Source organism: Camarhynchus parvulus, chromosome 1A (genome assembly GCF_901933205.1).
Source record: "Camarhynchus parvulus chromosome 1A, STF_HiC, whole genome shotgun sequence".
In the NCBI taxonomy this organism is placed as follows: Eukaryota; Metazoa; Chordata; class Aves; order Passeriformes; family Thraupidae; genus Camarhynchus; species Camarhynchus parvulus.
In genome coordinates this window covers 11,844,480-11,916,568 of record NC_044586.1, presented here as the reverse complement: position 1 = coordinate 11,916,568, position 72,089 = coordinate 11,844,480, and the positions used below count along the sequence as shown (strand labels likewise).

General features: G+C 39.2%; 1 protein-coding gene across 1 annotated transcript; it reads left to right on the top strand.

The window, feature by feature from the left end:
• Positions 1-21,927: 21,927 nt before the first annotated feature.
• SYT10 (synaptotagmin 10) lies at positions 21,928-55,885 on the top strand. The gene is made up of 7 exons (XM_030960163.1): positions 21,928-22,078; positions 34,434-34,791; positions 40,865-41,429; positions 52,485-52,605; positions 52,942-53,113; positions 54,608-54,737; positions 55,814-55,885. The coding sequence occupies exons 1-7, from the start codon at positions 21,928-21,930 to the stop codon at positions 55,883-55,885; spliced, it is 1,569 nt and encodes a 522-aa protein (XP_030816023.1).
• The last annotated feature ends 16,204 nt before the right edge of the window (positions 55,886-72,089 follow it).

Below are 72,089 nucleotides of genomic sequence, written 5' to 3'. Positions count from 1 at the left end.
TTTAGATTCTATCATTGATGAGATTTAAAACAGTTTTCCACTGGGCTAGCAAAGCAGCACACAAGCAGTTCCCCAAATAACATGCCAGGACTGAACACAGAACACAAATCAAAGGTCCAACTGAACAGTTTTCAAAACATTCACCCTCCAGAATGGTCTCACTCCTTGGTTATTCCAAACAAATCTGACACCAAATTCCTGAATGCTGTGCTTTGATCCTTCTGTTTAGAAATTCAGTGCGATGTTTCTGAGCTTGTAATAGAGAAGCCAGGAATGAAAAGTAAAATGCTGGCAGCCCCCTCAGTTGGAGCAGTTGCTGTCTGTGAAGCTGTGCATGGTAGTGCAGGTGCATGTGAACACTTCCATATTCATAATAGAGAGGGAGAAAACAGTGCAGACAGGAGTTAAACCTTTACACTTACATGATCTTAATGGAAAGATGTGCATTGATCAAGTTGTCTGAGCCTTAACTCATTCATGGCCTTAACTGTTCATCAGGGAATCAGGAAATCTAAAAAACACCCACACTTAATAGTTAATAACCACTCAGAGTGGAAAGAGGTGCAAGGACCACTGTTCATACCTAACTAGGACATGCTCCAAGTTTTTTGTTGTTTCCTTGGCTACTCTATGATTCTCATTTCTATGGAGTTCCTTAATGGAGTAGTCCTCACTGTGATCAAGGCTGTTCATTATTAATGATGTGATTGCTTCTTTAGTCCTCTTCTTTGTTCAAATGGCTCTAAATCCTAATCGTGGAAGATGTAATTACTCGAATTCTTATCTCACTAAAAGTATCATAAACCTAAATATTGAGTCAAAGTAATTATTTCAAATTTGTAAAGACCCAAAATAAAATTCTGACAAAGTATAGCAAAGGTAACCAAACATAAAATGACATAAAGTGCAATGCTGCATCCTCATGAACACACAACAAGCTACAAAGATCTGTGGACCTTCTTGAAGAAAAAATAAATGAGTGGGTAACTGATGCAGAAACAAAACAAAATGGAAACAACCTTTATCAAAAATATTTTAGAAGTGCTGAACTGCCCAGCACATTAAAAAAGACCACTACACACTGACAATATCATTGCTTCAAAAGAAAAAACCATGAAATGAAAGTCCTCTGTGAACAAAAAGGGCTAAAAAGCAAACAAATCCCAGTCCAACCACAATTGGGCATGATACTGAACAGATTTAGGGAAGCAGGTAGACTCTGAAGGTCAGGAAACACATCACTAAACTTAAATGGAATGTTGAAAATATTAATTTTTAAATTGAAAATTTAACTCTGTTTTAGTAACCTTTTCTAGCCTGTACTTCCACCCAAATTTAACCCATTGTGTATTATCTGATTTTTGGGACATCACCTACATACCACTGTACATAAAAAGCAGTAGCAGGTCGATGTGAACTCTTCTGATAAGTGTGGCATTCTTGGGAAAAGAAATCACACAAGAGCAAATGGCAGCCTAAAAATGCCTTCCTTTCCTCGACTTGGAACTGTCAGGGGAAGAGTTTTATCTGTAAACACATAAAACAAGGTCTGCAAAGGGCTGCTCTCCCTGTACTGGTTAGATTGGTAACCAGCTTTCCAAGATGACGATCCTGACCCTCTGTGTCACTCAGCATTGACTGAAAAGACAGCAACTAAGTCACAAACCTGCCAGAGAATTTCTTTGGATCCCTGTAGGAGCTTCTCAAAGCCAATCAAGACCCTGAAGAGGTGCCCTTGCTTGCTGGGCTGCACTTCAGAGGTTAATATGGTTGATGTGCCTTCCTGGCTGCTGGAAATGTTTGCCTGCTCTTGCTTGCAGACAGTGCAGAAAGTAAGGACTCTCCTTTGGCTCCTGCAGATTGTCTCAGTGTGAGCAATTTTTCTGCCACAAAGATCACCTTGCTGTGATGAACTTTTAAATCTCCAGCATTTAGGTATCTTCTGGGAAATCTCCAGATGATTAGTTATCCTGACATTCTAGGTTCTTTGTTTCACCACAATCATTCACAGCAAAGTCAAAGATAGGGTCCCTGACCACCCAACAATGCTCTCTGTGGTTTCTGTGTTCAGACTTTGTTTCTTCATTATTTTTTCTGAAATTTTTAGAAATTACTCTTTTTAATTCAATGAAAAGTATTTACTTGTTTATAAAATCTATTTATAATTCAAGATTTAAAATTTTCCAGCTTTGAGGAAATTAAATAGCAGAAGAATCACTTCTTTATTAAAAGTCAGTCTGACGTGTTATGCTTGTTCTGGACTGTTAGGAAGGCTTAACAGCATCCAAAATTCGTTTAATTTTTGTGTTTAATCCCCTATACAAGCTCTTAGGTCTGTCTTTTCCCATCTCTGATAATACATTATATTTTATTCTTTCCTATTCAGCAAAATACAGATTACACTGCAGTTCTTTCATTACAAATCTAACAGGAACATTTTTTAAAGCTGTCACTTTGTTAATCATTTTACAGAATCTATAGCAACAGAGTGAATATTTTTTGTTCCAGTTGATTGTGACAGACATTTTGAATTACCATTTATGTATAATCTTTTCATCAGCAATATCACAGCAATGTCAAATCAAGTGATTTCATATAACAGATTATCTAAAACCTGCACCTGGGGTTTTGGGCAATCTGTACTGACCACTCATAACTTGTAGAAAGCCTTAGATGCAGAAAAGTTCCCAACTCATCTTTTTCCTGTCATCATGCATGGACTGAGCATAATTATTTGCTATTTTCAGCTAAAAGCGATTTAGCCCAGATATGCAATTGCATCTTGCAGTTGCCAAAAATGTCTGAAGCACAATGCAGCCATACTGGGTCTTCATACAGAAATTATATATTAGGTTAAATCCATTTTTGCCAGTTCTACTTTTGTTTCCAAATACTTCCTATTGAAGCTCTCAATCTGCACCATGCCCTGTCTGTTATAGTTCCTTTTCCCACTGCTGGTCACAAGCAAACTGATACATAACTTGGCGTGATGGGTTGACCCTGGCTGGGTACCAGCTGCCCACCAGAGCTGCTCTATCACTCCCTTTCCTTTGCTGAGGACATGGGGGAGAAATATCCAAGTTTACCCTGCATTTTCTCCCATTTGTTCAGTGTACGTTGTCCTGTAATTTCCTGCCAAATGCTGCAAGTGTTGGCACATTCTGGCAACCTCACTGTCATTATGAATAATGACCAGGTCATTATTCTTAAAATGGCCACATCTATTTCCTCATTGCCAAATCTGTACTTGAGGAGCCACAGAATGTGATGCTTCATATGAGTAACCAGAAACAGCCTTCGCAGAAATCCTGCAGAATGGATCATGTCTGGTGCAAAACACTGGTGTGGAAGATCAGCAGTGGAAAGCTGATGCTGTTTAATGGATTCATAGATAGATAGATTTTGTAATATTATTTAGCCTATTCTATAGGAGGAAAATTCTCCAATGGAGTAACAAGATAACCATCATTAGTTCAAACTCATAATTTCCTATACCTTAGTATAAAGTATAAGGACATTAGTTTGGGGCAAAATTTTCACATTTGTATAAAATTTGTACAAGGATTCATATCACTGCCTTTGGACAGGCAGTCCTAGTCCCAAATCAGAAGTTCCAGGGCACCAAGATCCCTGCTGGGCTCCTTGGAGCTAGTCTCAAAGCCAGTTGCAGTCGCTGTTCCAGGCATTAGCACACTCAACTGCCTTTCAGAAATGTGAGGACAGGCTTAGATTTTTGCTACCATACTTGATTGCTCTTACATATTTATAACTGATTTATTCACTTCAGTACACTCCTCTCTGTTCCCTAACTGAAGCATGTGGCATTCATATTCGCTGGAAAAGTCCTTTCACCCAGGATTTTCTCCTGGGAAGCTGGCAAGTCTCAGAGAAAAAGGAAAACAAATATTATCTCATTTGCTTCTCCTGTGTTGTGCTCACATGCAGAATGTGTTTGCAGATTGTTTACCCACAGGTGATTGTTTCATTGGTTTCTGCTGTGAGTTGTTTTCACTCATTGGCCAATCTGTGCCAAGCTGTGTCGGGACTCTGGAGAGAGTCTCGAGTTTTCATTAATATCTTTTAGCATTCAGTAAGTATCCTTTCTATATTCTTTAGTATAGTTTAGCATAGTACTCTTTAAATAATATAGTTTCATAAAGTAATAAATTAGCCTTCTGAGAACATGGAGTCAGATTCATCATTCCTTCCTTCATCGGGGCATTCCCTGCAAATACAATAGAAGTATTTTAAGTGTTCTCTTTTCTCATTGAACCACCAATGATTGGTGGTTCAATTGTTTTGCTAAACTGCCATTAAGGTCAGCAGCCAGAGAGGTCATGAAACCACCATGTTGCCATGTTGTCTCCTCTAGTATTCATTCCAGCTGCAAAATCCCTTACATGATTTCTTTGTTGTGCCAAAAATGGGCAAGGAAATAATTTGCCACACCAGAGTGAAAAAAATGGTTTTACTGGAGTTTAAGAAGCCCTTGAAAGCTGCTCACTTGCTTTTCCTCTCCTTGTGAAAAATACTTTGCAAATGGAGACAGATCTACAAAGAGTCCTGATCATTGCAAGGCCCAGTACAGCAACACCCTCCTTATTTTGGGACTTGACCTACAGTGAAGGATCAACAATCCTCACTTATTTGTTCCACTTTAACAAAAAAAGGGAATCAACTGCAGTAACACCAATTTAAACTATACAAATTATTCCTTTACAACGATTGTAAGGAAAATCTTTTCTATTTTGCGATGTAGATCTTCTGTGAAAAAGCAGTCACTAAAAGAAATTTAAACTTTTAAGTGCTGCATTTCTAGGGAAGTTTTATTTTCTTCACATTTCTGAAGTAGAAATGCTAGACTCCTGTATATGTCCACACTTCTGAAGGTTTTGGAGGAATGCAATACTAATAGAGCTGGAAATCTCTAGATAAAGCAAGAACAAGTTTCAAGAGGAGAAGCCTTGAAAACTTTATTGTCCTGACTTTGGGAAAAATTAACCTCCTAGGTGCACTGACTGGCTCAGAATGTGCTCTTACATCTATAATATGGTTTTACCCATGCAGGTGGACACCATTATTCTCTCTCCTTTTCTGCTGCCTGATGTGGATGGCATCCACTTGATCATGAGGAATTACAGGTAGCTCACCTAGAAGGGCACATTTCATTTCTCACTCTTTTAAGCATAGTACTTTGTTCCTGTATCAAAAAGAATAATGAATTCTGGAGCTCGTGTAGAAAATCTTGCTACTGCCTGTAAAAGGAATATCTCATTCTATCTTGCCTGTGTACATAATAATCTTGTTGCCTCATCAACCCAGAGCTAGTAGCAGAAATTTGACTACAATTCTTAGCAGCAGAAAGGACAGGTGAGCTTTGAAAGAACTTGCTGCACTAGTTTGAGGCATGACAATGCCTAAATATTTAATTCAGTCTCTTCTCTTTGAGTTACTGCTTTCTAGCCCTCCAGCAAAAATGGCAGGGGGCTGGCCGTGATTCATATTCTTCCAGACATTGTTTAGCATCAGCACTGAGGGTGGGTTTGCACTGTGCCCCCAGACTGGGAAACAAAGGCTGTGAGCACACAAGAGCAGGGTGACCTTGCTCTGCACCAGTAAAAGGCTGCATCAAATTGCTTTGGTGCTGTGATTTAAAGTTTTATCTGTAAAATATGCAAAAATATGTGTTTATTATAGATTCTGATTCTGAGCCTAAAATGTGAGCTTCTGGAGAATGAGATTTTTCTTTCTTTTTTTTTTCTTTTTTTTTTTTTTTAATTAGAGGTATGCACCTACTGGTCTGAAGAACCCTGACTCTAGATCAGGAAAGAAAATTTCAGGAGAGAGAGGTATTTTGGCAGCAATTAGCACAATAAATTGGTTGTAAATCAGGAATGTTGTTAGAATCTGGTGGACAGAGAAGTCTTTCAGTCTTTTTCTGAAGGAAGTGCAAAGAACTCTCTGTGTTTCTTGCACTCTTTCCAAAATACTGTCCAGTGTCCAAAGGCAGATAAGGAGCAGGATGGACACTGGCATTAAACAGTTTGACAGCACTGTGACTGCACTCCTTTGTTATCCTTACCATGCCTGTGCTGGCATCATTAACCTGATATGAATATGTACAAAAGAATGTGGGACTTAGGGCTTTTCTCCTGCTGAAATATTTGCACTGATCTGTGGCAGTAAAGACGTACAATCTTACACCATAGTCAAATATAATTCAGACATAGCAAGGATTACAAATGCCTAGTAGCTACTCTGGAGTCATAAAAATCCTCAGTGGGCGCAAATCCATTGAATCATTGAAGAGTTTGGGTTGGAAGGGGCCTTAAAAGTCACCTGGTTCCAATCCCCCTGCCATGGGCAGGGACACCTTCCACCAGAAGAGGTTGCTCAGAGCCCCATCCAGCCTGGCCTGGAACGCTTCCAGGAATGGGACATCCAAAACTCTCTGGGCAACCTGTTCCAGTGCCTCACCATCCTCACAGTAAAGAATTCATTCTCTCTTCTCCAGAGTGGGGAAAAAGCATAAGCTTTTCTACGACCAATATTATTTTTAATTCTGTTCTAGAAATTAGGAAACAGGACAATAAGTTTCCCATTAACAGTTAGATAAAATTGAAAATAACGTGCTTATTGGGATATATCTGATTTGAAATCTAATATTTATTATCTATAAATCCTAAAAATCTTTCTTCCATAAACTGTTATTTTAAGACAAGCTCTAAATAGAATTATAAAAGATGAGATTTTTAAAAAAATGCATGTGAGTAATGAACATGCTCATTCATTACTCAAGAACTCAAGGCATGTATTTTGTTGAGGTGAATGTGAGCACAAATTTGGTACTACAAAAGTTCCATCTTAACACTGGGAAATAAAAGGTGCCCAACAACACATGGTTAATTTTCCATTGCTTGGTGAGTGTTCTGCTTTATGCTTACCATAAAAACTGAGCCATTGAATCTCTAAATCTCCTGAATACACAATGGATAAAGCAGCGCAAAGACCACAGTTCTGCAGATGTCTTTGTGCTGACAATCTTCTGTAGCTACACAGAGACCCAGAAACAGAACTCCCCTAGAGAAAAATTTGCAGACTAAAACTTTTCCTCTTTCACCAACATATTTAAGAATTAAGATTGAAATAAAATTTAACCTTATAATGAGGGCTGCTTGCAAGTTCTGTAATTCCTTGAGAAGCCCATTCTGCTGGGGCATCTATCAAAGCTTGTGCACATTCAAAAACATCTTTTAATGTAGCTGGCACTTATAGTTTCTTCTGCATTCCCACTTTTATTCATTTATCTAAGCAGGTGTGGCATCTTGGCATAAAAATCCACATAAGAGCATTTAGAGCTGTGTTTGGATGAGGGCATATATATTTAAGTAGGAATGGGTGGCATATATATTTAATATATAATGAATGACTTTATATATATTATATATATTATATATATTTATATATAATGGATGACATATTTTCAAGTAGGAACAGATTTTGTTTGAAAAATCATGTTTTCAGCAATGTAAAATGTGTTTTGTTAGTAAAAAAATGGATAAACTCTTTTGGTATTTTGTTGTGTGGCTACAGTAGATGTTATTATGCAAAACAACAATGATTCCTCCAGCCATCATTAACATTTTATTTTTCAAGTGAAAATAATTAAGTTCCTTGTAGTTATTAATATTTTAACATTATAAACAGTATTTAAAAAATCAAAAGCTATGTTGTTTTCTGTTGAAAGAAATGCCGACCAAATTAGTCCTGGGCAAAGAGTGTAAATTCATTTCTAAGATTAATTTGCTCTACAATGCTTATAATCAGGAACCTTTTTGTGTTTGACTTTTATAGCAAACATCCTTTTGGCAGAAATATATAAAACACTGAACTTTAAGTGACCACTGGAGAATATTTGTGGAAAACAAACCGAATTTATAAACATAAATATTGCATTCCCATCCTCAGTTAATCAGGATATGAAGCTTCCCATCTGATCTGAATACACATTTTAAATCAACCAGCACAACACAGATTTCAGCTTTTGAATGCTCATGTTAAACTGCTTCTGCATGGTTTATGGACCAAGAAATACTAATGAAAATTAATAAGATATCTAAATTATATGGATTTGGGGTTGTTTGGGCACTGACTGCATTACAAGTAGTAGAGCACATAAGAAGAGTGGGTGCAGGATGAAACCATTGGTGTTGAGAGTCGATGCCCCTGTCACATTTTTAATGAAGTTTAAGGTGGCTCCCTGATGAATGAATGAATGAATGAATGATGAATAATCAATAGTGGATATAGGATGTTAGGCACACTCCTGGATCTCTCCTTCAAGGTTCTTTCCCTTAGAAAGGAATCCAATTCCTAACTCTGAGAGCACCCCTAAATGCAAAGTAAAGCACAGAGCAAGGGAAGAGCTGGACTGGAATAGGTGATCTGAAACACAGCCAGGGCTGCAGGTGTGTCTTGTGTGTCCAGTGCTTGCTGGTGGAATTTATACTACAAGGTACTTCCATGCAATATGGAAAAAATCACTCAGTGTTTCTATCCAGCACTTATATTTCTGAAGCAGTCCAAAGTATTATTGTAGGAGCCAAAAAAGCTTGCACATAAACATAAAATATATAAACACATGGATGTTTCAAAGAGCATAACCACACGTATGTATTTCTTTTGGGGTCACAGTCTTCAAACATTCCACATAATTTTATGAAACACATTTAAATTACTTTGTGATAAAGATTTTTTTTTCCCTCACCAATCAATCCAGAGCACAGACTAGCTTCCTTTAACGAGAAATGATGTGTTATTTTAATTTCACAGTATGTACCTTTCTGACATGGAAGAGAGATAATATAATAAATTTTCTTCTACTATGATCTTTAAAGTCCATACCTAAATCACCAGGGTTACACATTTGAAACAGTAAAAGCCTTGAATTATGTCACACAGCAAGACAGGACTGTCTAAACTTTTAGAGTTAGCAGTATGGTAGATTAGTTTCCTACCTTTTCACCTCTACAGAAGCAGCCTCACATGCTGGTGACAATTTAGCTCAGAAATAAAATGAGTTTGCAATTTTCCTGCTTATACCCAGTGGTTAGTCCAAAGGAACTGGTGCCTGGTTCTGGATGATTACCAGGGCTAGTTTAATAGAAACTTATCACTATCATAGCAGGGGGAGTGCCATATTAATGGCACATCAAATATCAATGCTCCTCCTCCCTTGGTCTCAAAAATAATGTGCTGGAGATTAACCTCAGCATGGCCAGCTTTCAAGGAGTTATGTGAAGAATTAGCATGCAGATGGAATTTCCTTCTTCTCCAGCAGATCAAATTTGAGTCACCTGCTGGGAAAGCCATGAGAAAATTTGCTGTCTTGGTGCACATAATCTGTAGATAAACAGCAGTTTTAGCATTCCACAAGGATTTTTTAAAAAAAGGTTTAAAATGTATAAAAATGTGTAAAATTATCTTTGGAAGAAATGAGTAAAATTTTGTGATTGATGTTTCTTTCAGTGCAGATACAGATGGACACACCTCCATTTTCTGGGTTTAATCCAGACATAATAGATGATTTCCATGTAAGCATAGAAGCTCTTTGTGAACAGAAATTAAGTGTTCATGGAACACTGTGTGTGTACAAAGTGTTGTACATGAGTGTACATAAGTGTGGGCTCATGTTGCTAAGTGTTAACTCAAAAAGCATCCATTTTATTAACTACAGATACAAAACCTAAGTTTGGATACTTGTGTGGGAAAAAAAAACGACTCAAAATCCCAAGAAGTACAGTTTTCCTTTCTATTTATTGAGCAAAATGGAGCTCTTATATAACAAAGAAAAATATCAAAAGTTTTCATGCCTTAAATTTGTTACATTTACTTGTTACTTGTCGCATGGCCTTGTGAACGTCTTCTAAGTGACACATGTTGATTCTTTTCTTGAATTTTATTTAAAATTACGTTTATTTGAATGTGCATTTTTCTTCATGAAAGCCAACATAATCAAATTGTTTTATCCAGATTTACACAGCAGGGCTCTTTTCATAATGATGTGATAGCTGCATTCATTAGGGTTATACTGGTATAAAAGTTAGATAGAGCTAGTGAGGAATCAGGACCCTTTTCTCCTCATATACAGATCAGTTTCTGCTGGAAACAAAACCTGCATGTTTTCAACTTTATATATTTTAAATTAGCTGTATCAAAAAAAGGGAATGATGTCTATTACCAAGACCTACACTCACTATTCATTATATCCAGAAAGAGAGGACAGGCTCAGTTCATTACAAAGTTGTTAAATTTTTTATTAGACCCTGGCTAGTTAATCCATTAAATGGAACAAACTTCTTTTTCTCAAAGTTTAATAGCTTGCTTACATCACACTGTGAAGCACATAAGAATGTGCACAAGAGACAGCTCAAGTTTTGAAAAGTTTTATCTTTTCATAGAGTTGTTTATCATATGAAACAGATGTAAATATATAGTAGCCTTGTTTAAGACACAGGAGAGTTTTTAATGAATACTTTGCATCATGTTTAGTGTCTTTTATACATTATTTTGATCTATGATTTGTTCTGAGTGCCCTCTACTGAAAAGTGAGACGAAGCGCTTAATTATTTAGTACCCAAAGATGTAATGCTAACAAAAAACAGTAGAGAGTTGTACATTCTTAAAAGACACATGCATTGATACATGAAAGGCTTTAGAGCAAATGTACTGCTTCAGAGATAAGTGCATTATGTGAATGTGTTTATATGTATATTAAAATATGGTGTATTTGTGCCTTCTGCTTTCAACTCTCTGAACATATTTTTTTATTATTATCTAAGATTGTATAACAGCAGGAATCCAGTGCCTTTGTTGAGTAACAGGCATCTCATGAGAGTTTGCACCAAAACCCCTGGAACTTAACAAGGATCTGCTCATTAGTTCAAGTGGATTGGCCCTGAGTAGGTACTGTACAATATTAATCAGGTACACAGACAACTTCAGGACTGTTCTGCTACTGTAGGACAACAACAAATTAGAGGAAGCAAAAGTAGCAGGATTTTATGCATACACATATATATAAATATGCAAATCTCTGTCTCTCTAAACAGCTAAAATGAAATGTTCATCTTGAATGCTAATTGATTCCTTACTGTTCAACAAGCTTCCCATCCACCATGAATTATCATGGGTTTGCTCAGTAGAGATTATTCAAAACTCATACTTTAAAGTGCTGCATTATTATATTTTTAGTTTTTTATACCCTATTGGCATATATTTTTTAAAAACAGTCCTCATTGATTACTCCCAGCCAAAGGACACAAGATTTTTTTGTTGAAGTAAAAAAATAATAATAATTTTAAAAACTGCATAATTTTCTGTTTGATTAAACCAGCAAGATATGATGCTTCCTCACAGTATTGGTTAGTAAATGTGGGTAAAGGATTGCTATCTGGTACTGCCAACCCAAGTGTATGAGCTGGAGATGCCCTGCCAATAAAGCTCTCTCCATCCCACTGTAATAAATATGATGTGTCACCTGCTCCTGAATCACAGCTCAGTGCTTCTGAACTTTATTGGCCACCTTCACCAATTGTCTCTGGACTCAGTGCACTGCTCACTATCATTTGGGTGTCAGCCTCACCTCCTGTTCTAGCCTGCTTTTCTTTTTCAGGTCCTCTCTTAGCTTTTAAGCAAAGTTTTCTGCTTATTTGGGGGGATTTTTTGCTAGTCAGAGTAGGCATAACTTTAAGCATTCATTTACCCTTTATTTCTCCAGTTTATTTACACTTTTTTTGATTTTAGCTTCTCCAATATGTTTCCTTAGTCCCTCTGAAGAATTTCTTGCTGTTAATTCTCACTCAAGTAGCTGACTACAACTCATATCAGGTCAGTCTTTTTTTCTGTTTCAGACTCTATCTTCTTTAGATTTGTTCACCAAATACCATATAAATATTGTGCACTGCAACTTTTTCTAAATTTTTTTTAATGGATCTCTTAAATATCAGTCTCCTTTACATCCTCATGATCCTTCTTCCACCAAAACTGCTTTCACCATCACTGCCATAAAAAATATTGTTATAAAATTATTAGTTCATTAGCTCCCAGCCTTACTGTTCTCTCTAATGAGTTCAGATTACCTTCAGAATTAGAAATTATAGAATGTTATTTTGTTGATGATGTAGAAAAAATTCTACAAATACAGATTTTATTTGGGTTAGTTCCTCACACAGAATTTGTATAACACATACACAAGTGAATTTGCAAGTATGCAGAAGCACACATTTACTTTATTCTTTTATCAAGGATGTTCCAATCCAGACCAGTTTGAGTTCATTTCTCAAACAGATTTTCCACTTCCTAGAGGGCACACCTCTATTCATTGTAATTCCACATGCCCACACAGCAATATCAGCTGGATCTGTGCATGTTCTGATGTGAGCCATGCTCTCATGTAGGAGACCAGTGGAAGGGTTCTGGCCTCCCAGAAGATGAGTAGCGGAAGGAGAAGGTTCTACAAGAAGGCTCCAAAAGTATTTTGGACTATGCCTTCCACCACAGATGATGTTCATCATGAAAAATAATCCAAAAACCTCCATGAGATCAGTCTGTGTGAGAACTGGAAGGCTAGTGAAAGGGTAATTCCTTTCCCCAGAGCCTCTTACTTCCGTTGTTCCACAGAATAATGCAACATCTGGATGCTTTCTGTGTGTGCCACTGTCCTAGAAGACTGAAATTCTAAATCTCAGAGTTGGACTTACTGCCCTGCACTGCAATTCCTGTTCCTGTTTGAGCTGGCCATCCCTCCCCTGCCACTGACATATTTTCTGAAAAATACCTTTGCCAGGATTTTTCTCCTGAGAAGTTGAGAGGCCTCAGAAACAAAATGTAAACAATAATGATCTGATTGCTTGGAATGTGGTTTGGAGGTTGCTTACGAACAGGCGCATCTTTGATTGGTCCCATGTGAATTGCTTTAACTTAATGACCAATCCCAGTCCAGCTGTGTCGGGACTCTGGTCAGTCATGGGTTTTTTATTATCATTCCTTTCTAGCCTTCTGATGTCTCCTTTCTCTTTGTTTAGTATAGTTTTAGTATAGCATTTTTAATATAATATCATAAAATAATAAATCAGCCTTCTGAAACATGGAGTCAAGATTCTCATCTGCTCCCTCATCCTGGGGACCCTCAAACACTGCCTCACTCCCCAGTCAACAAAGAATATGTATGCCAGAAGAAAAACTTATCTGAAGGTAGCAAGTAAGAGGGCTCAGATAGTTCACAGTACAGTACCCACTTCTGTCCATCAGCTATGAGCAGACGACAGATAATACATCTACACTGTAAATAGCTAAATGCAGAAAAGACAAAGAAATTCTTCTGCACTCTTCTTTTATAGGCTAAGGCTTTCAGAACTCGAGAGCTCTGATTTTAAGCTGATGGACAGGCGCAATGGGTTCACTATCTATTAGTGTATATTAGAAAAACATTTTAGGCTGCTCTGAAATAGAGCAAAATATGAAATCTTCATCAAAATATGAATATATTACCTGTCTCATAGCTAGACTTACAAGTGACTTCTTTGTTACCTTCTTTCCATTAAATCAAATGATAATTTGATATGGAGAAGAATGCAGCTATATATTTATCCTTTTTGGGCAGAAGAAATTGCTGTCTACAGTGCCTGACTCAGAATTCATGCAAAAGCTTTTAAGTTTACAAAAAAAAAAAAAGCTTCTTTTATGTTTTTCTGCTTTTACTTTAAAACCTGCATTTTTAAAGTTCATCTCCTAGTTTTCTCCCTAAGTGCATCATTCACAGTTAGGAATATGAAACACTCCATGTTCACAGTTATTTGGCAGTGATTCTCCCCTAAAACTGTGTCTTGATTTCTGAATTTTACAGTAAATGGAAGATGCTGTAATTGCGCTAGTCCAGAATTTTGCTCTCAGTCAGGTAACATATGACTTTATCAAAGCATCATTACATTATTTTATCATTATATTTGCTGCCTTTGACTATATGCGTTGTAAACCATTCGGGAAAAACATTTTTAATTGAAAAAGCATCTGTGGGAACTAATTCTGGGAAACAAATGTAGCATTTTGCAGGTATAGATTTTCTTTTGAAATGGTAAAGCATCCTCTACAGTGCTACCATGTTCCTTCTCAGATAGCCATTTCTGAAATTATAGAAACACTACAACACCTCCCTGTAAGGACACAGAGAGCAGCTATCAGGAGAACCTTCCCATGAAAGTTAGTGAATCACATGTTTTAGAGACTCAGATGTCCTACCAAGAATGATTGAAATTGCTTCCACCTCTTTCACATTCTGCCTCACCAGAATTTATTTATTTTATTGTTCATATACATTCACCATGATTGTATGACAAGTTAGAGACCCATGATATGAAATCTTGATGAAACATTCATGATTCAGCCACATTTGAGACATGATTTTTACATGTTTGGGTTGTTCCTATGGGTAAATTTCCATATATCCTTACTCATTCCAACATCCCCATGTGCATCCCAGACTCTTACCAGTGTAGTAGGGCAATCTGCCAGCATATTCAAACAAGCTGAAAATATTTTCTTTCCATAAACACTAAAAAAAAAAAAAGCTTAAAATAAAATACCCCTAATACAGCCTTCACAGTTATTAATTGCTGTGACCTTTAGGCAGGTTCTGCTGCTGTCAATCTCCCCAGTGCTCACACACCAGATCAAGAAATTTGTAAATATTGTACTTTGTGATATGATTACTAACTCAAGATGGGTAACCAGACTTCAAGGTGATGTGGAAGACATCAGCATTCTTACCATTTATTTAAGCCATTTGCAAAGCCTCAGTTGTGGGTCCCCACCAGGAAATCTCACCTCCTTGAGGCTGAGGGCAAAAACTTGCAGCACGCTTTTCCTGGTGCGGCAGACTTGTCCATTTTGTCAACCCGTGCAGGAAAAACTGATGTCACAGCCCTGTGTGCTCCTTTCCCATCCCTTCCGGGAAGCTTTGCTCGCTGCCAGCCCCCAGCCCCTCCAAAGACTCCAGTCAGCAGCAACCACACTCTGCTGATGGAAGACCCCACAAACAGCTCTCTGCATGGTACTAATTCATTGTCTTTGGGTATTGTGTCTGACTTATTCCCCTGACTGTAAACAAAAGCAGCGATTCAGGGCTAGGAAGAAATCCCTGTATTGAATGATTATGGAAAATCGGAGCTGTGTTAATTAGAATTACCAGGGATTAGCTCCTTTCTCTCGCTGAAAAACAAATTAAATTACAAATTATTAGAGAATGGAAAAGGTCATTTTAAACCCAACAGAATTTATTTACCATGATCCAGGTGGGAAACTGGCTCTCTGAGAATCACAGCATGAGATATTACTTTATGACTGGGCACATTGCTAAGGTTCCACGACCCAGCCAAAATATTATGCAGCAGGAGTTACAAGTGCAAAAGGCACAGCAGGGGGAATCAGATTAGTTCTCAATTACCTAAGAGGACTGCTCTGGTTGAGGAATGGTAAGGACTACTGTGCTCTTGCTGCCCCTGTCGCTGTGCAAGCAGCAGACCTGGCTTGCAGGACGTGTCAGACACCTGCAGGCAGCTCTGCCTGTCCCCCAGTAAAATGGGGGCAGGAGGAAGGCAGCGGGGTGACGCTCCTCCCCAGATGTGTGAATGGCACCTTCTCACTCCAAAAGTTAGTTTTCTGTGCTTATTTTCCAGCACCTGTTGTGAACAAGGAAAGTTGTTCCTTATTCCATGATCCACTGGTTAAGAGCTGAGAACCGAGCAAAGTCCTGATGCAAATGAGCATAATTTCTATTGTGATTAAATGGCACTGTATCCACTTAAGTCAAAGCTGAATTTGGCCAGTAACATACACCAAGCTCCAAACTAGTGATGACAGAGCTAATTAAGAAATAATGACAGCGGAATAGAACAATGTCACAGGATAAAGGTCTCCTGCTCTCAACAAATGCTGAAATGAGGCTCATTTATCACGAATGAATGTCGAGGCAGAGATTCTATCTTCTAAAAGCATGGAGCTTTACTCTTTCAACAATGCTGAGTAGTAATTATTTGTTTCTTTTATGTGGAACTTAATGATTTATATGGATGAAATAATTTTATTACCTACATGTACATCTCTACAGTGGCTATTGATAGTGTAGGTGAACAGGTGTTTATTCCATAATAGTTGATCTATTTCATTCTAATTATCTTAGGATTTGAATTAAATGTATTGCAGCAGAAGTGTTGCCCTTCAAAGCAAATGTTTTTGCTGTAGCTGCACTACCACAAATTATTTCAGTGAGTTTTGTGCTGTTCCATTAGGACCTAATCACACATTCACTGAATAGTGTTGCTGTGAGAGCAGGATACAACCAAATGGACCACAATACCCTTAATTTATCAGGATTTTTAAATTAAATATTTTTTTAAGCAGAATAAATTTGGAGCTGTTATAGGAGGCACTCAACCATGAAAATCAAGTAGATAGGAACAAAACTGGAACAAAAATTATACTCACCAAACAAACTCCTTGTGTCTGTGTTTAGGTTGATAATAGAGCTTGAAAATCATTAAGGAGCATGCTCACAGCTGTATCACTAGAAGGCACACAGAAATTCATTCGATGCAAAGGAATAGCCCAAATTAATCAGCAAAACCTGGCTGCATTGAACAATTCTAATAGAAAAAAATACCTTATTTCACTAAAGCTTAGGGTTGGCTTGTATTACCAGAGAGTATTTTAAGAAAGTTTGCTTTCAGGAAAAACTTTGAAAAGTATGTTGAGAGAAGAAAAATATTTTTTTCCTATAATTCTATGGGTTCTTCAAACCAACCAACTTTGCAAATCATTATTTCAGTGTGATATCTTGTCCTGAAGCTGAAGAAAACTTGCTAATGCCAGTCACATCCTCATTCTTCAATAAGTGCAACAAAGAGAAAGAAGGGAAGGTAATAGGAAGAAAAATGGCAACAGAGATTGTTAACATGCTATGATTCAATAGAACATGTCCTTTTAAGGCACCATGTCACACATACATGCTCAAACACATTGCTTCTCTGTGACCTTGCTTTTATTCTGCTTCAAAAATTAGGTGAAAATGATAAATGAGAGGCTGTATGGATACAGCCACAGAGAGGAGACAAGGAAGCCCTTCAAGCCCTTCAGCTGAGAAATGGCAGATATACAAGGTTGATTGGACCCAAAAATACTTCATCTAGTTAAAACAAACAAACAAACAAAAAAACTAAAATAAAAAAACCCTATCAGAGGTGGAAACTGTCTTTAATTTGCCCTTCTTACTTCTTCCAACAGTCTGTCCGCTGGACACACCAAGTGAGGACCAAACTATATCCATCTTCCCCATGAGCCAGGATAAGCTCGAGGGATCTGCTGGCTGCTCTGCCATTCCTCCTGCTCAAACAGCCACAAAAAACACCACAGGCCATGCTTAGGGTTTTGCAGTGAAAAAAGGGATTTTATGTAATTAGCTGCTAGTAGCTAAAAAGCAAACAACAACTCACAGTGGATGCAGGGCTCCAAGACACCAAGAATTTGTCAATGCCATGCATCACATAAAAAGCACAATTTGAAATAAAATACAGTAGTAATCACTTTGTCCTCTCTCCCTAACCAATTATTCTGCAGGACTTATAGTAAATCTTCATAAATTGTTCCAAGCTATACACCTTTTAAAAAATGTTTTCACAAAACTGCCAACATTGTTAGCTGCTGGCTCTCAGAAGTGGCTTCATCTGCTTGTGCAGGTCCTGAAGGACTGTCTTCGCTCAGATTTGTAGTCTTAAGTACCAACTGCACCAAATCAAGTGGAAAAAAAATAAACTAACAGTTGCTCAGTATTTCTGAAAATTGAAGAAGCATCTGTTTGGATAAAATATGGGGAGCTCTTTTTATGATTATGAGTTTTATTCACAGTAAATTAGAAGTTGGAAGAAGCAGCTCAGAGAAGGACTCTGTAGTACCACATATTATGAAACTGTGGAAGCAAGAAGAAAAAATTATAATGATAGAAAAAAATTAAAAATTATATATATTTTTTTTATTACTGCTTAAACTAAGGAAGAGTCTCTGCTCATATGTGCTCATGGCAGTCTTCCTTTCTAATTCACAGGTTAGGAACATTCAGCTTTGACTGGCTCCTGGACTGCTGTTATGCCTTTTTTTTTCTTCACTTCTTACTCAAAAGTAGAGGATTAAAAATACGTAGATAGAGTAAAGCAATGTTTAAAGTTTCAGGGTTTATTTTGCTGTTTACAAGGAATTTACGGGGATGTTATTGGGGGAAAAATGTAACTGTGTACAAAAAAATTGTAACTGTAGCAAAGACAAACCGTGTTTGTAACCGATAGTTTCCATCTTTTCTTCTTCTTATAGCTTCTTAAAAGCTGAAAGTTGAAATCTCTTTTCCTCCAGCCCCAATGGTTTGGTGGTTTTTTGGTTTTTTTTTTTTTTTGGCATCCTTATTGGCTTCCAAATCAAGAGACCAAGGCCAAAATTTTTCTCTGTGTTTATACACAGGCTACCTATATTGCCTAATCTTCAAAATCCCCAACACAGTCCTCATTAAAGGATACTTCTCACAAAACGGAGCATTTTGCCCCATTTTTCCTGTCCAGAGCATAGTACCCTTACCTCTGCTTGGACACTTCATGGACAACATGAGGATGTGAATATGTGCAATTAATTTGAAAAAAAGAGGAATTTTCTCCCTTAGTCAAGAGGAAGCTGTCAAGGCAATATGAATCTGGTAATGGCCAGCAGTCAGAACTGCAGGAGTTGGTATGGTCTGGCCTGATGGCACTGCCTGGAACCCATGAGGCAAGAGGTTACTGTGTCCTAAAACACCATGTGAGACCACTCCCACAGGGAAAATTAATGGTCATGGTGGATACCAGGGCACAGGATGCAGCTGCATATTAATTTAAAAATTGCCAGGCTATTGAAAATCAAAGCAGTGGGAGTTGTAGCTCAAAAACAAGCTGTTATGTCCTTCCATATGCAGAAAAAGTTGTTTTCCACCAAAAGAACATATTGGAGAAAAAATGCCATGATTGGTAATCTGAATTTATATTTAAGACTAAAATCCTCAATAGAAAAGCATCTTCTTCATCAATAACTTGACTCCAAAAATAAAAGTTGTTTCTGGAACTGGTTTAGGACATGTTAGTCAGCATATCTCACCAGAAGAATCATTGATCTCCTAGTGAAACTAATCTCATAGTACTTAGAATGAGAAAAACTATTCTATTGATTAATTTCAGTTTATATCCATGCTACTTACTGAAGTACAGGATTTAGATAATTTAGATGCCTTTGACAAAGGTACAGTAATACTAGTTACTGTGGCTGGTGTTTGCTATATGCCTAAAAGCGTTCTTTTAAAATATTTAGGACATCTAGGAGAGATGAGTTGGTTTCCACTTTCGGATACTTACCTGAAAATCTTCAAAAGCAGGGACTTTTTTTTTATTATTTACTGTAGAATGCACCTGTCTGTGCTTTTCTGCACCTTTTCTGCACCTGTATATATCAATAACATCAATAACACCAAGGTGGTGTGATTTTCACTGAAATGAAGTTCTTGTGTGCAAAGGCAAGCAGTAGAGGAATGCACCAAAGTCTCACTGCACAAATAAAAAAGCAGGATAGCAAACTGGTCTATGTGTGGAACTTTACTATAATCAGTGGCAAAGCTGCCATTCACTTCAGAGACAGAAAATTTCATTCATGGGCTGTGTGATACATCCATGGGCACAGTCTCTAGAAAAGTTCAAAAGTGAAGGAGCTTAGGTCTCAGCCTTTAAATGAAGTCCTTGCTGGCATTAATACCAATTTCTGATTAAGACCCTTTCTATGTATATGTGCCTCCTGTTAGCTTTTGCTAGAGTTCTGGGTGAGTCTCAAAGATAAACAGACTGCTTAATTATTAGTTGGTGATGCATGACAGAATTTTGGGAACAGGACTGTAAATGTCACACAGACAGTAAATATGTTCATATTTTGAAGTTTGGATGCAGGCAGCAGTTGCCTTCACTCTAATGAAAATATCTACATACATTTTTATTGCTAGCAAGACTATTTTAATAATTATACAGATTTAGTTCCCTATGAGGGTGAAAGGAGTCTTCAAATAGACCTCCACAGTTCTGTGCCCTGCCTAGCTACAGTCTAAACATTCTAAAATTTGACAGAATATTTTGCAGCATTAACAAAGGGTTTTGACAGTGCCAGTTTCAGGAAAGACATTAAATGGGGAACAATTTCTTTAGTAGCATCTGATATTTCTGAAATAGGTGTTATATCTCTGAAAAAAAAAGCTCTGTGGAACAGATTTTGTGTTGATGTTACAGTTTGTGTACAACTCAGTCTACTACTTCCCTAAGATATTGAAAAGTGCATATTCATGAATTCATCTGTATAAATGCATGCTCCTTCAAACCACCAAAAGGCTGGGGTTTAGAAGTATCTTCTTGTGTTTTTAACAATTATCTATGCTATACAAAGTATAGAATTTCAGAATTAAAACTGGAATAATAATTAATTTTCTTATCCTGTAATTCAGCTATCGAAGGATGGCTTTAAAGTTTTCAACTGTTAACTTGACAGTTTGCTAGAGATATTTGTTTACAGGTAACAGATAAAAAACTCAAAATCTAGAGGGAAAAAACCCCACAGCAGCATAGAAGTTAACTTCTCATGCCTATGAAACCAAGACACCCAAGCAGCAGACTACAAGCAGCGCTGCTAAGCAAACTGCTGGCAGACATCCTTCCATCTATGCCTAGTTAGAATTAAGCACTGCAAGACATATTTATGCAGTTGAACTTGAGGAATTTTCCCACAGAAACATAAACTTGTGTCAGAATTTCAGTAAGTAGATGAACAAGGTAACAGATGAAGTCTTGCTCAGCTCCATAGCCAATAACTGAAACAACCACTAGTGGCATACACTGCGCTGATTTTTAGAAGTATATTCAAACACACGCCGCAGCTGCAACTTTTTTACCTATAAAATAACCCAACTTTACAGAATTTGTAGACGAAACAGACCAGACAATCGTAAGGTTGCTCTAACTTCTTTAGAAGTTAAAGAAATCGACAGAGTCAATGTCGATTGCGGGGAAGCGGAGTGGAGACGGTGATTTTGGTCGATGAAGTTCCTCGACGCCGCTCAGTAGCCCGCAATGAAGATCACCGCGCCGAGGTCACCTCGGAAGAAACGCTGGGGGAAGAACGAGCGGAGCGGTGAGGAACCAGCTCGGCTGGTGAGCGGCCGAGGAGCTGCGCCCGGAGCGCCCCGCTGTCCCCGCGCTGTCCCCCGCGTCCGCCTCCCCGCGTCCCCGGCTCCCGTCCCCGCTCCGCGCGTCCCCGCTGTCCCCGCGCTCTCCCCGCTGTCCCCGCGCTCTCCCCGCGCTGTCCCCGCTGTCCCCCCGCTCTCCCCGCGCTGTCCCTGCTGCCCCGCGGGGCCGGGGGTGCTGCGGCCGGGAGGGGACCACGCTCCGCCCACCGCACCGCACGGAGCGGGGCCGCGGGGCGGGGGAAGGAAAAGTTTCCCGGGGGATGCGAGGGCCCCCCCCGGCCCCCGCGCCGGGCTGCTATTGGCCGAGCCGCCTGCCGGAGCCCGGAGCCACAAAAGGCGTTGCTAAGTGGATGTTTATTTTTTTCCCCCTTTTTTTTTTTTTTTTTTCCTCCCCCTCTTTTTTTTTTTTTTTTTTTTTTTTTTTTTGCCTCCCCCCCGCTCCTTCACTACTTCTTCGGTGCACTCGCGCCGCTCCAGCCGCCGCCGCCGCTCCGCCCCGCTCCGCTCCCCGCGGAGGCAGCGCGGGTCGGGCGCGGAGCCGTCCCGCGCCGGCCATGGCCTAGCGGCGGCGGCCGGGGCGCAAGATGAGTTTCCCGGCGGAGGACGGCGTGGGCAGCCTCTGCCACAAGGCGCTGCAGATCATCTCGGAGCTGTGCCTGGGCGGGCAGGTGGAGCGGGAGAAGTGCGCCGGCATCTTCCCCCTGGAGAGCGCCCGGCAGGGCATCGGCGGCACAGGTACCGGCACCGGCCCCGCCGCCGCCGCGGGGCGGACAGCGAGGCGTGGGCGGCCGGAGAGCGCAACTTTTTCCTTCGCTTTCCCTGCGTGGCGAGGGGGCGGAAGGGGGGGGCAGGCACGCAGCCCGCTTTAAAATCCGCTCCCTCTCACAGCCCGCCGAGGAGCGCTGAGGGGAGCGCCGGGACCAGCGCGGCGGGGCAAACGCGGGGACAGCGGGCGTGGGTGCGGGCGTGGGGCCGGGGAGCACGGACAGGTGCCCAGGGGACAGAAATCGCCGCCGGAGACGGCCCCGTTCCCGCGCAGCTCGCTGGTTCGCCACCCGCAGCTCCGCTTCGGCAAGGTTTTCCCCACGACGGGAGTTTGTCTGTACGGAAAGCCCGGGGCTGCTGCTGCAGGTGTTAGCGGGTAGCGGGATGCGGTCCGTGCTCGGGCGGGCAGAGGGCTGAGGTCCATGCTCTTGTCACGGGTGGGAAGCGGGACACAGGGCTGCGGTCCGTGCACTTGTCACGGGTGGGCAGCGGGGCACAGGGCTGCGGTCCGTGCTCTTGTCACGGGTGGGCAGACGGCTGCGGTCCGTGCTGTTGTCACAGGCGGGCAGAGGTCCATGTTCTTGTCACAGGCGGGAAGGGGGACAGAGAGCTGCGGTCCGTGCTCTTGTCACAGGTGGGCAGCGGTTCCGTGCACCGGGCGCGCCACGCGCGGGCTGCACCCGCTCTTCCTCTCTTGGCCCCTCTCTCGTCCCCGCTGTCCCTCTGCGTTCGGCGTGCGACACTGGGGTCCGGGCAGCAGGCTCGGCGGCGGGCAGGGCGGGCAGCCGGCAGGGATCGGCTGCAGCTCGGCACGTCCCGCCTCGCAGCCTCCACTTTCTGAGTGGGGTTGGAGGGTTTTGCATCCTCTCCGCTCATCGCTGGGGGAGGCCGGAGAGCCGTCTGACAGGCATTGGGAACCTGTGAAGTCAGGGCAGAGCTTCGGACCGGCCCGGGACACTTGCACAGGAAAATTTGGGTAGGGTGGGAGGAGAAAATTTGGGTTAATTTAAACGTTCCAAATTCAGAAAAATTGTCATATTGAAACTAAGATTTTGAGTCCTAATAGTGGTGCCTTTGGTCCCTGATATCTGGATTTTCTGCACCTTTTGGAAGCAACTCCGCACTTTTACGTTATCCTGTGTGGTGCTCTCTGGACACCTTGTTTTCCTCAGCACTTATTTTTAGGACAGGGCTTGAAAGTTGCTCAAAGTTCCGGGCTTAATTTCAGCTAGATGGGATTGATAACCTCTACTGTCTATCCATAAATGCAAATGAACAGCTTGCGTTATGGCCAGCACATGCCAAGTGTAACAGTGCAAATTAAATAAATTAACACTGGGTCATGTAAAGCAGCAGGTTCTCAGCGTGTGCGCCAGCTGCGCTGTCGCTGCCACCTCAGCTGATGGGCTTTTTGTTGCTGCTTTCTTTTCTTTGAATACCCGCAGATTTTACCACAAATTTCGGGTTATTTGTAGTACATCAGATCAAAATCACTGTTGTCTGACCCTGCTCTAGTCATCCCAGCCCAACCCAGCCACTGGGGCAGGGCAGCAAGGTGAGGAGGGGCGAGGGGGCTGCAGGCTTTCCCCCAGCACAGATCCTGAATATTCTCATCATGCTCTGTGTTAGTCTCCATGGTCTGAATGGGAGAAGGTTGAATGAAAACAGCATTACCCTATGGAGCCTGGAAAATTGGGCTCTGCAAAGTCGGTGTATAAACAGGTGGGATATGAAGGACAGAAAACATTCCATGAGGTAAACCAAGATCTGCTGTTTAGAAAATGTGAATCTTCAACACTTGGTTCAATGGTGCATTATGTATAATTAGATGAGCTTCTTTTTAAGCATTTCTTGAAAGTCAGCAATCTTCTTTGATTTCCATTTGTAATACCTTATAGTTGTTGGATTAGGGAAAAAAATAGAGTTAACAGGACCTGGAGCCATTGGCGCCACATCCCAGCTGAATTCCTGAATCTCACTTTTTCCCCCTTAAAAGGAAACCAATATTAGATGATGGGTGTCAACTTTATTGAGATGCACAGTATATTGAGCATTATCTCATTAACAACACTGCTAATGAACATATAGTAATACTCTGTCTCCAAAGGAGGACCAGACACACTGTCATTTCTGATAATTCACAATATTTTAGCATGTAAGCACTTAGGTAGACGAGATATAAACATAACTTGCATCAATTTTATGAGCAGAAATACTCTAAATACAGTTTAAGCTGAGAGAAGTGGTGTCACTGAAAAGTGAGCCATGCCAAATCTCCTCTTCATATGCACATAGAGTTCTTTGTCATCTTTATGAATAAAGCTAATGTTGTCCAGAGCACTGAACAACCACGGATCCTCTTCATGAAAGGTGGAAATGTTAAGTCCATTCTGTTTTCCTTGTTTCAAAAAGATTCCTAAAAATATCACAAAGGTAGAATAGGCAAAAATCACTAATGAGATGTCACTAAAGGAGAGAAGTCTAAATTGTACCAAGCCTGACAGAACTCAAGAAACATTTGGACAATGCTTCCAGGCACATGGTGTGATTCCTGGGGATGGTGCTCTGCAGGGCCAGGAGTTGGACTAGGTGATCCTTGTGGGTCCAAGGATCCTTCCAACTCAGAATATTCTGTGATTCTGTAAATCATGAGGAGCCACATATTTGAAAAGGAAAGAATGGTGCAAGCAACCTTTCAGAAAGTAAAAGATGGCAAAAAGAAAAGCAGACCATTTCTATTTAATACAAGGATAAAAACAGGTTCTGGGAGTTGAAAACACTGTGAAATGCAACTAGAACTGCATTGGTAAGGTTATGTTAGTGAGTGTGGGGATAGCCTTCTGTTCAGCTAGACCATGAAAAGCAGCCAAGCTTCTCAGAGGAATCTGCTTCTTGAGGCAGAAGATGCATCACAGGCTCAAAGCAAAATATAAGAAAATATTGACCCCATGACCCAAGAAGTTTCAGAGGGAAGCAGAGACGCTGGGCAGTGATTGTTTTTTTTTGGTAGTGTGTATGCCTAGATGAGAGAAAGAAGCATAAAAAAGATAAACAAACAAAGAAGAGGAAGCTGGAGATACAGTCAGAAGAAAAAATGGTGAGTATGGCTCTGGGAAGGCAGAGTGTAACAAAATGAAGAAACAAAGCAGAAAGGGGAGATATTCACATTTCCTGCCAATAAGGGAACAGACAGGTTTACATCAAAGAAATGACTGATTATTTAACAGATTTTTCCTCTCAGTGCCAGCACCAACACCTTAGGACTCTCAATTACTGCTCACTACTTGGGTCAAGAAGGGGTAATCATATTCAGTGTAATGAACAATCAATCTACAGAACTCATAGCAAATAATCTTCATGAGATAGAAAATTTAGTAAATTTCTAAGAACTTTAGAGAAGTGAATATAGACATCTACTGTTACATTTTCTGCCACAGTAATGACAAGAACTATTATTTTGCTCATCTGCGGGGAATGCTCAAGTGAAAAGATTAGGAAGATGTTTAGGTTTATAGTACCTCTGTAGGATTAGATGACTGTGAGCTTTCTTCTGAAAGTTATAGCATTTGTGGCAAAATGCACAATTAGACGTGCAGCTGTTTTATTTTTATTTTACACCTCCAGTACATTTGGGCAAAATAATTAAGATGTCAATTATAAGAGTTAAGGTGGAAAATAAATGGGAGCTGGATGTGCAGGATTTCACATAATAAATTTTATCTCTAAACTTATTAAATTATTCCTTTTCTATAACTGTCCCAAACTCATATATGCAGTGTGGTTATACTGGTATCTTGGCTCAGGTTATCTCATTAAAAAAGGACTCCAATTAATTTTTTCAGCTAAGCATCCCTCCTCATTTTCAGTGGAACCAAGCGCATCAAAGGTCCCAGTTGTGAGCATTTCTGAAGATTAAGCCAATTGCACACACCATAATGAGAGGAGTTTGGACATTCTGCTCTAGGGACACATGTTTAAAATTCATTTTATGTCCTCTGCAAATGGTGGGTACTTTGTGCTCTTTGCCTTTTTTTAGGCCTGCTGGTCATGCAAAACTTTACTCTCTCATTATCAGTTCCCATGGGTGACAAATGTTTACTACAGAGCTGGAAACCCAGCTCTGCTATAAACATTGAGGGCAGATTTTAGCCCACTAGATTGGGTAGTGAATATCTTGAGAGTGATGCTCACTCTTGCTCCTTTGTTTGTCAGACAATCGATTTTTGAAAGTTGACCATGCAAAGAGCATCAGCTTCTAGGGGATCATTTGTTATTCATGTAAATATTCTACTGACAGTTATTCTGTTAACATAACAGTTTAACCTACCAAGTTTTTAACCCTACCCCTGACTGACAGTTTGCTATAAAAGTACAGAGGGAGCAAGAAAGCACTGGAGCATCCTGCCCGTGGCCAGTCTGTAGTACAGACTCACTCTTCCACAAAGAGCAATGCCTTGTGCTCTCCTGCTGTAGCTGTCATGTGCCTCCTGTTGGCTGTCAGAAGCTTCTCTGACAGCACTCAGCCTGCTGGGTGGCAGCTGATTTGGTTTACATTTAGTCCTGATTCCTTTGAACACACTGTGTTCACGCACACAATGCATACACATCCACAAGCAGTGTGAGCTGTGCCTGTGCTTGCACTGCCTGGATCTATTTAGGGGAGGGGGAAGAACAGATTTACCCCACAGAGTGCTTGTAAATTCTGCTCAGCTGTGCCAAAGCATGAAGGGGATGAGAAATGGTTTGGACAAATGTGAAATCTACAGTTATCAGGCTGTCATACAAGAAAGGAGCATTTTTCTTTGTGATAAAGTAACTGTTGTGTGAAACAAGTGAGCATTCTGTTACAGAGAAATGAAACTGTGTCTCTGCTACAGGGGAATGTGAGAAAATCAAATAATAAACATTTTAACAGGCAACAGACCGACCAAATTATTTACCATTCAGCTCATCGCCTGGTTAGATCAATGTTGCTATCAGAGAAATAAGGCTTGGTGGGAAAAAAGTGCAGGGTTACTAAAAAGCATAACTTACAAGATCAGTGCTAATAAGCTGTGAAAGCCAGAAATACATCTAATCCAGCAGCATAAAGGCAAAATCAGGGGGGTAAACGTACCACTGAGACCAGACTTATTTACAGCAAATGTGAAGGCAGTCACAGCAATACAGATAGCAGCAGTACACAGAAAAAACTAAGAGGTTTACAAAATAATCTTACTCTACACACACTTCATAATGAAATACAGGAGAAAAATACAGAAAGATTTCTACCATCTGGAGAACAAGTCTGTAAAGATGATGAAGAGACATAGTATTTGCCTGGGTCCTGTCATATGTGTGAGGTGTGTGTTATATAATGCTAGGTGAGAATAAACATAGCCATGACAATTCAAAGATGACACTTGAGTGGCATGAACCTCCTTGCAGCTTGTGGTGTGCTTGTGGTGAGCAGCAGCCCAGAGAGCTCATGGTGTGTTCTGATTGAAAGAGGGTAGTGAGGGCATCTTGCAGACACAAAGAGATCCTCAAAAGTGTGAGAATTGCACAGGACCAAGCATAAGGCTCTAGGGTTTTTTCATTTAATGGAAAACTAAACGGGCAGGTCTGGGTCTAGCAATCCCTCCTGTTGAGATTAAGTGAGAGACAACAAGCAAAAAAGCATATAGGCCAGAAAGAGCCTTGAGAGTGAAGACCAATAATTTACAGACCCAGCCAAGCAAAAGTGAGACCCATCATCTCTAATATAACTTAGACAAATTGATTTTGACAAGAGATTAATAATTCTGTATGCTGTGATCATGTAGTAAATCACAGTGATCCTTGAATTCATTTAGCTCCCCTCCTGTCAGGAAAAAAGCTATCACAGAGTTCTGCTAGCATTAAGAAGTGATCTACCAGCCAGAAGATGGTGGTGGCTCTGTGAAAAAATATTCAGGCACCAGAATGAATTAACAGGGAGGGAACACATTCACAATAAGGCCAGAGTAAAAGTCTGAGGAAGATCTTCTAAGGATGCTTCTCCGTGGGAACAGGAGGTCACACCTACTCTTTTAAGTGAAAGGCTTTTTTTGCCATTTGATATCTAAGTCAGGTGTTTTGACAGGTTCAGATTGAGAGAGAAAATACAAGACTCTGCACCTGCCACTTTCTGAGGCATGCTAAAGCATCATGTCCCCATCTGAAGGGATTTGGATGAGACAGGGGTAATTGTGGAAGGTCTGCTAATGCAGAGTAAAAATTAATACCAGCAAGTTTTTATGTGCTTAAAATTTCCCCAAGGAAACCTAACAGCAGAAATGATGGGTTGAACCAACTACTTCATCTACATGGGGATAGGGGAGATTTATTGGCCCCAGGCCTTTTATAATTTATAAGGGCCCTGCTTCCCTTCAAATCCTAGAAAATCAGAGACATTGGTTTATCTGATTGAGCATAGATTGCCTAAAATGTAAGTGACCTTAATTTGGTTTTGAAATGGAAGTCTGCCAATGTGCATGTTTGCAAACGGATCCATGGGCAGAACTTTTCTGAGGCAAGTTCCAAACAAAAACTTTTTGAAATCTACAGTACCAAACCCGGTACTCAAGACATTACCTAGCATCCAGAAAAGAAAAAAAAAGAAGCAACACATGGGGATATTTCTGAAGTACTTGCCTGATACAAAAAACGGACTATCAAGAAGATTTTTATGGTAGAAATGTATCAGAGGGTGTTTATAAAAATACAGAGAATTTTTGAGGCTTCTCAATACACATGCCTTTTTAAATGAGAAATATAAAATTGTCCAAAATTTCATATCTTGAAGGAGTAGTTTTAAATACAAAACCATGAGGAAACAGGATGCTTTCAGTTACTAAATTTTATCAAGACTAGAAATACGACATTTAGGGCAAACATCAGTAAAGGGAGTTCACCAAGAGTGAAATGAAATCATTGGAAGATCTCCCACTGACCAGAGGGGATGGTATGAGAAAAAAAAGATCTTCTTGACATTCCTGAGTATACCAAGCATGAGAACAAGAATGGGAAATGCATAATTCCATAATATTTCTGAATTTTCAGAGGGATGTCCTGTTCTGTGCAAATCTAAATCATTGCAGACAATCTGCAATTACCAGTTCAGAAAAATTTGTGCAAGATTGGTTTTGTTTTCTTTTGGACCAATGAGAACATTATTCGCAATGTTGACAATGAATGCTGTCCCAGCATTATCTCCTCTGCCCTTTAGTCTTAGGCAGTCTTTGAATTTGTCATCAGTTCTATATCTTAAAATAATACTTTTTTATGTGAAGTGCAACCCTGGTCTGATGGCAAATCCATCCTTCAGTACCCATTTTTCTTCCCAATCAAGATTCCTTGGCAGGGATGTGAAGAAGCTCCAAGTCTGCAGAACCTCATCTTAATGTTCTACATTCTTCAACCAAACTTCCTATAAAACCTTAATAAAGGAGGCCTATCCAGCCCAACACAAAGGATTTGACTTCTCTTCAGATGATTTCACTCTTCACATAACAACAAATGTCTCATAATTGTTCAGTTGAGTGACTGACAGAAGAAAGGACATTAAACAATATGCTTTTTATGTCAATTTTTATTTCATGGCATGGTGATTGCTTTTTAGCAATTGTGGCAATAAATGTAATTAAGTAGTTTTTTGTAATGAACTATTTTTTGGTAATTTTTCTTGCAATTCAAATATTTTCTGTATTTGTTGCACTATGAAATTCAATATGTGAGGCTGTTTAATTTATTAATAAAATAGCAAAAAAATGAGACTGCAACTGCTTATAGAATTAGGTCCTTATCTCTGCTTGTAAGACTTTAGATATTTCATGGGATTATTTTACAGATATAAAACATATTTTCTGTAAAGATTCTGGGAGCTTTTTTCAACTTTGAAGTAGCTTAATGGAAATCCAGAAAAACAGCTTAGAGAAAGTTGAAGTACAGGAGTAGGTGTTGAAAGGAGACAAGAAGTTATTTGAAGGCTTGAAAAATGTCTTGCAGTGAAAAACTTAAATTAGAATTGGCTAGAAATGCTTTGATGCAATGTTTTTCAGCTGATAGTATCTATTCATCAAATTGAAGCTCTGCTGGAAGGGATCAATTTTCATATTTCTGGTTTTGAAATGTTTCCAGCAGTTTCAAAGTTGTTAAAACATCCTCCTTCAACATTTTCCAAATGAAAAAAAAAACCTACAATTTTCAGTTCTAGAAGTCTTCCTCTCAAAATATAACCTAATTATGCCAACTGTCCCTAAACTGAGCTGGCAATATTGCAAATCACCCAAAATTGAATTTATTTTTTGTTTTCTTCTCTTTTTGTTTTTCTTAATTTTTATTTATTTCTGGCAGACCATCAACATTTTCATGAGTTCCACTTTTTGTCACGCTTTGAGAACTGAAAAAAAAATTTGGCCGGGCTGCCTGACAATTTGTCTGGTTCAATGTATCAAAGAAGGTTCTTCAGTGAGGCCCACCTCTGTATGAATATAGTAAATTTGCTTTTGGCTGTGCATTGGGTTTGCCTGGCCAGGTTTTGGTAGCAGGAGGGGGTTTGTGTGAGAAGCTTCTGGAATCTTCCCCCACAGAGCCAAAGCCAGCTGGCTCCAGGATGGCCTAGGCTGAGCCCCACACACACAGGGGTTGCAGGAAAAGGTTTTTAAGAAGGGAAAAAAAAAATCTGCTGTGCATCAGCAGCTGGAGGAGGGGAGTGAGAATTTGTGAGGAACAACTCTGCAGACAGCAAGGTCTGTGAAGAAGGAGAGGAGGGGGATCTCCAGTGTGGTGGTGTTCACAGGGGTCCGAGGGTGAGGGAAGAGAGGAGGATCTGACTCCATGTTTCAGAAGGCTTGATTTATTATTTTATGATGTGTATTATATTAAAACTATACTAAAAGAATAGAAGAAAGGATTTCATCAGAAGGCTAGCTAAGAATAGAAAAAGAAATAATGATAACAAAGGCTTGTGTCTGATTGAGACAGTCTGAGACAGCTGGACTGTGATTGGTCATTTTTTAGAAACAACCACATGAGACCAATCACAGATCCACCTGTTGCATTCCACAGCAGCAGATAACCATTGTTTACATTTTGTTCTTGAGGCCTCTCAGCTTCTCAGGAGAAAAAATCCTAAGGAAAGGATTTTTCAGAAAATACCATGGCTAGGTGTGAGAGTGAGGTGCCTCCCACTGCAGGACTTCACTGCTGCAGCCCATCCCAATCCCAAAGCAGGTGAATTCCCAAAGGAGGCCACGATCCTGTGAGGAGCCCACCCTGCAGAAGACCCCTGGCAGGATCTGTGGACCTGTGGAAAGAGAGAGGATCCCTCACTGGAGCAGGTTTGCAGCCAAGACTCCTTGTCGCTGCATTTCTCTTCACCGAGAAAAGCAAGGCACAGTTCTTCCCAAGAATATTTTTGGGTTTCACATTCTCTGAACCTCAGAGAAAGGAAAAACGATTCTTATCATTTGCTGTGCCTGTGTTTGTGCAAAAGTAGAACGCAGTATGGAGAGTGTTTACCCACAGTGATGGTGTTTTGTTTCCTCGGTCTATCAGGGCCTATCCTGTGTGTATGTTGGGACTGTTGGGTGACAGTCACGGGATTCTGGGCAGTTGTGTGCAGTTGAGTGCTTGGCAGATTCAGTTTGGATGTAATGTAATATAATGTAATATAATATTGAATAATAGAGTATAATAAAGTAATTAATTAGCCTTCTGATAAGATGGAGTCAGATACCTCATTCTCTCCTGCTCGTTGGGGGAAAAAAATATCTACAATGACTGCTGACCCTGCAGTGGGCTGGTGCTGGGGCAGTGTGCTCCCCAAGGCCTGCTCCCAGCAGAAGGGACACCCTGGGGCAGTGTGTGGGAAGGATTCCCACTGGAGTTTGTGCAGGACTGGCTCCCATGCCAGGAACCACACACTACAGGAGAGCCGCGGGGCAGGAGTGTGAGGAGTCCTGAAGAGGATGGAGCAGCAGAGACAATGTGAGATGAGCTGATGCAGCCTCATTGCCCCTGTGCTGCTGCAGGGGGGAGGCAGAGGAAGCAGGAGTGAAGTTGAGCCCCAGAAGAAGGGAGGAGTGCAGAAAAGTGTTTTATTGTTCGGTTTTATTGATTTGATTGGTAATAAATTTATTTCCCCAAGTTAAGTCTGTTTTGCCCATGACAGTAATTGCTGACCGATCTCTCCCTGTCCTTATCTTGACCCACAAGCTGTTTTGTTATATTTTTTCCGCTGTCCATCTTAGGAAGGGGCTGACAGAGCAGCTGTGATGGGCCTCTGGCTTCTGTCAATCAATCCACTACAGACGATTCCCTGGAACTGAGGTCATGCAAGAGCCTCTCTCCTTGCTATTAATGCCTGTCATCCTCTGAAACAGAAACGCACATCCAAACCACCCACTAAGAATAATCATTTATCTATTGTAATTCCTGATCCATGGCTAGGAATTGGCTGGAAGTGTATGATCTCCAGACTATAACATTTTCTATACATTTTTGCTTTTCTCCTACATTTTCATGAGGAGTGGTCTGTAAGTTCAGTTTGGTTCTGTAAGTTCTGTTTGTTACTGAGATGCATCTGGGTATTATATATTAATAAAGAAAACATTCCCAAATTTTTACCTTCAGCTTTCTATCTTCATCATTCTGCTTCATCTTTCTGTCTTCAATTCTCATAAGCACTAGTGAGGTACATAATGCTTCATGGAGCTAATCCATACCTTTTTACTCATGTGAAAATCTATAAAAATATGCTCAAACTCTCTTTGCACTTTGCCAGTGGTTCAATTTAGTAGCCTGTAGCCTGCAGTTATGGATACAATCAAGTATTAGCTCTTAAACTGTCAAAACTTGTTGTAACAAACAGCAGCAGCCATTCCTTGAGGGATATTTAAGCAGGGCTTAGTGAATAATTTTAATGCATATAAAAAAGCTGTTTTGAAAAGGAAAGGGATTTTTTGGTTATAATACTACAGGATACTGGAAAAATCAAATGGAAGCGTGTCACATAGAATAAAACTCCTAATTAGGGCTCAACTGGCAGTCCTGGTGATCTACCATCTTGTAAAACCTGTGTGCGTCCATGGAATTTTGTTGCTATGAAATCTGCTCTCCTATCTCTGGCCAGGCTGTTGGATATTCTAAGCAGTTTTGGCAGCAAAAGTCAAACACAGGGCAGCCAGAGTAGCTGAGTGTACAGCATGATCTCTGTACAGCTCGGAGCATTTCACTGTGTTCTCTGAAGCCAGATGCATTTTCACAGCAGAATTTTAGATACTGGTATATCTGTGCTATCTTGGTCTGACAAAGCCTTAGTCTGGAGCTGGTGATTTAACCACAGAAAGCTCTTATTTATGACAGACTTTATCTTGTTCCTGTTTACACCTAAATGTTGGGGTTGAAAATGTTTCTGAAGCAGCTGGCACACAGAGTCAGAAGTTTGGCAAATCTCAAAGAAATTTGTGCATCAGCCTTTAGCAGTTTAGATCTAATCTGTCTTCATGTGTACCGATAGAAAATGTTGACTGTGGCTTAACTTTTCCATCAACATGTTCTTGATGTTCTAAATATATGTTCTAAAGAACTAAGCATCAACAACCTCTGACTGAAATTCAAGTTGGTGATGTTTTCAGCACCTGTGTCCTCCATCTGAAGCCAGTAAGCAAAGGGATGTGTACATTACCCACCAGGAGAAGGCTGTCTGTATAGGTGCTTGTTTTCAAAACTGGAAATCTAGATTTGGGAACAGAATTCTCATGTGTTTGCTTTAAATCTCAGTGAGGATATTTGTTGTTTGATTATAATAACTTTGCTTTAGCAAACTAGGTCAATATTTCTTTCATCTACTGATCTCAACATCCTCAGCCAACAGTGGCTGAGAGGTTTTGGGGTTGTTTCCTTACTTCCTGAGAAGGAAAATTTCTGAGAAGGATGTCCGAGTATGAAAATTCCTGAGTATGAAAATTCCTGAGAAGGATGTCTGAGAAGGATGTCTGAGTGCTGAGCAGTACACATACTGGCCCTTGGCCTGAAGAGCTAAAGGAATGCTTGTGAAGCAGATATAAGAAAATAATAAAGAAATAATAAAAAAAATTAAAAAATAATAAAATAAGAAAGTCTTAAAGGTACAAGCTTAGATACCAAAAATAAAAAGAAAAAAAACCAACTCAACAACTCACAACCTTTAATAGGACTTTAAAGCTCTACACAGACATAATAATAAAAACACTTCTATCTTCTAGCTTGTGTCATTTTTTAATTTTTTTTTTTCTCTGCATGTTTGTCTGTCATGATGCTTTTTGTTTCTAATCCCTTGCAGATGTCTCAGTCAGTCTCTTGGCAGTGGTTGTCAGCTTCTGTGGGCTCGCCTTGCTGGTGGTCTCGCTTTTTGTCTTTTGGAAGCTGTGCTGGCCCTGCTGGAGGAGCAAACCCCTCACCTCCAGCGCCAGCAATGTCCCACAGAGCAACTCCAGCGCCCCCACGGAGGTTTTGGAGAACAGCGAGAAAAAGGAAGTCAAAGAAAATGGGAAAGCTACGACCAAGGTGCTTGAAGCAGCGCTGAAAATCAGCCACACTTCCCCTGATATCCCAGCAGAGGTGCAGAACGCGCTGAAGGAGCACCTGATCAGACATGCTCGGATGCAGAGGCAGATCACAGAGCCCACGTCCTCATCAAGGTAGGTCAGAGGCACCCCCACCCGTGGCACCTTTCCCAGGAACAAGTAGAGCAGGAACACCGCTGAAAATTACCAGGATTGCTGGATTATTCACAGGTTTCTTAGAAGTTATGGGTAAAACATCAGTCATGTGAATGTGAAGACACACTGTTCTTTAGACAGAATATTCTGAAACATTTAGTATCCCTTCAGTTACATAATCATTTTAACACATGAAAGTGAAATCTACATCTTCTACTACTTTGTAAAGATAGCTGTTGCTACTTTAAGCATTTCCCTTTTGGGTTTTGATTACAGGAAAACATATTTCAGTGTTTTTTTTAAAGAACTGTGAGTCTAGATTTTCACAGAGATGTTTTTTATAGATCTATCAGTTGTTTCTGCAGATGAAAGTTTCCCTTTCAACCAAATGAGTGATAGACTCATTGTTGATGGCACATTTCCTGAAGACGTGGTTTGCTGATTTTGAAGGAACTAAAATTCCAGTCTAAAAATACAGATCCTTATGGACTGATCTTAAAATTGCACAGATTCCATATAGGTCTATAAATAAATGAAAAGCACATTGCATTCCTTTGTGCTTTCTTTAGTGTTAAAGTGGAGGACACAAACTTTAATTTTGCATCAGGTGCCACTTTATATTGAAAAGCAGTGAAGATGTGCAGGGACCTATAGATTCAAATGGGATTTTCTTCAAATACTGTCAGGAAATTTAATGCATGGAAACAAACAATGAACTGCAAAGATCAAATCCTGAAATAAAAAGGGGATTGTTTTATAAGCAAAGATTGGGAAAATAAAGGCTAAAAGAGGCACCTGAAGTATTGTGTAATGCCATAAGTTACAGTATAGGTACTATGTAGGAAATAGCATTGTTCTCAAAATGCTGTTTGCTAAGGAAACACATGCTACCAAGAAAAAAAAATCCCAAAACCAACCACATAAGAAAAACCACTAAACCCAAAGAAACAAACAAACAAAGAAAAAAAAAGGCTCAATTCACAATAATTAGAGGAAAAGGAGGAGAAGACACATGCTTTACACTGAGTGGGCACATACTTTGCTGGCCTCCTGGGAGCCCTAAAGACAATGTTTTGCCAGCTCAGTGCACTCGTTGTGGCAGTGAGTGCTCAAGTGCTTTTTCTCAGCTATTCCAACCTCACAGACCAGCCAGCAGGAAGGCATATGAAGCTCCCAAAATGAGAGCACTCCAGCCAGAGGAGGTCTGACTGACTGACTTTAGCAGCCCAAGCATCTCCTGAATTATAAGACTGTCCAGCTGGCTGTAAGCCACATTACCCTGCCTGTGCCTGGTTCCTGTTACTGTATCCATCTGCTCAGAACAGGAGCACAGCATCCAAACGCTGAGCAGCATTCCCACAACATCGGATAATTCTGAACTTGTAACTGTTGCACTAAACACAGAGGAACAACAATTGGTACAGTTTAGCATGGCAAGCCCATTACCCAGCTCACTGCTACCTAAAAGGGTATTAACTGAAAGCATTTATCCATCAAATCCAAGTATTCAGACTGTCTGACCTCCTGAATAGACTGAAGAAATAGCTGGCTGGCAAATGGACTTGAATAGTCCCAGCTGTACTATAGGGGAAGAAAGAAGTTCCAGGGATATGCTCCAGATCTACTTCAGGCAGTGAAAATATTCTCACAGGTCTCTAGAGTGATTTGGACTGGGATCTAAATGAATACAAAATATTTGTGAAGCCAAGGACAGTTTTACATAAGTAGAACTTCCTATCAATACCAGTCTTTCTGCAACCTTGAAAGGGAGATTTCTTTTTATCTTCTCAAGGTTATCAGGGTTAAATCTCCGAAAGGGACAGCCCTTGTGCTTTGAGTAACTGATTGTCCCACCACAGCCATAGTAGCAGGGTGTTTGGAAACATCACCTTCTTTTAGAGTTTGGTGAAAAATTCTGCATCCTTTTACAAAACATGTTTAGAATGACAGGTGCCTTAAAAATTACCCAGAAATTGTGATCTTTCTGTTTGTAAACACATTTTATCTACACCCTGCCTGCCTTAAGGGAGTCCTAACCTAACAGCCCATATTAATTGCTGCTGTCAAGAATATCATATGTGAGAATGAGGCTGGACATTTAGACCAGGTTTCTGAATTACTCCTTTTTTGTTTTAAGCCCAGCTGGCAGCAATGTACCAGCAAAATGATTGAAACCTGGCTCTGGTGTCCTTGACTGGGGGCCTCTAAATAAAAAGCAAGCAAAGGCAGATGCAGAGGGAGCACAACTTCTCTTGCACCATTTTCAATGCAGCACTGCTTTGTTGTCCTCAGGAGTCCCGAGGGATTCAGATGCACTCTCTCCTAAATGTATTCCATTGACAAAGGGTCTGAGAGGAATATTTGCTGTCTGGATTGTCTCCTGTGCACTCAGCTCACCTGAGACAGGGCAAATTAAAGTCACCAGTTCTGTGATGGCTTCATGCAGCCATCAGCTCTTAATAAAATAAATTAATCCATATTAAGCAATTGTAATTGAAGCATGAGGATTTTAATAAGCCAATCAGAGCAACAATCAAATGTGACTGATCACATTTTTTAGCCTGTACATTGGCAGAGAGACATGTTAGTATGGGGAAATTATATATTTCTGTTTAGTAATACCTACATATTTTTCATAGTCCCTGATAATATGAAAATACCTGTTTCTTAAAAGCTCTTCTGTCCTTGATGCCAATTAACCACTACAGCAGAAGAACTGCAGCAGTGGTGCTCATTTGCAAATAATTTTGCTCTGTGTTTTTGAGAACCACCCTCTCCCATACTTTGTGATAGTATTTTGCAATATAATTTATTGCTTCTATGGAAGTCCATCCTTCAAACATTCACCTGTACTTTCCAAGAATGTGCTTTTTTCTCTTTAGTGTCAGCTGGAGAGGAACATGTTGAGCCAGTCAGTTCCCAAGAGGCACGAAGGCAAAAGTGAAGTGCTCGGGTTTGTTAAGGTTAAAGAAAAGCAAACATATCTGTTGATTTTAGTGGTTGCAAGGAGAAGCTTTTGTTCTGTCTAAATACCACCAGTAATCATGCTCTTTTCTGGATTTGGGCCAAAAGATTGCTCAAATGCCATCTAGGAAAGCTAGACCCAAGTCACCCTCATAAATCTCAAGTCATACCATAAACCAGCACCCTATCCCTCCATTTTGTCACAGATGTGGCAGTCTCACTGAGTTAGGAGTCAGCTTCATGGTGTCATTATGCCCATGCAAATACAGTTTTATATTACATTTACATACAGATTTGCTAATGCTCAAAATGCATTTGTTCTGTTATGGAAGGCAAGTCTGCTGTAGGAGTGCTGCATGTAAGAGTCAGTAGAGGTTGACATACCTAGATTTGCATCTGTTGGTAGCTCTGCCACATTTTAACAACCTGGTTTTCTGACATCCTTGTATTTCATTATCACGGTCATTAATCCCTTTGTTACTGCAGAACAAAAGAAGATAAATATGTTGCCATGACAACAATGAAACATCTTAATAATTAGCAGACCAATTAGCTGTCTTGGTGAAATGCTGTGACTCAGAACAGATACTAGGCACTGTGTAATTAGGACTTTGGCTTACTAGAGCAAAAGTGCTGCTAATTCCCACAGGGAACAGTCGTACAAATGCATTCTTTTACTTAGTGACATCTCACAACAATTCGGTAGAGCATCTGAAGTGCGTGAAGTCTGAAAATTTAAAAGAAACCTTGCACCTCAGAAATCATAGATTTGGGGTGTCATATATTGCTTTTGCTTACATTAATCCAGGTTGACAAAAATGTAAGAGAAGTTGAAGAGAATTTGTCATGTACCTGTTTCTGGTCAAACTGATGTTGTATAATCAGTTTCACTGTTTTCCCTAAAAAGGCAGTTTTAGCCACTGCTTATGTATAACAGGGTTTGAACACATCCCTCATGGCAGGGGGATTGGAACTAGATCATCTATAAGGTGCTCTCTGACTCAAACTATTCTACGACCCTGTGATCATCTGGGTATCTCAGTAGTACAGTGGCAGGTGTCAGGAGCACTCAGGGAGCCCTCTCTGCACAGGTTTCCTGAGCACTGACAGAAGCAGCAGTAACACAGGTCTGCCTGGACCTCATTAGGAGTCAAAGACACTAAAAAGATAGTCCCTAAACTGCTGCCTGCTCAGGAATTTATTGCCCTGCATTTTGGGTGGATTTCAGCCCCTTCCCCAAATTTGGCACACCCATGAGCTCTTGTGCTTCTTGGAGGCAAAAGCACAAGAACAGCTGTGAAACTCCCTGAGAACAATATTCTCCTTTTCTGACCAGTCAGGGCCTTTTCATTCCTCACTCCATTCCAATGTGGAAATTAGACACTATGGGTTCGGGGAGTTTTAACATATAAGAGAGAAGAAAATCTTTCCACTTGTCTATCTGTAAAGAAAGAAAGGCCAAGTGTGTTACAAGAGGGGTGCAGTACTCGTCTAAATTTGACATCCAAACACCTGGGGATTTTTGAGCTACTTCAAGTCTAGACTATGCAGGTCTCCCTGCCCTGTTCTTGTGTTGAGCTAGGACTGGCTCCCTGCACCCAGCAGGGCTCAAAGAGCTGAAAGGGGAAAGGTTCTTATCTATTATTTAATAGCCACAGATTACCCTCTTGTATCCCTGCTCAGCTGAACTGCAGCAGTTTTGTGCTTCTTGCCTTCTGCAACCTCTTCACTTACAGCAGAAATACAAATAATATCTATGAAATGAGTCCTGGTTGCTTTCAAATGGACAATTTGCATTTCTGTTTTAAAGAAAGAAACACACAGCTGTGACACCTCTTGTTTTCAGAACACAACACCACAGGGAAACCAAGCAATAAGGCAAGGCTACATGTGGCATTAATAAGCAATTGATTGCAAAAAAGCAGAGGAAATTCTGACAATTGGATTGTTCTTTAATGGCAACTAAGTGTGCTCACAGGAGGAGGTGGTAAGCTTCTGCAGCACAGATTGTTGGGGTAGGGAAGTACCAAGGAAATGTGAAAATGCCTGAAAAATAAACTGGATCGTGTAGACATAATGAAGATAAAGATAAATGCTGTGAAGCTTTTTGTCTTTTTGTCCAGTGTTTTTATACTACTCTAAGGTTGTATGGCACGCCAGGGGTTTGATTTCACTCTTAGTAGGAACAGCACAACTTTCCATTCAGATTCATGAGGCAAGATAAGCCCATAAGTACATATGTTTATGTAACATTGTATTCAGAATTGCAAGGAATTTAACATACTGTTTCTTGCTAGTGGCACAGGAATCAGCTTTCTAATACACTGCATGGCAGACCGTGAGAACAAAAGGGAAAAAAAAAAAAAAAGCAATGGCAGAAAATTGTTGGCAAAACTCTGAAATGCATTGCAAGCAGAACAAAATAATCCCAGCGCTTCTGGAGAAAGCAGCCTGCACCTCAGTGTAGCAGATACCAAGCAAGTGTATATGAAATGCTGTAGGATGGCAAAGCACTATGCTAAAACCCTCCAGACACAGCTCTGCATTTCCCTTTCAGGTGCCTTTTACGGTCGTCAGTGTGAAGGCTGGTAAATATTTAATTGGAAAACCACCATGGAATGCCTCCAAAAAAGCAGAGAGTATTGATGAAAACTCTGCAAGTTTTTTTTTTTCTGTTTGACCGTACTTTACTCAGACCCTAGCAAAGTGGGATCATGCAATGTTGGAACTGTCAACTTGTTCTGTGAAAGAACATGAATTCAGTTTCAATTGCACAGTCTGAAAGCAAAGTTATAAATGTATTTATTTCTGGGACAGTGGGTGTCTCCTGGGCCAAGAAATTAATTCTGAATGATCATTTCCTCTCAAGGATGCTTGAACACTTGCAAAACACTGAAGGGGGTGTGGAGAGGGCTTTTATTTTAAATTCTTTTAGTCTTTTCACTAATTTATTCTTATATTTTTCTTTTGTTTCTTATATTTTTTCTTATATCTATTGAGAGATGGTCTTTTCTCATAGATAACCATGGCTTGTTTTGTTTTGTGTATCTGTGTGTGTGTGTCTGTGTGTGTGTGTGTGTGTGTGCAGGCACAATTCCTTCAGGAGACACTTGCCAAGGCAGATGCAGGTGTCCAGTGTTGACTTTAACATGGGGACAGACCCGGTTTTGCAAAGGGGAGAGACCACAACCAGCATTGGGAGAATTAAACCAGAACTCTACAAACAGAAGTCTGTGGATTCTGACGGGCAACAAGAAGATGTGAAAACATGCGGAAAACTTAACTTCACTCTCCGGTACGATTATGAGAATGAACTTCTGGCTGTCACAATTGTCAAAGCCTTAGATCTGCCTGCTAAAGACTTCACAGGAACATCCGACCCCTATGTGAAGATTTATCTGCTTCCAGATAGGAAAAAGAAGTTTCAGACACGAGTTCACAGAAAGACATTAAATCCAGTCTTTGATGAAACCTTTCAGTTTCCTGTAGCCTATGATCAACTCAGCAACAGGAAATTGCATTTCAGTGTTTATGATTTTGACAGATTTTCTAGACATGACATGATTGGGGAAGTTATTCTTGATAACCTTTTTGAAGTCTCAGATCTCTCCAGGGAAGCCAATGTATGGAAAGACATCCACTGTGCCACCACAGTAAGTAATGTTACAAAAGCATTAACATCATATTTTCATTTTTCTTTTGTAGTTTTTGGCAGTGTACCCTGTTTATCAGCAGAGTCCAAAATAAAAAAACATTTAAAAAGAGGAGCTGTCAATATTTTCCTTTGAGCACAGAGAATAATGCTTGGGAAGATATAAAATTTAATTACCAAAAAATCTTCTGGGAGCATGCTGTCATCTTTATGGCTCACTGTGTGTATATAAATCACATTTATTAATTAAATGCTACATCATAAAGTCATTGCTTAGCCAGAACTAATAACATTTTCCTGTTAGCAAAACACCTTGTCCTGCAAAGTCACCATCTATTAAGAAAAAGGGCCCATCCTATCCTGGTCTTGTTAGGAAATTTTCATAGGTTAGAAACCTTGGTAAGGAAAAGAGGCTGCAAATTCTTGAAGTGCAAAATGTTCTTTGCTGATTGCACTGTGCTTAGGGTCCCCAGCCGTTGTATATGCATTGCTGATGGTTGCTAGGAAAACTCAAGAGGCACAAGCAAGAAGAATTAGGAAATAGAAATTAATTTTTTTATTGTTGCAAGCAAGAAAAGGAGATTTGTCTACAGGTGACAGGATGAATGACAAGCTACCAAAGAACAGCAGTCTCCAGATATTGCTTTATTAACCTTGAATTCCAAACTCATCCTCCCTGATGGGGATTTGAAGGGGAAAAAAAACCCCAACTGTTAAATAGTGAGGTGTAGGGTGTTTTGGTTTTGGTTTCAGCTTCTTTTCAACTAGCATGCTATTTATACAGAAGTTTTGCCATCCTTGGTTCTGTGGGTGTATCTAAACAGTGTGACTCATCCCAAGGTTTCTGCACGGACTGGATTTCCACACGGGGGTGAATGGAGGACAGACCAGGGCTACACATCATCAGTGACAGAAGCTTCATGCTGTCCCTTCTCTGCAGCCAGAGACTTCCCATCCATTTTTTACCAAAGGCTTTCCTGATGTTCATACCTGATAGACAGGTCCAGGTCTGCATGAATAGAAGAAGAAGGAGCACTGATACATCCTCACCAGTTTGAGCATGAGCACTGTGATCCCTGAGGAAAGAGAAATATCAGAGAGTGTCAAATAGTGGAGTCAGTTTTCAAATGTGAATTCACAACAGCAGCTATTTATTTTGACTGCTGGGCCTACCAAACTGCTCTGAACAGCCTTCAGCACACCTCTAGAAATCTGATTTGTGTATGCTTAGTTTGACAAAGCTCATATTTAAGGTAAATTTAAGAATTGTGTTCTTAAGCTTAAAACTGAATCTGTGTTTAAGGTCTTGGAATAATAGTCCACATAACCATTTTTAAACTTTTCTTCTAGCTTTTATATTGTGTTTAATACTTTAGTAATTACTTAAAAGCACTGGTCAATGGCAGTAGGTGTGTCTATGAGATTTTAACTGATAACTAGAGTGGTTTCAGCAAATAATAATCTCTGGACTGTTCATCACTGGTTTTGAGCAGATGGAAATGCCATACCACATCATGCATTTGGGGTTGACACTAATACACATGTGGATGAAAGTGCTAAACTTGGCACTGGATCCTGATTTGAGTTTCTTCCTCACCAAGGGCTAAGGTTAAGGCATGCAGTTTTAGTGCCTAACTCACTCTGCTGGTGTTTTCCTCTGTGTCAAGCTTAAAAGAAAGCATGGGGTTTTTGGATTTCAGCCTTTCAGTCAGTATAGTTTAAAGTGCTGCGTGTGTATGCAAAGGTTGTGTCCACTTAAACCATCAACAATGGGCACATAAAATTGAGATATCTTCTAGTGCTGAGTAACCTCATCAGCTTTCACAAACCTTACCCTATTCTCAGAAAATTACGTAAGAACTTGGCAATTGATTTTTTGTCCCTGTAAAAATTAAGTCTTCCCAGAAGATGTCCAGTAACTATATGTACCATGTGCTGCCTTGTGTTTTACTTGAGCTGTTTCATGAAATAGGGATACAGGCTTCTAGTTTTGTCATTTCAGAAGCTGTAAGTCGAGAGAGCCAAACCTTCAAAGGAATAAACACTGAGTGGGGTGTTAATCAGTGAGGACTCACTGTCTTAAACACCAGATATAAAGTCTACCAAAGTCATTAACTAGCAGTTAAATGACTAGTGTGGGCCAGAGTCAACTGAACTTTGATAAACCTTGAAAAAGAAAGATCCAGCTGGTTCAACAATTGGTGGAAAATCATTCTAATCCAAGCAAATGTGCTTTGGTGTTCATAAAGAATCCTTGCAAGTCAAGCAGGCTGTGTGAGTGAGAAAGGCCATACCCACCCACTAGAGCCCAGGAACCAAGGTGCCATTCTGCAAATATATTTCTCTCATGCTTTTTACTTCTTCACCTTTGCTGTGTTTTGTGGTATGTTCTGAGAAGATTCAGACATGATTCCTACAACCAGTGGTCTGCTCATGCTAAATGATAGATGCGGAAAATAATAGAAGTGATATATCAAAGAATTAGTCCAAAACTTAAAAAAAAATGGAAGCAGCCTCTCCTCAGCTGTGAATTTTTTATATCTCTTCCACAGTCAAGAATTTTCTACTCAGAAGTTAAAATGAGGGTAAAAACAATTCCTATTACCAGTGTGAAAAGAATATATTCTTATGACACCAAATTCTGCTGTCTTAAACACTACTAGAGATATTTACCAAGAAGATGAATTGCAACTTTTTGCCTATGAAGGAAATTGCCACAGGAGATCAGGAGATTCTTTGTTATGCAATAACTCTTTGTCAGTAGTTAACATAATTTTTAAGAGTTTTGTTTGTCCAACCATAAGGAGTTTTTATTTGGTACAGGAAATACAATCTGGGAAAATCAGACTGGATGGTTGCACTGAGTCCTTTTGGCTCTAAACCAAATGACTCTATGAATCTACATTTTTAATACACTTTATTTGCTCCTAATAATAATTTGAAATTTTTCTCTGGAAGTGCAGGATTGGTCCTCACACACACACTCATTTTTATTCTCATTGTTTTCAGATGCTGATATTTATTCACATTTTGTAGTTTGGGTTTTTGCCTTCATTTCTTCATTCATACCATTGTTTCTCTGTTAAATTTCTGTATTGTTGTTGTTTCTATATTGGAAACGTACCACATTTTTTAATATGTAACATGTACCTTTTTAAGGGCTAAAGTATATTTCTCTCTTAAAGTTAGATTATTAATGTAAATTTAGAGCAAAATCAGTAGTATAGGAAAAGTATCTTAGATATCTGTTATGTCCCCAAATTTTGCTTGAATAGGTGATTGAATTTTTAATTAATAATCCATCATTTGCTTCTGTAAACCTGATTAATTAAAAAAAAAAAAAGGAAAAAAATCAAGAGTCAGCTTTGGACTACCTGTGAAGATTGTTCATTATATTGGAATACTGTAAATCTCACTACACTTGAGAAAATTAATTCATAATATTAGACGCAAACAAATAAGATCAAATGGATTGTTTAATCAACACATGAGGCTTCTGTTTTTGCCAGGTGCTTGTAAGTTTTGCATACATTTCTGAGGTTTTGTTACTATCAAAATATAACTGCATACTTTTAAAAAAGAAAACTCTCTATGTGGAATTGCTAACAAGCACTTCTAATATGCAGTGTCTTAAAATTTTCTAGGTAAGAAGTCCACTGCTTGGGATCCAACAATTTCTGCACGTAAATGTTTATTAGGTTACTATAATACTTTTAAAAATTATCATCTGCTTTGGAAACTTCCTCTAATGCTGTCACCTAAAAAAAATTGGCAAGAGACTGTCAGAAAGCTTTTTTTTTCTGAAGGGATCCTGTGAAGTCTGTTAGAGTAACCAATTATAGGAAACCATGCAACTGGGAAAAAAAATAAAGCTCAGAATTTAGAGGCAAGCCATTCCCATTTCCAACAGTGGTAGTCTTTTGGGGATCTTAGTCATCAAATTGTCATGTACTTGTACCCTCTTGAATTATCTCATGTAGACAGATGGAACTTGATTATTATTTAGTTCCCCAACACCAGGCATTTCAGCGCTGCAGTTTGCTCATTTGTGAAGTGGAATGTAAAAGCAGATTTTGTAAGGACACAGTCTTCGTGTGATGTCCGTGGTGCACAACTGCTGTTTCTAAAGCAATTGGAATATAATTATTAGCCTCTCTGGGAAAGACAGAAGTGCTTAAATATATATCTTTTTAAATAAGTAGGACAGTAACATTTGTCCCAGTTCATTTATATCAAACTCTTGCCAGAGTAGGAAATAACACAGGTAATTCTGCTGGCTGTTGGCCTCTGTTATGGCAATAGATTCTTCTGATTTCCTCATCCAACAAGAATGAAGCCCACCTCTGAATTTCACCCAGAGCATAATCTTTGCTTTGTTTTCTCCATCTCTCCTGTTTTGTAAGTGGACAAAGCTTTAGACCTTTCCCTGAGTAAGGCAGTTGTGGTAGAGAGCTGGCAGAGGTGGTTTTTTGTAGCCTAGGCTTGAGGCCACATTTTAAGGATTGTCCTTTTTCCTTGTGTTCAAACAGCAGCACTATGAGGAAATGTTTCATCACCAGCAATGTGGTGGGCCAAGCCCTACAGCTACCCATCTTCATCAGAATGCACTTAGACTTCTGAATGTCTCTGGAAATGCACCTGAAAGGTTTGACAGAACCTTAACCAGGTTCCTAAAAGTCCTTAAAAAACCTTAAACAGGTTCTTAAAAGTCCTTAAAAGACTCAGGGCTTGCCAGTGTAGGAACATTGATCATCTCTGCAAATGGGAGCAGCCCCTTCTAAGCCAAGAACTGCTGGCACTTGCATTTCTGCTCAGGGCCAGTGATAAAAGGGATCCATGTGACCAGTGCTGCTGCTGAGCAGGGGAGAGAATACTATGGATCATTCTTCAAACCTTTTGGAGACCTTCACTTAAACCTTTTGGAGACCTTAATTTGTGTTTGGAACTGCTTTAGGTCTGACTGATAACTAGAAAAGGCAATGGAGAAAAGGTGGGTTTCTGTCCAGTTACTGAAGGCAGGGAAGGTTTCTATTTTTATTATTTAATGTTTCTTTTCATTTGAAATGAGAAATTATTTTAATATTTTGATTTTCTAGAGGCAAACTGCTACTTTCACTCTACCCTAAAAGTAATAAATATTAGGTGAATGAAGGGCATGGTTTCCTCGAGGGATTTTAATATCTCTGCAACTGCAAAGTCTCTTTGCAGACATTGCACTGCAGCTCCAGAAAAGCATCTTTCTATGGGGGGCCACATACAATTTGGTTCATTCTCCTGTCACAGTTGGTTCACAGAAGCACCTCTGCTCACAGCTGTTCCGAGGCAGGAATACGCAACCCCTCAGTGCACAAGACACATGATTCTGTACAGAGGGAGCAGCACAAGGAGCACCCAGGAGGCTTCCAGGGCATTCTGCAGCCTCAAGGAATTCTCCCTCTGCCATCAGGGCTGCAACCAGCAGCAGAGCTTAGCCAGAGCAACCAGGGTGACAGGCTCAGCCAAGCATCAGCCCCCTACAAAGAGACGACACAGTCATTCTAGAGCAACAGGCCCCACTGCTTCCATACTGTCCTCCACAGAGGCAAGAACAAACACAAACTTAATTGATTCATTTCCCAGGGCAACAGCTCAATCAGGAGCTGGTGCTGAGAGGAAGGAAAGAGCTGGGTTTGATGTGCAAAGAATAACAGGAGACGAAAATAAATATTAGCGGTGGGCACAAGGTTTCCAAAGGAAAATCCCCTCGGGAGGTGGTAGAATTAGCTCTGCAGTCTGAGCCTCACAGAACTTTTAATAATTTCTGTGATAGCAAGGGTACCATCAGATTCTAAATGCATAAATGAGAAAACAGACTGGTAGATTTCTCTTCTGTTTATACTATCACCCTTTGAACTCTTGCTATATGCCTCAAAAGCAGGAATACCTTAATACATTCTTAGCTAATTTTCTCAGGGGGTGGTTCTTCTTTCTCCTTCTATCCAACTCCCAATATTCATTGTCACATTTTATCCCTGATTCTTGAAGTTTAATGTCAGTAGTTTTTTATTGGAAAGCAGAAATATGTATAATATGTTTCTAAACAGAGAAAGAGAAATCTGTGCTATGGGGGAATTATCCTCCTGCAATATTTGAGTAATCCAAAGGTCTCCCTCTGCCAACGCATTTTTCTTTAAATTTAAATTTAAATTTTCTTTAAATTTACATACTATATAGAAGAACAGTTTTCAGTGTTACTAAAGGAAACAGCTAAAAGTTGAGAAAAGCAAATGCTTTAATACCTTCTTAGGTAGCTAGAAAATTACTATTATTATTTATTATAGTGGCTTGTTCAAAATATAGCAGGAAAATTGAGAATGAAATTTGCAATTAATTTGGTTAGAAATCAAGTACAAATTCATGTTGCTGTTAGTATTTTTGTGCTACACTACATGAAGTCTTTAAAACATCATGCCAATTACAATTGATAGGAAAGTAGTTCCAGATATTAAAATCAAGATTAAGAACTGAAGTTGTTACTGTGGATTATGATTATATGAATGGTAAATAAAGTAGCAACAAGTAATTTGTTGAGGGAATCTAACTTCTGCTGCACTACTAATTATGCAGATACTTGTTATTTTAACCATAGAAATTAATGACAGACTAGTAACAACAAAATCATGTAAATTTTCCAGTTCCAGTAGCATTTACATAGTTCATTGTAAGAATATAGAGCAAGTTGCTGTTTTAAGATTTTGTTGGAATTTCAAAACTTGAAAAACTAATGGAAAAGAAGAGGAAACAAACATCAGGTGAAAAAATGGTCTAAAGTTCACTTGTGACTCAGTAATGACACGTTTTTGCATATATGGGGTCCCTATAGGCTTTTCACCCCTGCTGTCACAGGAAATCAGTTAAGATTTTGGCACAGAGGAGGGAGACGATGAAAGTTATAGAAAGTATCAGTATAGGGAATAAACAGTTTTCTTGTTCAGTTTCAGTTATGGGGGCTGATACCTGAGTAGAACCACCCTGAACATGGAAGGATCTGTAGCCACCTACCCCAGTGAACTTGTGGGGGTTCCTAGTTAAAAGTTGTCTCTTTTACTGAATTTTGTGGAGACTACTGAGAAAATTAATTGGAGCAAGTGGCAGCAAAGCTTCTTCCAGCAACAGCAGTTCAAAAACTTTGATCAGTTTAATTGATGCTCCCCTACAAGTTCTCCAAACTTCTCTTCATATCCCTTCCCTTTTATCCATATTGTGAGTGGGGAGCACAGCCTCTGTAGAAATGCTGCAATTTTTATAGGCATATGTGTAGGAAATGAGAGCACTGGTGTCCATTGGGTATGATAACAAATAGAATAGAATAAGAATTTTTTTATTTCTGACTGCGCCAACTCCTGGACTAATTTCCCAGGAGCCCACAAGGCAGAGAATGTGGACAGATCCTAGTGGATCCATCCTAATGGAAGTAATGGAAAAATATTATTAGCACATTCATTCACGTGGTTACTAATGTGGGGTGAGAATTATGCTAATTTTAAAAATCTGCATTCAGTAGCTCAAAACCCACGAAGTTCATCAGAATAACTGATATGTGCATGTCAGACCATTTTCTAATTTGTTTTATTTTGTTCTAGACCCACCATACCAGAAAATGAATGGGGTAAAGGTAAAAGGGTAGCTATGAAAGCAACTGAAGCTGGTAGAGGGCTGGCCACTGTTTCAGGTCCTTAGTGCTGCGTGGTGGCTGATGGACACAAAAGGGAAATATTTCACAGGGAAATAAGTGAAGGAGAGATATGGGATATGAGATATTAAGCTTCAACAGAAGCTTCCATTTGCATAAGTGCAGCTGTGCTCGATGCTGGCTTTTCTGTACCTGTTATTGGAAGCCTGTGGGAGGCAATCATTACAAGAATCCATAAAGCTAGCTGTTAATTGAAACCCAAATTTAGTTCAAGAAGAAAAAGAAAAGCTCAAAATAGGTCTATAAAAGAGATAAAATGTCATGGCACTTAAGTCATGTGCAATTTTCATAAATATGTGATATATGTAAGGGAATCTGAGGATTATTTTAAAATATGCACAAATCACAACCACCGGATTGTGTCTTGTGAGTTGTGTTTTGTTTGAGGCATACTGTGATGCAGATGTGATTGTTGGGGGCAGTCTGTGCCTTGGTGTTTCAGGTTTGCTTGTACTGAAGTGCTCCTGTCAGACTACTTCTGTCAGCTTAATTATCTAGTGAATTATAACATGAAAAAACACATCAATTTCCCATAGCACTGAGATTCTAAATTAAATTGAATGCTATATTTAAATCTCAACTAAAATTAATAATGTTTAAGGATCACGGAATTTAAAAATGTTACTCATGATAATCAATGTGATTAACAAAGACTGTAATGAGAAGTTTAAAAAAAACATAACAAAACAGTTACTATCTTTATAATCTAGGTCTGAATCTGTGTTTTCAGCTCCAAATTTATGAATCTCTAGTGTTCAAATTAACAATAAAAGTGTATGTGTGAAAATGGAGATATCTCAAACATTTTTGCAATACCCAGTTTCTTATACTATAATTATAGTATAATTATATAGGTATAATTTTAATCTTAATTCTTCCAAAGAACATTTAGAACTTCACACATTCACACTCCTGTGTGAAAAAAAGATCACCAGTCTTGGCAGATCCCCAGAGCAGGAACTGCTTTTCTCTGCCCCTCAAAAATGCAGAGTGACAACAGAGTGAGTTTGGGAAGCATTTTGAGCAATGCTTCTTTTAAAGTATTTTAAAATATTAGTACATAGTCGGTATTCTGCTTTATCAGCTGAGCTCACACAAACCATTGAGTGTCTACCCAATTCCTCTTCAAAAAGAAATAACAGAACACTCAGGCTTATACTCCCATCTTCAAAAATTATTTGTTCTCTATTCACCTACACAAACCATCTCTCTGAAGAAGAAAAAATTAGATATTTTTATGAGCTATCCATGATGTTTCATGATCCAACCCATCTTCATCACCTTTCTCTACACAGACCTGAGGCAACTTTGAAGCACTAAAACTCAGGGAACTCTATTTTCTTTTCAAATGAAAGAGTGAGATCTGTTTGATATATGGATATGAGAAACAACCATCAGACTCCAAACTCAGAGAGTAATGCCAGTAGGAGAAACTCTGCTTGAAACTGTGTTCAGATATGTCAGAACTGTAAAACTTAATACATCACCTGCCACTGTAACAAATGAGTGGAAAGAATTGCCATTCAATTGTTCAGGTTTTATGTGTTTTCTGAAATAGAAAATTTGGTTTGGTAATTTAATCTCTGGCACAAAATTCTGCACTCTTCATGGCAAAGAAAGGGGGAGGTCAAATAGCTGTATTTGTCCTGTGTGAACTGAATGAGCCCAATCATTTTGAAATTCTGGGAAATCTGAAATTCTGACAAGCATGAAATTTGCCCACAGTGCATGTTCACATGCTCATCAAACTAGTAATTGTCAAAACAAAATCCCAGCAAAATGACTGAACTTGTGAATTGACCAACCTGCACAAAAGTCAATATTTTATTACCACTGCAACAGAGACTTTAAAGCTATTCCAAAACTGTATTCTTCAATCTAGTCTGCAATGCAGGGAGAAAAAAAAAAAAACAATAACAAAACAAAATACAAAAAACCCTCACACCCCGAAGCATGTGATAAAGTTCATCTTTACTCAAGAAAGATGTGAAATACTTGTTTCAATTTAGACAGAGTATTAGCCTGAAGGAAGTCAATAAAACTGTTCACAGCAGCTGAAGAATGTGAACAAGTAGCCCAGTCTTGTCTTGTAACAGTAAACAATATATTTGTCATCTACACAGCAATCATTATTTTAATATGTTTCATTTAAAAATATATTATGTTTGCCTTCTGATGCTAGAACAGCTGTACAGTAAATCCAGCAGCTCTCAAACAAATTTTTGCTCTCAGGGTAACTGTAGGTTAGACAGATAAAATACTGAAGCTGAGATGTTAAAAATAAGCTTTTTAGTATTAGCCCAAAAATAAAAGTCCTTTGAGATCACATGAGCGTGCTTGAGAGTGACTGCCTTACAGAGTGGCTTCCTTACATGCCCCTCACAAATTCATATCCTAAGTTCTTAATATGCAATTTTTTGGAGGGTGGGGAGTTAGGTGTAGTTAAAATTTAGAACAGGAAAAATTTAGAACATAGCAAACATCTCAAAACTTAAACTTTTGCAGTGCTAGGATAATTGTATAACCGAGAAAAGGAAGAAATAAGAATTGGTAGAAACTCCCTTAGGTTACACACCTCAAGTATTGTAGCATCTAAACTGTATGGCAACATCTTATTTCATGAGTACTTAGCACATGGTCTCAATATAGAAACTGTTATTAAAATTTATATGGAACCTATCCATCCGTCTGAGTATATTATCCTCCAAAAAGTTGTTGTTGAGCCAGAAAGGCTGTAGGTGCTACTCCTTTACTTTGCTTTTCTTCTGAAACAGAACAACCTCTTAAAGCACGTTGAGAGCAGTAAAGAGAGCAACTTCTACAAGCATGTTCTTCTTTTTGAAGCACTTTGACAGGACCAGCTTTTTATTCACATACCTGTGCAGAAATTATTCTCCTACATAAATTCCAGTGTCTAAAGGGCATGTAAATGTGCATGATCTAAATATTCCATCAGATTTCTTTCTATTTGGGCTGATGGACTATGAGTTTTTTCAAGAGCAGAACTCAACATCCTACTTTCAGCACCTTTTCATTTGTGTGAATTCAACACAAAAATATCAGGAATCCAGAAAGTTTTGTCTCTGATTTTGTTTTAATTTCTCAGTTTAATAATTGAAGATCTTGTCTCCATACTGTTATTTTGTTGTTACTCCTCCTGTACTTTACAGAAATAATTTTTGAAAATTGCTTGTGGCTTTTTCAGAAGCATCTGAGGCTGTAAAAGAAGCCTCTCTTCATGTTAAAAAATATTGCAGTTTTGCATGATCTGAACTGAATTTGGGTAGCATGATCAGGTTTCTAATAATTGCTATTCTTTTTCAGGAAAGCATAGATCTGGGTGAGATCATGTTTTCCCTTTGTTATTTGCCTACTGCTGGGAGAATGACTTTGACAGTCATCAAATGTCGGAATCTCAAAGCAATGGATATAACTGGTGCATCAGGTGAATCTACTTCTTTTAAAAAAGGCAGGGTCTGTTCAGGAAGGGGATGAGTAAGAGCTCCTTGGGTTTTGTGTGTCTAACATGGCTGTGGGATGGAAGTGGCAGAGAATGAGCACAGACCCTGTTTGGATGGACTGGCAGCCAGTGTGTCTGTTCAGCATGGCCATACCTTTCCTTTGCACTTACAGCATGGTGAAAGCAGTGTTTTCCAGGGTCACTCAAATCTTTGCAACCTTTTACCTTAGCAGTATAACATTCCTACCACAAATACTGTTCTTATGCTACCATTTGAATGGCTTTGAGTCCTAATGCATGAACTCATTATCTGTTACTCAGATCCGTACGTCAAAGTGTCGCTGATGTGCGAGGGACGGAGGCTGAAAAAGAGGAAAACAACCACAAAGAAGAACACACTGAATCCTGTTTATAATGAGGCCATCATCTTTGATATCCCTCCAGAGAATGTGGACCAGGTCAGCCTCTCCATTGCAGTGATGGATTATGACAGGTAAGCACAGTTCACTTTCTGACCAGAGACAGCTCCTGATCACTGCAAGCAACTGCTTTTGCCATGAGCTTACAAGCAGCTTCAGCATCCCAAAAGATAAAGCCTTGGGGCCTTTTCATGAAGAAATTTAAAGCTTCCACACCTTTTAAAGCACATGGCTTTTTATCTGTGTCATAAATGACTGAGATGATGAAGAAATATGGCTCAATTTTCTTTCAAGCCTCTAGGCCTGACACACATTCCTGTTCATTTCTGGAGGCTGGACTATGTACAAACTTTATAAATCAGGTATGTCTTCTAGCTTAAAAAAGTCCCTCACACCTTTAATTTCTATTTAAATAACAGGTATTTGAAACTAAAGAAAATTACAATGACTCAAAAGGAATTAAATGCTAATTATGTCATTGAACTAAGTCGTTAATTATTTCTTCGATTGATTCAGTAAAATTACCTTTCAATGTGTAACCTTCAATATGTAACCTTTGGGTTCAGCACTCACTGATAACATGTCTTAGGCTAATTATCAATGGCTTCACTGAGAACTGACAGGAAAAGACTCTTGCTTAAAGCGACTCAAGGACTGCAGGTTGATCAAGACTGTGACTGACAGAATCCTGCCCAAGCCAAGTCTGCTTCATTCAAGAGCTATTAGTAATGAGCTCCTGAGACTGCATGGCAAATAAACAGTGAAAGTCCAATTTAACATCACCCTTCAGATTGTTTTCCCTTGCCATCAGATTTCTGGTTGCTCTCCAAGCTCTGCCAGGAAGACTTTCTCACTCAGACGTGACAGAGGCACCGTGGTGCCATTAGCAGGGAAGGACCAGAGCAGCTTGCACACTTCCAGTCCTCCCCAGCTCCTCCCTTCCCAGAACTTGCTAAGGGGAAATTGGAAAGCATTATTCTATGGTACATAGAGCCAAGGTACAGAAAATTACTTTCTGGTGTTCCTCAACCAGTTTGTGGCACTGTGAGGAGCACGAAGTACTAAGGTATAGCCTATCACAACTATGACTCTTACCTTTCACAATTTTGACTGAACTTCCAAAGATCACAACAGCTAGAGCTAAGAAATAGTTTATGAAATTATGTCTTAGAGCATTTGCAGCAGGAAATGTATTCCCCACCATTTTCCTTCACCTTCCTCTCACACAAAATTCAAGCATGTTTTCCTTCAGATAACTTTGTGCATTATGATCCTTTTCTGTCCTTGTGTCTTTTGGGTTGTAACCTTTTAATGGCAAGGATTATGTTTTCATTGCTATTTTTATAGCTACAAGAAGCACTCTGGTAGTGGCTGGAGGTTTTTGATGTTACCATTACAGAATTTAATATTACTATACTACCATTACAACTAATATCTGTAATAAATGACGTGAAAACTTTGGTCCTGTATTCTGTGCCACACTAAGCCAGTAAACAGGATTGTATATCAGATGTTATTAAAACTATTTTTTATTAAAAATAAATTCTTTCTCACTCTGCAATTCCCAGGGTAGGGCACAATGAGGTCATTGGAGTGTGCCGGACAGGAATTGATGCCGAAGGCCTTGGAAGAGATCACTGGAATGAAATGTTGGCTTACCCACGTAAACCAATAACTCACTGGCACCCACTAGTAGAGGTAAGAAGTAGCAAAATTTTCTCTTTGATATTGAATGGTTTTGCCCCTCACATTTATGGGCTTCTGAGAATCATGAAAATCAGTGCAGCATCTATAGAGCATGTAGAAGATCATTAGCACAGCCTAAATCTAGTTGTATGGGTTTATCTATCATTTAAAAGGGCCATTTCAACAGTTTTCATGATGCTCTGATGGCATTGTAAGATTACATTTAGGCATTTTAAATTCCCAGAGATAAAGAGCTTACAGCTACTTAGAAGAGATCATTTGCAAAAATTTCAAAAGCAATCATTTCCTATTCAAAAATCTTTAGCATAAGCTGCTGTTGCTAAAACATTAATCTGTAACTGGCCTGCAAATTAGGCTAAATTGTGGCAACATACCAGCAGCTCCCTCCAGAATTATTCAACAGATGCTTACTGGAAGCTTTTTCAAATGTAGGGGTGGTTATATCCACAAGTCCTTGGGCTTGAACTCCCTCTGCGATCTGCTGTGGCCACACATTGTTGGTGCTCTGTACACAAAAATCCTCACAGCTCTGGACTCAGAAAGACACATGTTGAAGACTTAGGAAGCATCAGGGGCACAGAGGCACTGTTTAGCCCATCACAAAAGCAATCTGTAGAAAAATGATTTGCTGCCTGAAGCCATGTGATTTCCCCCAGTCTATAGCACATGGCTGCACAACATGTCCTGTGAGAGGTAGCAAAAGCATATCAAGGCTTCAGTAAACCACCAAGAAGAGCGTGGGGGCAAGGAAACTGAGTCAATGCAGCCCAGAAATGTCTTTTAGAGGGCTCTGTCTGGTCTATGTAAGTCAGGAGACAGAGGTGCTAGAGGTGTTGGTGAAATAAACCCATTCCTGAGTCAGAGGCATTTTTAGTAGGTCACTTTAGAAATTTTCTTTCCATTATTAGTTCTGCTGGAGAATTTGACGCCAGAGACTTTGATCCAGAGACTAGAAAGGGTCTGGATGTGATCTGGATTCTTTTTTGAGAGAGTCTCTCATTCTCTGAAATGAGTGAGATGCACAGCCAGATGTGATGATATTTATAAAAATAACACTTTTCTTGCAGCTACCTGGCCGAGCAACCAGTTTTGACAGCCAGGGATCCTGTTCCTCACCCAAACCACCACTTACGCCCTAGGAGCCAGAATGGATCCATCCTGCTCAGTGTCCAAAGCTCCCCCCTAGCTCACATCTACATCAACAGAAGGTTTGCATCCTGCAGATGAACTGTATCCATATTTTTTTATCAAAATGCATCTTTCCTATTCCAAGTCTAATATGACTGTTTATAATAATTTGTTAAAGTGTGAATGAAGTTGACTAGACTCAAATATAACCCTTCCTTGTGCAAATTCATTCACCTGTTTTATCTCTGCCATATATCCTGGGTCATATTCAAGCAGTGGTTTGATGGGGCCTCTATCTTTTCAGAGGCAAAGAAACCAGAAAAAAAGATTCCTTAAGTAATTCAAAACTACTGCGCCTTTTAACACCTAATTCTTTCGAATAAATAGTCATATGCGGCTCATGTAGTAAATTCCTTCTAAGTTGCACTAAATTCTCTATGACTTTGCAAGATAGCACTTCAAACTGAATGTTGCATGAAAAAAAAAACAACTGTTGTCATGTTTTGAGTAGCTGGAAAATCAGTTCATTCCTTGGGCAGGGAAGAAGGGCTGATTTAAAGCCCACTGGAGGCAATGAGGCGGATCTACTGACTTCAATGGGTTTTATTCCAGCCCTTCTGAAATAGGTATGAGAACTGGATCTATGCAGTTATAACCTTCCAGCACTCATGATGACAGCTGCATCTCTACACAAGTCAAACTGCAGAGGAGAGAATGTTCAGACATAAAGGAATTGATTTAATGTGATTTATCTCTTCACAAAATTGACCAAATATTGCAGTTACCCACAACGCTTTTGTGATTCTTGATTTAATGTGACAGACTTAGATTTCTTTGAAGTTATTTTGACTGAGTGCACAGCACACATGGAATTTAGTTTCTGGTTGCTGGCTGAATGCCTCTAGACACATATTCTAAATATGAATTTGAGATGTGTTTTCTGTCAGTCTATGGAGAGACAAATCGAAATGTGACTATTTTACAAACAAGTAAACTCATTTATTAGAATACATAGTGACAGCAAATGCAAAAATCTATTTGCTGTAGTCAGATACTTTAAAAACTAGAAGAGAACTACATATTATTTCATGGATTTATCTCCAAACACTGCAGTTTACCTCAATCAGATAAATCAGATAGTTACTTTCTTTTTTCTTCTTTTTCTTTTCTTTCTGTGAAGAGTGTCACACAGACAGCATGATTGGGTCCGAGATTTTGAAAGCTGGACTGTAATTAGAAAAAGTTAGGAGGTGGCACTTTTTGTATCTTTGCAATATATATAAAGAAAACAGAGGAGACACTGTTTTCCAAAACAGCATTTTTACAGAAGTGTCATGCAGGAGAAAAACAACAAAGGAAGATTGATTTATGATCATGAAATAAATTTTGACAATTCATCTGGATATGAAGGGAAAAGGTCGTTTTGGCAAACTTCTGAAGAACCATTTGGAGTTTGTTTAGCCTGTCTGACACAAAACATGTTCCTGAAGATGCAGTCCCTCCATGCCACTGACTGATCTCTAAGACAGACAAAAATGCCTTTAAGTGTCTTAAACTGCTCCAGAAAAGCTAGCAGAGCTGGTCTTAACATTACAGGTGTATCTAAGTCAAAAAAGGAGGCACTTTTATACCGTGCGTCCTGTGCCTATGAACACAGCAAGCAAGCAAATAAATATAAAAATCAATCTCTCAGACAGTCTTTACAAATAAGGGGGAAAAAAGAAAATAAAAGAAGGAAAAAAGGGGAAAAAGCAAAGGCTCCAGCCCAAGTTTTTGAATCCCTGTTTCAGGTTGTTATTCATGGCTTCTAGGCAGAAATGGTTTCTCCCAGAGAGGATTGGTAATGCTGAACTCTGATCCTCCCTGCTTAAGATTGTATTTTCATCACCATAAATACAGGGCAGCCTTGCAGAATTTCATTCCTTCTTTTGCTCTGGATGAGTAATTTTTTTAATAGGAGAACAAACTCTCCTCTGTGAGGTTTATTTCCTCTCCTATCATTGTTATCCTAACAAAATTCTGTGGCCTAGATAATTTTCAACGTGATTCTGCAAGGCTGATATAGAAACAGATATATATGTATATATATGTATGGAGATTGAAAAACTATTTTATGTATAGATTTATCTTAATATAAATTATATCAACAGTGGCCTTTGTGGCCTAGAGAATACTTTTTGTAATGTGATACTGTAACAGTTAATTAAATATTCTTTGCACTTTTTTGCACCCAATATCCAAAAAGCGAACAAATTCACGATCAAATGTAGCATAAGTGTTCAGCAATGAGCAACTTCTTTTTACCTATTTTACTGTTCTCTGAGTATCCTGTGTGTTTCATCATAGGTAGTAAGGTATTTCAAGATTCATTTTCTTAAATTTTAATTGTTGTCAAATACCAAAGGCTCAGCTTGTGCCCCCTTGTTGTGTTATTTTTGGTATTGTTAATAACAATAGTGAATGACTTCTGTGTCTAAACCTGATTGATGGGTGCTCTGCATCTAGGAGAAATCAGGCTGCAAAATCATCTGGACATCTAGCTTCAAAAATGATCCCTTAAGTATTTATCTTTATTCCCTTAGCAGTGATTAATAGAACTAGTGAAAAAGATATTTTTTTTTCCTCCATTGTTTCCTTGGCCATCTCAAAAGATAGGATATGTATTTAGCATAACCCATCCCTTGGCTTTAGAGCCTGGTTCACAAGTTACTCCCAGTGACATCCCAAAAGCACCAAGGAAGAACTTAGCACAGTTTAAGTCAAGGAATATGTTGCTTGATGCTTATCTTTATTAAGGAATTCTAAATATTTGAATTTGGAAATTTGGAGAAGTTGCAAGTTTTCTGCTCCCATCCTTTTTTTTTTTATTATTTCCTACTTATCCATATTCCTCCCATATCTCATGCATTGCCTTAATTTGGGAAAAAACAAATGTGGCAAAAGGCTGGTTTAAAATATATTGTAGTACTTCTACAACAGTTGGAAAATCTTCCTTTCCTAAAGGCCTAAGTTATTTTGCTTGAAGCAGTTTACTGGGAACAGAACCAGTCCTTAAGAATTGTATTTGCATGGCCGGGCTTTATTTATACTCTCACACTGCACAGGTGAGCACAAGCTCACCAAGATTTAAATCATGTTCTGCACTCCATGACCTCAACTTTGGATCCCATCATTTTACAGTCCTGCTGACATGGCCCTTCCCCTCACCCACCCAGCATCAACCATCTCTTTCCTCACCATCTTTTGTCTATGCTGGTCTTGGGGATATGAATATAGGTCAGAGATAAAGTGGCCAACAACTTCCCCTGCAAAATTTCTTCTTCAATAAATGCAATTCTTTGGACTACTTATGCTTAAGTAACAAAATTATACATTTTTCTTAAAGAAACACCACCACTTCCAATATCTTTGAAGAAAATATTGAGCTACCAATAAATGTTTTCATTGGGTTGATTTTTTTCAAGGGAAAAAGCAGTTACCTAATTTCTTTCTGTGGATGCATTTTTGGAGCAATATGAAGAAAAAACTTTAGTTACAAGACTCATTTGATCCATCCTTTTCTCCTCTTTCTCAGCTTTTTAATTGGATTCAATGCAATCCCTTTAAAAAATTTTAACATGATGATGTACAACCTATACATGATAGTCTAGTTACAAGATTATTTTGCTATCTCTTTTTTATAAACTTTTGTATGTACTAACATTTTATTATACTCCATTAATTTAACAGGCTTTATACACCTGAAATCATTTGCCTGTATTTTTTGAGTGAGCAAACATTCAAAAGAAGGGTATTTCAGAACTCAGTAATAGAGTTCTTCTTCTGCTGAAAATGTAACAGTTTTCAGAAATCCATTAACGTGCCTGCCAAATTTGAAAATCACCTTCTTTGAGCATGCAAAAACCTATGTTTGCACATACAAGTACTTGCACTTGCTGGATGTACAATCACTATTATTTAGCACTTCTGTTCCAACAGGACACTCACAGCTAATCAGAAATACATTTCAGTTCATGATAAACACTTGACAAATCTGTAGTGAGTGACAGTTCCTTGGCCTGAGAAGTTCAACATTATTTCTACAAATGAACAGTCTTGAAAATTTGGTAGCTGTTAAAATATGATGTATATATTAATCAGTGAGGTGACTTTTGGACAAAGCTCTTGTAATATGTGTTGGACCATCCAAAATATGGATAAAATATACCATATATATGAAAAATATTAATGCAGGTTTTGATGGGACATTTTCTCTCTCATTCACACCACAGCAGACACTCAGTTTAACTCAAGATTCACTTTCATTTAGCTTCTGAGTCTTGCCAGTCTCAACTGAGCTCTCTGAAAACAGCTAAATTATTGCATCGAGCAGACCCAGAGCTAGGAAAGATGAAGGAAAATGTGGCAGTAGACACAAAGCTGTTCCATGCATCTGCAAAAGCCCTGAAATTGAAACCTTCCTCCTGAAACTGATAATAATTCCACTAGTTTTACCACTTGTCCTTTCTTTCTCTGCTGTAAAACAGGACAAAAGAAGCACATTCCTGAAGAAGCATCAGCATTAAGCATAGGAGTTTATTGAGGTGCTGATCGCAGCCATTTGCCTTTTCCAAGGCAAATAATACCTTAACTTCTAAAAGTGTCTTCTGTTTACTCATCTAGATGGATAAATATCTCCTGCACAAGGCACTTTTCCTTAACCCTGGAAAATGGCAGGTTTTTAACAGCATGAAGGAAACCAGGAGCTGGAAATCTAAGAGAAAGTGAAGCTGCAGGTGGGATTTGAATTTCACAGGGCAATCTGGTCAGGAAAATGGAACTAACACCTTCAATCTTGTGCTGAGTGCTAAGGGATGCTTGATGATAGCAGGTGCTCAGGGCTGTGATTTGATGTTTTATCTGATAGCACCTCTACAATGTTGCTGTTGCTGGGAAACCTCTTTACAGGCTCAGAGAGGAGAATGCCTCTGCTATTGCCACGCGAATTTTTTTCCACCCAAGTGTGGACTGTGACTCTTGTGTTCCATGGGGCTCAGTCCCCTGGAAGGGCACAAAGCATGTTAAATTTGCAGAACAGGAAAAATCAATTTGGGTCTGTGCCATCATGAGGACTAGTCACTTTGTTGGTGTTAAAGACAAGAGTTTGTGCCTTGCTGATCCAAGGGAGGACATTTCTTTCAGCACTCTGTGGCTGAGCCTGGGTTGCTGAGCCATGTTGATGCTGTTGAAGATCCTGAATACCAACATTGTCAAAATATAGCCAATACATATAAATCCAGCATAAATAAGTGGCCAGAACACCAAAGCTCCCTCCTGTGGAAAAGGAATGATGACTCCCTGAAAAATAAATCAAGGCAGTATGTTCTGGAAGTTGGATCTGCAGGAAGTCACAGAGCTGCTGTGATGAAAGTGGAGCTGCTCAGTAATAATTTATGAATACAATATGTTGAGTTGACTATTGGTCCTGAGCTAGGTGAGTTCAAAAAATCTACTTTAGGGAAAAACAGGCAGAAAATGTTTGACAGGAGAGTGTCTCTCAGGAGCAAATGAGTTGTATAAAATGTTAATGTCCATCTTGGTGGCCTGGGAGAATCTGCTGATGCCGTAGCCAGTCTGAAAAATGCATCTCATCTAAAATGGAGAAATCCCAAGCAGGCATAGGGAAAAAGGCACAGGAAAGATCAAGAGATCTGCTTCAGAGCGCACAAGATTTATGTCTGAGCAGGCTGGGGATGCAAGCTGGTACTGTAGTTCACAGAGAAAAAAGGCTTGGTTGCTCTCCCATGAATGGGTGGGAAAGCTTGAGCCAGAAAAAATATGCATACAGACTGTTATTTTCAATTCCATTTATTTGAAATATTCAAGTTTGCATATTTAAGATTAAATATTTAAATACCATTCTATTTTTAATGAAGTGGAGTACTCACAGACTCTCTAAAAGAAAAGCTGCACATCCATTCTGACTGCCTGCGTTGGCACAGTTAAGTCAGACACAGTGTCCCAAAGCCCAGCAAAAATTAAATTGTGAAATCCTGCCTCTGCCCTATAAAGGTGAAGTCAGGAAGCCTGACATATAAAAGGACTGAAGACAGACCAAGGAAAGGATGAGGGCAGGGCTATTTCATCACAACTTCAGGGTTCACAAAGCCATTGATTAGAAAAGAGTGCCAGAAACATGTTTTCATGGCAGCAACCTACCTTTTATACAATTTTCCTCTCTTTCAAAATGCAAGCATTTAAGTGTCTTTGAGAGATTGCTTTTAAACAGTTTGGGATATTTTCATACCTTATAAATTCAAGACCCTGAAGTAAAGTAAATCTATCCACGCATCCATCCATGAGGAAAATAAAGTAAAATTTAAACAAGAGAGGGGAATAAAAACTTTCTGTACAATAAATAAAGCTCTAGAACATGCTCAAAACTACTTTCCTGTATAGAATATTGGTATAGATATAAGACCTAATACCTTGGGACCTCTTAGTTTAAAAAGAAAATATTTGTTTCTGATTGTAAAGCAATATTTTCCTGCAGGTATAGAATTCCTAGTTGCCTGGCCCTGTGTGATTTCAAATATCAGAAATGTTCCAACAAATATTCATCAACATCACAGATAGGAATTTTAGGCACTTAAGATTAGCACTGACAAAAAGGAACCTGGTTTTTTTTGGGACACTTTCTAGGTTGATTTCAGGAGAAATTGTAGGCTGTTGGATGTTTTTGTGAAGCAGATACATTTCCATAAAAGTAGTCTGCAAGAGGAGAGAGAAAAAGGGTCGAGTTGCTTTTTTTCAATATGCTATGAGTTGAGATTGATAACAGGATCAGAAGAGAAGAGGACTGAACAAGAAGATATTTAAAATTTTGTTATGACTTCTGAGCCATAACAGGAGACAAGAGAGGAGGGGAAAAGCCTATAGAGTATGAAGAGAGCCCTCTGGAAAATTAAACAAACAAACAAAACATGCAGAAAGCAAAAAACCTGTTAAAAGGCAAAGTGGAAAATATAAAAAGGGGTTGAAGAGTCTTTTTAACAGAGAAAAATATATGAGTAACAAATATTCCAAACAGAAAGGGATTTTTGACGTGATTCCCCCACTTCATATCTTGTACAGCCATCTGCAAGCTCACAAGGGTAGTGGGAGCCAATTCCAGAAGCTGAGTCTGTTCTTAAAATAAAAGCAACCCTCTACCCCACAGATCTTGCTCTCAGAGGATTCACAGTGAAAAGAGCACTGGCAGCTGCTCATGGCACATCCTATCCCCCTGGTCTTTTTCTTGCAGGACAATTGAGGCAAAAAAAGGACATTTCCCACATGTGCTCAGACACATGCCTCTCTGGATGCTGTAATGGCCTCCTATTTATTTGCACCTGACATAGGTTGGAAGCTCTCCAACAGGTGAAAAAGCATTTTTATATAATGTCACCCCTTCATATTATCAAAGCTCCTGACAAAGAGTGCTTGAATAACCAATGGGAAACAGCTCTGGAAGTGCTGCTGTTGCACACAAGGCGCCGGTTTTGTTCTCAAGTCAAGCCTCAACTAATACCACAGAATGGTGGACAAGTCATTGGGCTGCTGCAGGTGCTAATTCTCTGATGACTCAAAAATATGAAGCCATAATTATGGTGTATTTCTCCCTTAGTATCCCACAGGTCTTTGTGCATAAATAGGGTCCTGGAACTGAGGTTTCAGCCAAATTCTGTCTCCTCCTGTTCTTCCTATTCAGCAGAATAATGAATTCTTATTCCTTTGTCCCAGATTGTCACATAGTAGTGGGTGTACTGTGAATGTTTCACCCTGGGAGTGGCTGCCTCTTATTAAAAATCAGAGTGATCAACAGAGGACCATTACTTCCCTCACCATGGTTTTCTGAGGCTTAATTGTGTAATAATAGTTATGAGGGAAATGGCTGCATAGCTGAACAAGACAGAGAATTGCCAGCTGTAATTATTTTTGTCAAATGGGTATGTGTGGATGGGTGTGTCTTTCTTCTCCATGTAAATGGAGATTTGGCTACCACAGAAAATGAAAAAGGAGACTTTGGGGACTCTCCAAAGGGCACGTCACACTCTTACATCTATTCCTTTCAAGCCTCATGTATTATAAGTATTTAATGACCTTAATTATCCTTATAGCACAAGAACCTGATTAATTTATTTAAAGCTACAACCTTTTCAGTTCTTAGTCCACAAAGGTAACTTTGGGCTATGGAATCAGAGTGACTAATGAGAAAGTATAGCTTTATCTTAGCCAGCAGCCGAAATCTGCACAGCTGGACCTTTTCTGTATCCCTCTGGAAGGGAGCCTGGCACTATTGCACTTTAGCTACTTGCCAGTAGCAGACAAACAATTGTAGGTCACAGCCAGGTTGCAGAGAAGCTCTGAGGATTAACCCCTCAAATGCTGGATCTTATTCTGCCTGCCCTCCCACCACAGGGCAGTCTATGAAGTCAAAGAGCAGTTCTACCCAAAGAGAGCTTGATGATGAGCAATCTGTGCTGAGAAAAGAGATTTCATTCAAATTATATCAACATAGCTTTTAAACTTTTCTTTCCTTTTTTTTCCTGTACTGTTGTTAAAAATTGACTTTTTCTCAAGACAGAACATTCTAATTTAATCTCTAGCAGGGCAAAAAATGGTACTAAAGTACCAATCTACTCATGCACTGAAAATAATACTGATGCAAAAAAAAGAAGTAAAAAAGCCTTTCAGCAAAAAATATCTGTGGCAGCAAAATATAAAGATGCTGGAAAAAAGGCATTTTCCTTTATATGTAGCGTTTTCTGACTAGAATTAGAATATTCCGCCTCTATTCCGCCTTTTTTGGGCTATCTGAAGAAAAACACAAAATGATAAATGTATCTAATGTAGTTTTAATAGTTATTGGAATAATATAGCACAATAAAAGTGATTCAACTCAGCCTCTTAAGGTTAAGTATTAACAGTACACATCCATTTATATATTTTGGATCACTAAAAAAATCTATTTATCACCCTATTCCAAATATACAAGAATTCTAGCATGCTTTCAAAAGGAGCTTTCTTTTGAGCTAATCACTTGTTGCTTTATATGCTGATAGTTCTTGTATTGATTAAAACAAAAATATTTTCTTAATATCATGACAATAAACCATTAAATGGATCCAGCAAAGTCACTCTGTAGGCCTTTTTAATATGTAATTTCCTCTGAAAGCACTCTGTACTTGGCCAGCCCCACGCTGAAATCCAGCAGGACCACTGCTGTTGATTTCGGTGCACTCTGCATCAGGTTACACGAGAGGATGTGCCAAAGCATCCAAAGAAATGAGCCCAGTCTCAAGGCAAGCAGAATGATTTCTCTTGCATCCACCATGGATTTTTGTCACTTTCTGACAGCTCAGATGATATTAGAAGTCTTCAGCGCATCTCTGGGGTATGAGCTACTCTTGAAAATGCTGATTTTACTAATACTGGTAGGAAAGATGAGCCTCAGCTGCCTGACTTGGTAAATAAAAATGTCTGGTGTACGTAGTCAGACATGGAGGTGATGTGTTTTTACAGATTTTTCCTTTGTAATGGTGGCCTGCAGGTTTCCACAAAATGCCATTTTGTTCTGAAGCTCAGAGTGTGTGTGTATAGACTAAACATTTGATATGGAATTTTTAGATAGTCCTGTTGCACATCAGATATAAAGCACTTCTTTTCAGTCTATATTTCTATGGAAAAATATTGAACAAAGTTTAATTTTGTTAAATAAATAGAAAACTATTTCTCAATAGAAGGAAAAAGCCTAGATATATATTTAGTATTGTTCCTTGTTTCTTTTTCTTCCAAGTGTAGGTCTAAATTCTTTCTATGCTTCTCTATTTAGGTTTCTGTAGGATATGTTGGACTTAAATGCACATGTCTAAGGATGGGATATGGGTTGTTTTATATCCTGGAAATTGGCAAGCTGGCACCCTGACTTGGAGAGGCTCTTCTGACTTGTGCTTTCTCCACTTTCTGGGGGAGATCACGAGGGTGCTTGTTCAGAAAACCATGTGAAATATTGTGCTAACAATATTAACCTGTTAACCTCAGCTCCCTCCATGGCAGTACAGCCCTGCTGGCCGGGATGGGAGCGGGCAAAGCCAGAAGGCATCTCCTCCTCACCCTGCTCTGCCCAGCACCCACCACCCCGGGCAGCAGGACTGCAGCTCGGCTCCTCTGAACCATCCAGGTGCTCCTCCAGCCACCAACCACAAGGGGAGTCCCAAAAAGCTTCTCCTTCCTTTCCGTGAGCTTGTAGTCCATGCTGCATTTGAGCTGATTGGCTTCAGTGGGCTCCTCGTGAGCACTGAACCGGGGGGAGGAGAACAGAACTCAGCCACATCTCTGCTTCAGCACAGAACATCCTCTTTTCCTGGAATATGCTTGTTTGTGGGGAAGGCATTCTCCAGAGTGTATGCTTCAAAAGGTAGGAAGTTAAAATGGAGTTCCTGGCCACAGGAAATATTGACAGCTAAAAAAACCCCACTTAGTACTTAAACACTTAATATCTTGATATCTTCAATGAAAGCACCCAACACAATGTCTGTCAGGATTTGCTGTGACAGTGAGGGCTCTGGATTAGGCCCTAACTGGCCCAAACTCTAACTCCCTACCTTATAAAATAATCTTTATGAATAGATCAGAAATGTTGCCAAGTCTATGTAGCTTACAAAGAACTGCAGAGTTCTTCAAAGATTTTGTCTCTTCTTGCTATGTGGTGTCGGCTGACCAAGATCTAATATTAAATACCTGACTGTTTTAGTACCCTTTATTCAGTGTTCATGATGTGACTTTTTAAATGAAGTCTGTGATTTGATACCTAGACATTGTTCAAGTCAGTATCCTTGGCTTCTGCGTTATAGAGACAAGAAAACAAAACTTTTTGAACTTGTGTTACTGGCTTTTTGTATGCGCTAAATGGCCATTTGTGAAACTTGACAATATAAATTGTACTACTGATAGTAAATGGGTTTTTTTGCACTAGCCTTTGAGAGCTGTAACACATTTCAGTATTTTTACAATGTATTCTCTAGAAAGTGTGAATCTATTTGTCAGTTCTGAAAAAAATATGTAACAATGAAACCTCAAAAATGTTATGAAGTGTACAGTTTGTGATAATTTTATATTTAAAAAAGACAAGAAAAATCAAAGAGTTCATTTGAAATAATTTTATTCTAATTGTTTCATATGTATTTTGAACAAGAAATAAAGTGATTAAAATTATTCACTTTTTTCTGTCATTCTTACAAAAGAACACTTTTCAAAGGTCTATAAAGATCCGTGGATTACAATGCCCCCAAGCTGAGCAGCCCTGTCTATATCCAAGGTCTTTTCTTCACAGGAACATGTTACTTTAAAATTCTACACCTTGAAGAAGCAAAGGATATTTTGCCACCAGATTTGCAAGGTTCAAGAGAGAATGCCCTTGAGTGAAAACAATTAAATCAAGCGGCTCCATTATTACTTTGTGTAATTCTCTCCACATTATCTTCCATTTCCTGCTATGATACTGTTTACTGTAATCTTCAGTCATTAGACCATGTTTTAAATAATGGATTAACTATTCAATTTAATATTTTTAAAGTAGTTAAGAATATTGAAGTATCTCACTAAAGAGACACAAGCCTAATTTCCATCTTCCTTGTTTCTAGCTGCACAAGCATATAGATCAAATAGACAAGAACTTTACCACCATTAAATGGAAAAGAATGGTCAGATTTGAATAGAATTTATGTTTAAATTGAATTGGTGTTAATGACAACACCTTATGAAGCAATGGTTATTCAGGGTAGATAGGCTCAAGCATGGCAGATTTTTGCTGGCACTTATTTACAAGGACTGTTTAAAGAGGAAAATTAAGCTGAAAGTGTTCAGTATCAGCTGGATGTGATCTATTTCCATTCTACCAGATGCTTAAGTTCCATATTACAAACACTGCGGGGGAAAAGCAGCATACAAGCAATTGACCTTTGGCAGAGATATGTAATTCTCCTGAAGAGAAATTAGATATAGATATATGTGAGGTTGTCATCCTGTTTCTGATCTTTAATGGATGAACATTAATTTATCCCAAGTCAAGTTTTTGCTAAGATATTAAATACAATTCTGTTCTCTGTTTCAATTCAAAAACTTGGTCCACATCTGTGATTGAAAGATTCTGTTTCCTTTGGAAAACTGCTGGTCTTTCTCTAGCAAGGGTAATGTCCTTCCAGTTTGCCACTGCCTTTAATCTTAATATTGTCTCTCTCACATATAAAATGCTGATTTTCATTAGAGTGATGGGTTCTGAGGGTTATGAATATTATTGTTTATTTTGAAAACCTGTCTGTAATTCACGTAGAAGCAACACAATCACCTTTAAGATTTCACTGCAGTCTGTGAAATATAATTTCTGCATGAAGTCCTAATCCTTTTGCTTCAGTCACTCCTGAATATATCTTCATTCCTTACTATAATGAAATTTACTAGCCCACAGAGAAGCTGAGCAATGTGCAGCTTAAAATGTTGCAAGAACCAGAAGGAAGCAGATTTGTCAGGAAGAGGGGAGAAGAAAGAAAAGCAAACAAAAGCCACTAAAAAGTAAACACAATAAAATCTTGCAAATTTTTGAATATTCTTGCACACGCACTATCTTTCAGTCGCAGCCCAAAATATGCCAAGCCTTTAAAAGTGATGCAGAGAAAATCATGGATCAGAAGTGAATCCACATCTCCCATCTTCTAGACCATAAGACTCCTACTCCTCTTCTTGGATTTGTACTTTGCATGGACTATGTGAGAGTCTCCCAAAGGAAAAGCTGTGATGCATAAGGAGGCAGCAAATGATTTAAAAATATATGTGTGGTAACCTCTTATCCTGCTAAAACCCGTTGGTTCAGATAAAGAGACAGAAATTTTCACACAGTATTGTTTATATGTCATTCTGAAAGTTGAATAAATGCCTTCCTGCTGCTACTGCTGTAGATAACAGAACCTGTTTTTCAACTCAGAAGATAGACACATATTTTCAGAACAAAAGGTCCTGAGTGAACTCTCTCCTCTATGATGCTTGGATGCAGCTCAGTTGATCACAATGCTGGTTACAGTAACACAAAACATTTTAAAAGCTTTAAGTCTGTGGCATAATAAAGACAGAAATCTTCGTTGCTTGTCACATTCTGAATTGTGGCATTTTGGGAGCAGTGCAAGTGCTCTGATTTGCACAAGCATTGATTTTTCTTAACATACCCACCTTGCTTAAATTGATCTATTACTCTCCCCCTTGGAATTTCAAAATGCAGCAATCAGCTTAAACTCTTCTGCTGAAGTGATGAGCATACTCACTCACACTTAGGTGCTTCATTTGCCTTCTCCAGAATATATTTCTTATGTCCTCAGCCTTCAAAAAAATCAATTCTCTCTGTGTCTGTGTTATACATCCCATGGAGTGCATTTCTAGTTAAGGTTACCAGCCACAGTTTCCCATTTTAATTACTTTCATAGCTGTTCTGTATAAATTCTCTTTGCTCTAGTGCTGTTTCTCAAGAAAAATGGTCAACACAATTGCCTTGCTCCGAAGAGTGAGACTGACAAGAGTTGGTTTTGTGTCCCAACTCTAGCATAATGTCAAGCCCAGAGCATTTGAGGATCAAAATTAGAGTGACTGAAGAAGATTTTCTGTGAGGTTTTCTGTTATGACATGCTCACTGACTTTCAGGAACCAAGTCAGTATCTGAGACTTTACATACTAAATGCTAGATGTGATATTATATAAACACAAAGTATTTGTAAAGTCCTAACAATAGTGGGATTGTGCAGGCATGTTTTATGCAGGATTGATAGTGTTTCACTCATTGAATATTAATTTTGTCATTATTACAAAAAAAAATCCCCAAAAATATTAAAATACAATAATGGTTTTGTACTTATAGATGAAACTAAAAGAACAGAATTTACATTTGGGAATTCTTGACTTTTCAGCTCTTTATTTCTGAGCTCTGAGCCCATTAAGTGCATAAAGATCTGCCTAATAAGTTTCTCTGGCCTTTAGCCTTAATTTTTAGAATGTGTTCGCTAAATCCAACCGGTTCAAACCAAGTCATAACTATCAGTTTTGGACATCTCTAAATCATATAATCATTAAACAATTTTTGTTAAGGAAACATCCTACTCAGAATTCCTGTGATCCCAAGTCTGAAGCAAGCTGGAGAACCATCCTAGTCACCCAGCACCTTCCTCACCATTAACAAATTACAGCCAAACAAAGAAGTACCTGTGCCCAGGTTCTTAAGGTCAGGCCTGACCAATACAGCAGCCAACCTCACAAACCTGGAAGTCATCCAGAGGGTCAGCATCAAGAAATTTTTTGCTTTTCTGTTGTAGCTTGTGCCCCTGACTTAAACATGCTGAGGTTTAGACATTGCCAGGTCTTCTAACTGCTAAGGAAACACCTGGCTGGAGAGCATCACCTCCAGGCAGCACACTGGGACAGGGAATCAACTGCCCACTTCACTGGAAGGAGTTGGAGCAAAACTTTGGTTAAGAGTTGTGGCCACTGGCTAAAAGTTGAAAGTAGGTGCTCCTGGAAATGTATGTCTCTTTTTTATTAATAAAATTTTATTCCTGAACTACTGATCAGTTCTTTATTCCTGAAACCTGATAAATTCAATCCACTAAGGTTAAACGTTGGGAACTGAACCTGTCACACAAGCATGAAACAGTGGCAAGCATCAGAAAAAACATTTGCTTATCTTCTTCCCAAGCTCCATGAAGTCACTTTTGTATTAAAAAGACCTGCCCACTGCGATAACACAGGGAATCATTCTTGTTGTCTCACAAATGTTTTTGTTGGCAGCAGAAACTGAGTCATGTGCCCTAGCTGTGGCACAAAGGCTCTTAATGAGATCAGCATTACCATAAATTCAACCACTATTCAGGAGGTCTCAGAGAAGCAGCCTTTGAGGTGAGACAGAAGGAAGAAATCCAGGGTAGATAAGAAAAAGAAAATGAAATATATTGTCAAACTACACCATGTTTGGCTGCTTTCAGCTTGCTCCCATTATTCCCTTGGCCTGCTTTTAAAGTGGTTTTAAATAAATATCTCTAGCAGGAAAACAAATGTCATTCAGGCATATAAAACCATTTATCTGAGCAGCAGTAGAACTTGGTTTCTAATTCTTTCAAATGAGTGAAGGAAAGCTGACACTGCCCAGCCATGGTGCCACACGGGGTCTTAGCTGGAGGATTGTATTAATCTGCCTACAGCATGGTAATGCAAGCTAATTTTCATATCCATTTAATTGCATAAAGCACTCAGAAGCTCATATAAACCCTGATTGTTTTGCAAGTGCACTGAATTGTGTGTAATTTTGACTGACATTGTAGTCTGATAATATTTATGTGTGTGCTTGTCAGCTAGTAAAAATCAGATTTAAATATTTACATTGAATTCTTATTGAATTTTGGATATTTAAGTTCTATTATGCAGACAAATGCAGGCTGCATTCTCAAGTAAAATGATACCAAGCATAGCTTTCAGAAAACAAATTGAACATCAGTAATGTTTTATAAGTGCATGCTATATGAATAGCTTAGTCAGCATACTAAGAAATTAAAATCTTTTTGAGTCTATTTTTTCTCCTACCACAAGAACTATATACGTAATTAGGAAACTCACATCTAGATTCTTTCCCATTTGCCAAAGAATATAAATTTCTATTTTGTTCCAGCTAGAGAGCATACTTCAGCAAGGTGTGGGATTGAAAGGAAAAGTTTATTGTTCCCTTCTAGGCATGCCACCTCTGCACCAATCAGCTCCTGTACTCCACCCTTCATGGGTGACATTTAGGTGACTGGATTGAGCCTCACTTCTCCCTCCAGAGACAGAACTTGCCAAGTCCAGGATCAGCCTGGAGCAGTGTGATCTGTGACATTTCATTGCCTTCGTGGGGTCTCTCTTCTTCTTCAGAAAGGAAAGCACATGTGACTCTCCTCATAACAAGTTATCATCTTCTCACATCCAGGTCATTTCCATTTGAAGTGATACTTTGAAAAAGCCAAGCTGAGCCCTTTCCCTACCTGCTCTACTTCACCACCTGCATGGAGAGCAAGAACTTGACATGAAAACCACCCCATTCTGCTCTGAATGACTTCACACACAACACAGAGCAGTTGTAGAAGATACTGTGGGATTCTGCTCTTTCTCCACTGTGTAATCAAGAGCATG

Bases quoted from the DNA above. Each gene is read 5' to 3' on its own strand.
- SYT10 (XM_030960163.1), top strand. From the start codon at position 21,928: ATGAGTTTCCCGGCGGAGGACGGCGTGGGCAGCCTCTGCCACAAGGCG. The intron at 22,079-34,433 runs GTACCGGCACCG...AATCCCTTGCAG, and splicing joins GCAGGGCATCGGCGGCACAG to ATGTCTCAGTCAGTCTCTTG. The intron at 41,430-52,484 runs GTAAGTAATGTT...ATTCTTTTTCAG, and splicing joins ACATCCACTGTGCCACCACA to GAAAGCATAGATCTGGGTGA.